Source organism: Narcine bancroftii, chromosome 3, assembly GCF_036971445.1.
Source record: "Narcine bancroftii isolate sNarBan1 chromosome 3, sNarBan1.hap1, whole genome shotgun sequence".
NCBI lineage: Eukaryota > Metazoa > Chordata > Chondrichthyes > Torpediniformes > Narcinidae > Narcine > Narcine bancroftii.
Window position 1 is genome coordinate 311,914,426 of NC_091471.1, and position 72,089 is coordinate 311,986,514.

A 72,089-nucleotide genomic window follows, 5' to 3' on the forward strand; every position below is an offset into this window, starting at 1 on the left:
GCAGCATCATCTGCATAGAGCAGTTCTCAAATCATAACTCTTCTGATTTATGTCCTGGCCCGGAGCCGTGACAGATTAAAAAGTTTTCTGGAGCTCCTTGTGTGCAGCGCTGTGCCTGAAGCTTCTGGAAAGGCATGGCGCAGAAGAGCAGAGATGAAAATGCCAAACAGAACTGGAGCGAGTACGCAACCCTGTTTTATGCTGCATTGGATTGGGAACTCTTCTGATCTCAAGCCATCGAATTGGGCAGTGGCCTCTATGATGTTGTGAAACTGGACAATGATGGACAGTAGTGTGTCAGGGCAGCCAAGATGTTTTAAAACATGGAATAGATGTGAGTCAAAGGCCTTGGTCAGGTCGATGAAGCACATATAGAGAGGTTTGCGTTGTTTAATGCATCTCTCTTGCAGTTGTTGGAAGTCGAAGGCCAAATCGATAGTTGATGGAGATGGCCGAAAGCCACATTGGCTTTCAGGCAGTATTCTGTTGGCGATGGTTGGCAGACGTGGGGGTGGGGGGGGGGGGGTTGAATGGGATTGCACAACAGAGTATGTTGTCTACAAGGCTGAGCAGTGAGATGCCATGGTAGTTACTGCAGTCTTGGTGGTCACCTTTGTTCTTGGAAAGGGTCACAATATTTGCGTCCCGCAGATCTTTAGGGATGTAACGGTGGAGCCAACATGTTTTGAATAGTATTGTGAGCTCGGAGGTAAGTGCTTCGCCACCAATCTTCAAGATCTCAGAAGAGATACCATTGATTCCAGGTGATTTGTTATTTTTCATGCAATGGACTGCTTTTATGACATCGGTGATGGTAAATTCAGCATCTAGCTCCGCTAGGACAGGTAGTTGCGGCAGTGTGTTGTTGATGATGTCAGGGTCCACAACGATTGGTGTTATGTAACACAAGCTCCAGATCCAAACCTCCGACATGATCAGGAAGCCTTCAGCATCCGAGACCCTTCAGAAGCCCTTTTTGCCCTCAGCACCCTCTCGTATCCCATTTCCTACGGGGATTCCCATGAGCCAGTCTCCAGCAGCCCGCAGCCTGAGCGGTTCCCATGAACATAACTCATGTGCAGCCTGTGTGGCTCCTTTAGCCGCTGAACCCATTTCTGATCCACTGTTATGGTCACTGGCCGGTGGAATCATATCCCAAGCTTCACCTTCTTAACAGGGATGTTCTCTCCATTTCTGGTGCCCTGCTCCCCAGAGTATGCTGAGGGGGTGTAGGGCTTCCCATCGGTTGCAGGGTGGGAATATGATGATTGGGTGTAGGGCTTCCCGTCATTTGCAGGGTGGGAGTATGCTCAGAGGGTGTAGGGCTTCCCATTGGTTGCAGGGTGGGAGTATGCTGAGGGGGTGTAGGGCTTCCTGTCAGTTGCAGGGTGGGAGTATGCTGAGGGGGTGTAGGGCTTCCCATCGGTTGCAGGGTGGGAGTATGCTGAAGGAGTGTAGGGCTTCCCGTCAGTTGCAGGGTGGGAGTATGCTGAGGGGGTGTTCCCATCGGTTGCAGGATGGGAGCATGATGAGGGGGTGTGTAATGGAAGATTTAAACCATGTTTCTTACTTTTGCAGCCTTTGCTCCTGCAAGGCTGAGAACCTGCTTGTTGCATATGAATTAGTAGACATTATCTAAATTTACACTATGGGGCCCAGGGATGCATATGAATCAGTAGACATTATCCAACTTCCCTCATGAGGCCCAGAGATGCAGTTGTCTTTTGTTGGTCGCAGACTGTCAGGAGACCTTGAAGATAATTAAATCATTTATTCAAAGAGATAAGATCTGAAGTAAACAACTTTTGGGGTAATATAAGCCATGGTCCCACTGCTGAAGTTTGAGACTCTCCAAGAGGTGGCAACATCTCTCAGCAAGAAGAAGAACTTCAAGAATCCAGCTAACGTCCCGGTCGAGGGAGGTGGAGAAGCTGCTACCAGCGCCCCGACAACCTTCTACAAATGTGCAGTCGTTGCCTTGCTTCAGCAGTTGGGACCAGTCCAGGTGTTGATGTATAATTGGGAAGGGCTTGCATATTGTAGTGTGAATTCAGATTTAAATTTAGTAATAAAGCCTTGTATAAACTGAACTGCTCTCGGTGTGTGTGTGTCTATTTTCTTTCGGTAGCTCAAACACTGTGACCAATCTAAAACGAACAAAATGAGAGGTATAAGTTTACCCAAGACAGGGTGTAGGGCTTTCCGTCGGTTGCAGGGCGGGAGTATGCTGAGGGGGTGTAGGGCTTCCCGTCGGTTGCAGGGTGGGAGTATGCTGAGGGGGTGTAGGGCTTCATGTCAGTTGCAGGGTGGGAGTATGCCGAGAGGGTGTAGGGCTTCCCGTCAGTTGCAGGGTGGATGTATGCTGAGGGGGTGTAGGGCTTCCCATCGGTTGCAGGGTGGGAGTATGCTGAGGGGATGTAGGGCTTCCTGTCGGTTGCAAGGTGGGAGTATGCTGAGGGGGTGTAGGGATTCCTGTCGGTTGCAGGGTGGGAGGGGGTGTATGGTTTTCTGTACGAGTACTGGTTGTTGGGAGTGTATTGTTTGGCGGGGCCCTTTGGGGTGATGTGATGGTTGGCTGTCCTAGTGTCTGTTGCCTTCATGCTGATCCATAGGGGACTGTGAGTCTCCCACATTGTCCACGATTGCAACCGGTGCGAAGTCCCTGGTGGCCACCGAGTCTTCCCGTCCGTCCCTGAATGTGACAAATGCATAGTGGGGATTCGACCTGGCTCAACTCCACTGGGTCCACCCGTGGGTCCATTTTGTGGGGCTGGGCAGTGCTTCCAGAGGAGTGCTGGTCCCAGTGTCATCAACCATCTAGGCAGCACTGTGCCTGTCGCGGCTTTCCTCATAAAGGAAAACATATGGTCATGTGGTGTTGTGTTAGTGGTGGTACACAATAACGAGCGTATAGAATGTAAAGCCTCTGGTAACACATCTTGCCATCTTGTCACGAGTAGGTCTTTTGCCTTTCAGATCAACAGGATGGTTTTCCAGAGAGAGGCATTTTCCCTTTCTACTTGCCCATTTCCCCTGGAACTGTAGCTTGCGGTGCAGTTGGTGGCAAAACCTCTGTCCTGTAGGTACTGGGTCGACTTCGGCATTCATAAAGCGGAACCCCTCTTTGTGTACATAGCTGGAGTACTCACACATGCTGAAAATGGATTGCAGGCACTTTACTACTGTGGCTGCCGATACGTGGGGACATGGGATTCCAAAAGATCAGTGGGAGTATTCGTCTATGGCATTAAGGAAATAGACATTCCTGTCGTAGGAAGGGTGCGGGCCTTTAAAGACAAGGCTGAGGTGCTCAAAAGATCTAGTAGCTTTCATAAGTGTAGCTTTATCCGGCCAGTACAATTGTAGTTTGCATTCCGCACAGATGGGACAGCCCTTGTTTACTGTCCTTACTTCCTCTCCCGAGAATGGGAGATTTTGGGTCCTTATGAAGTGAAACAGTCTAGTGACTCCTGGGTGGCCCAGCTCATTGTGCAAGCTCTGCAGTTGGGACATGTGGTTGAGGGCCTCACAGTTGTCCCTGGACAGTGTATCTGAGGGCTCATTGAGCCTCCCTGGATGGTAAAGAATGTCATAATTATATGTAGTCAATTCTATCCTCCAGCACAAGATTTTATTGTTTTTTTATCTTCTCCTGTTCTGGTTGGCGAACGTAAAAGCCATAGATCATTGGTCCTGACAAGGTTTCCATGCCAGATAATCTCTCCAGTGCCTTACTGCTTCCACAATGGCTTGAGCCTCCTTTTCCACTGCTGAGTCTCTCACCTCTGACCACTGTAGGGTCCATGAGAAAAAGGCTACCGGTCGCCCCTCCTGGTTCAGTGTAGGAGCTAGCGCTACATCTGATACATCGGTCTCCTCTTGGAATGGGATCGTCTCATCTATGGATGGCAGGATTGCTTTTGCAGTCAGGTCCTTAATATCTGTGAAGGCTTTGACAGCTGCTGGGCAGGTTGGGAACCGGAGGCTTTTATCAGTGGGCAAGCCCTGTCCTCATAGTTGGGGACCCACTGTGCATAATATGCAAAATGTCCCAAATATCTCTTTAAGGTTTTCTGTTAGTGTGGGACTGGGAGGTCTGGGAGCAGGTGCATGCGGACAGGGTCTGGGCTGATTTTCCCCGTTCTGTACCACATATCCCAGGATGGCCAGTTACCTAGTGCTAAAGACACACTTGTCCCTATTATACATTAGATTGTGTTCCTCTGCTGCCTGAAAACAAATGGAAGGTTAATGTCATGGTCAGATTGTGAGTGGACACCTACCAACTGATCCCTTCGCCATGCGGACACTCGGTCCTGGGCAAGCGTGTGCACCCTGTGGGAAATTGGGGTTGGCTAGGGGTGTCTCAGAGTTAGCAACCCATCCAGGAGATGCTGGTAGTAGATCATGATCAGGAGGGCGACTTGTCGTACGCCTTCTGCCCGTGCTTGTCGCGATCCTTAATTGTAAGTCAGAAACCCAGGTGGTTGCACGGCCAATCCCGGTTCCGTTGAATTAACTAACAGGCGGAGCTGTATATATATATATATGTGTGTATATATATATATATATATATATTAGTCTATTAAATTGTGACTAACATCAACCACATTAGACAGAGTCCAAGTTAAATGCTAGTTTTAATAGACAAGTATATAAAGCAAGTTCTTGCCTCTGTGCAAGCCCAGGTCAGAATGGAGGAGCCTAGGATTGGTCGGCTTTATATATGAGGTTGTCAGGTGGTGGTGCTGGTGACCTAGAGGAGTAATAGCATATCACCACAGTATATTCTCCACTTATATAAATGCAGAACATTTATAAAGAAGGGCAAGACAGGTCAGGTGCCTATTCTTTGAAGGTGAAAATAATGATGTCATTAGAACATAGAACACTACAGCACAGTAGAGGCCCTTATGCCCTTAATGTTGTGCAGACCCATATATTCGTTCCAAACTAAAATACTAAAGTCTTCCTGCCTTGTGACCCTCTATTATTCGCTAATCTAGGTGCCAGTCTAAGGGTCTCTTAAATGCCCATAGAGGGGAGGCAGCACCCATTTTGGGAATCACTATGCGATGTTAACTTTTGGTTTACGGTATCTTGACCTTTTCTCCAGCACGGTGAAGGATGTGAATGTGTCGTAACGGCTCTTTGTCACAGAATTTACTATCTTCCATTCATCTTCACGTCCAACCCAAAACTGTACTCTCCGAATGTGATCTTCCCAGCAAGAAGCCAGTGCAATCCACTGGTGTTCCATAAATGAAAGAGAGGTATTTCAGCCCCTGAATGCTGCTGTCCTGGTCAACCTGCCCGAAGGGCAGTGCCCACAGAACACCTGTGTAGGATTCCACTATTGTCCTGGGAGTTGGGGCTTAATGGGTTAGAGAAGAACACATTGTCGATGTTGACCACGGCATACCAGGGTTTGTCGCCCCTGCCCGTGATATCCTCCACCAATTTAACCACATCGAAAACGACCTCAGCAAGAGTGAGTAGGGGGGGGTGGGGGTGGGGGGGTGGGGAGTGAATTTGTCCAATTTACAGTATCATACACCACGTGCCATTTTTATTACAGACAGGCCAGATTGGGCTGTCTTATCACACCCCCTCATAGAGGAGGGTATCAATCACTTCCCCGATCTCCTTATAGCCCCCTGGCACCCGATCCAGGTGGGTGCAGACTACCTGGGAGGGAGGGGCAATGACAAGAGGAGTCCACCTGGCTGCCCCGACAACAATGGTTGGCGGGAGACCCTCAAATATAAACTGCCCCTTGAGTACATTCATTCCGAGAATGTGGGGGGGGTTGGGGTCTCATTGTGACATCATAGGGAGAGAGTAAATATTGGGAGATTGCCATGGTTTCACTTGTCTTTCTGTATTATTGTGTAACAATAAACCCATTGATGACATCACACAGCCAGCAAACCCAGTTGCTGAGACTGCAGTCGTGTCCATTGTGAGGGTTGAACGTGGTGCGAGCGCGTGGCACAGTCTTTGCCGAATACCAGGGCTTTTTGGCCAAGTGAGGCTCACGGTGGTGACGTATTTGAATTACTACATCACACGTCACTGGAAACACCTCGCGTGTGACTTGCAGGAGAATGGGCAATGCCTTGGGCTGTCTACGAGTGGCACGAGTGGCTGGGGAAGAGGAGCAGAGTAGGAGATCCCTCACTCCTCGGAAAAGAATGACGTGCAACTGCTGCAAGAAGATCAGAGGCAGGTGGTTTCATTCCCGAGTTGCTGCGGAGGAATCGTCAGACTTCAATGTCGACCGCAGGGAAGAAAACACGCAGCAGGTACTCTCGGTCACGTGTGAAACCTTCTATGAGGCAATGTCGAAATGAACATAAGTTGTACTGTGTGCACAAGGTTCATTACTCACGTAAACATCAGACACTCATCCTATAAGGAGAGTTTGGTGTTTCGCAGCTAATTATCTCCAATTCAGTGTTGGTAAATCAGTTATGCTTTGTCTTATCTTTTTCCAAAGCATCTACAGATTGGGTGCTTCATTTATTCTGAAACTTAAACAAGGTCATCAACAAGTGAATCCTACTTGGAATTTATACATTCCTACTTAATAAATGGGTCCAGATAGTCTTATTTTTGTAAATTAAAATGAAAAACATTCTCTTTCCTTTCACAGCACAAAGGATCCCCAAGCTTTAAAGTGTAAATGATAAAACTGGAATTACTGGATATTTCAATAAGAACAGAAAAGGCTGGAAACTCCCAGCAAGTCAGGAGGTGACCAACCTGCTGACTATTTCCAACATTTTCTGTTGTTACATTCGAAGTATAATTATTTTTAATATTTCTTCTGGGAACAATTGGCTGTCAAAGGCAGGAATTAAATTCTCTTTATTGTTTTGGAGTAGGGAGAGTTTAGTGCTTTTTTTAGGAAGGAATATATGGGTTGGCACAACATCAAGGGCTGAAGGGCCTGTACTATGCTGCAGTGTTCTATGTTCTGTGTTTCTGCCGTGGTGATTTAAGAGTAAATATTAACCAAGGACCCCCAGAAGAATGTGCCCTTTCCTTTGGTTTCTGCCCTGGAAGAAAGACTGATGAAAGACTGGAGTCCTGGTTTTCTGGCTGAAATCAAAACAAGAGTGTTCTTCGTAAAGATGCACCAAGAATCTGTGGTTTGCCTTTCATCAAATTCAAGTCAGAAACCTCAGCCTTGAGTGTATAGGTGTGAAATCTGAATGTCTCTGGGGATTGACCCTGTGCCATGTGTTCAGTTGCAATGCCTTCAGCAACCCTTGAACCAATGTTCATTGGGCCAATCCTGAAAGGTGTTTTGCCTTGCTTTTTCCAGATACTTTTGTTCTGTTCACTGCCATGGTTCACATGATGAAGATAATGCTTTGCAGTGGATTTGAAAATAGTTATTAAGTTTTAACTGTGACTTTTACCTGCAAGACCACATGCTTGTTCTTGGTAAAATGTTTTTATTGAGTTTAACATATAAGCATACATACAGAAATCTGAAAACCACGTGACAATTCATTCCATTATGAGTAAGGACACGCGAAGAAAACAAAGTTAATGAAACTACATTCACGATGACTTGTTAACCTCCAAAACAATTACACTCCAACTCCAATCATCCAAAATCAGATTCGCTGAAATCCTCATTTATCCAAAAGTTTACAAAAATTCAAATAAATGAAGATATCCAAAACAAATCAGGAATCTGCATTTATCTGAAATATTTTTCAGAGACAAACTAACCTCTCAGGTTGAAAAAAAAATTATTGCACGTGAAATTAGAACATCGATTGTTCTCGTTTCAGGTAACTCCCTCCCCTCTCTTTTTCTATTCCTTCTTTACCTTCCCCTATTGACTTTTCTCTCCAACTCTCCCATCAAACTGCACACCACTCACTCCCAGCAAGTGGTTGGAAGAATCCCTTGTCCTGCCGTCGTCCAGGAGAGCGGCCTCTCGGCAGCAGCCGGTTGGTCACAGCCCTTTCAGATAATCGGAGTTGTAATGTAATAAGAAATAATCTATATGGTGAACCCATTTATTGAAATAAATTGTACAAAACAAAAGAATAAAAAGAAAAAGAAAACAACTCGAAAAATTAAATCTAAAAAATACATCTAATCTAATGCCTCTCTCTAATCAAGGTTACCTTGCAGACAGAGTAAAATGGGGATTTTTGTTTAAGGTATTGGAAAAATTTAAATTTGGGCCACTCTTTATTGGTTGGGTGAAGGCCTTATATAAAAATCCATTGGCTAGAGTGGTGACAAATGGACAAGTATCTTCTTCCTTTATATTATCTAGATCAACTTGACAGGGTGTCCTTTGTCACCGGCTTTATTTGCTTTGGTTATTGAACCGTTAGCGCAAATGATTAGACAAGATGGTGATATTAAAGATATTAAGGCAAATGAGGAAGAGTATAAAATGAATTTATTTGCCGATGATGCTTTGATATATTTAACAAATCCTACGCAATCGTTAGGAAGGTTACATTATCAGGATATAAGGTTAATTGGGATAAGAGTGAAATGATGCCTTTGACAAGAATGGATTTTGCAAACTGCAGATATTGTTACATTTAAGCGGTTGGATAAAATTAAGTATTTTGGGATAAATGTAGATGATAATTATAATCATTTATATGAGTTGAATTATAGACTATTATAGCATAAAATTAAATTAGATTTAAATAGGTGGAAAGATTTACCGATAACTTTAATAGGGCGATGTGGCGGCGCAGTCTCCCATGGTGTATAACGCCACATGGCGGAGCAGCCATGGGAAGATGGCGCTGTCAAGGTTTTCTCCCTGCCTCAAGTCACCTGCCCAGCGCACGCCTGGGGCAGCGATTCTGATATCACAATGCACGAGGTGACTGAGCTTAGGCTGCCCTTAAGCGGGCGCGGGCTGAATTTGAATAAAAACGTCATTAATGGCTTTCAATGTGGTGGCTGAGTCTTTCTTGGTTGTGTCCATCACGACAGTGTTTTAAAATGAATGTTTTCCCCCGTATTCAGTATTTTTGTCAATCAATTACATGTGGGATTCCTATAAGGTTTTAAGGATTTCCATGTGCTGGGAAGATCTTTATTATGAAAAGGTAAATTGGCAAGAGTATCTATACAAAAATTGACTTGGAGTTTTATAATTACCACATTTTCAGGATTATTATGAAGCGGCACAATTCAAGTTTATTAATAGAATGGTTGGATCACAACAATGTTTACGTTGGGCTAAAATCCAAATGGCTCAGCTTCATGAACAAAGAATGATACAGTTTATTTATAAATGGAATGCTCAACTTTTCCAAAATTATCCTTTACCGGTGTTAAAACATTTCATGGAAATATGGTATCGGACCAACGTTGCTATTGGTGCTGAGGGCAAAATTTTGGCTAAAACCCTTTGTATTAAAATAAGCTTTGTATAAAAATAAATCACGTATTCCTGAATATTTGGGAAAGGAAAGGTATTATCTTGGCCAAAGATTGTTATGAAGCTGGAAATTTTGTTTCATATCAATGATGGAATGAAAAATATGGATCAGGTCCATGCTTAGTTACCAACTTTGTTACTAGATAATTTTGGACACAGTTTGAGATTACCTCGAAGGAAGAGATTTGAATGTTCAATTATTGAAGGAGGGGAAAGGGGATTGATTACACAAATGTATGCTTTATTACAAAATAAGATGCCTAAGTCGGATATTTATAAAGTGAGAAGTAAAAGGAAGAAGGATCTGTCGGTTTTAATTTCTCAGGATGATTGGATGACATTATGTGAGGACAGTGTGACTAGGCCAGTAAACGTAAGATAAAGATTCGTTCATTATAATTTTATTCATCAACTTTACTTAACACCTGAGAAGTTGAAGAGGTATAGATTTATCTCTTTGGATATGTGTTTTCAATGTGGGGAATAGATAGGGTCTTTTTTACATTCAGTATGGTTAGGTGATCAGGTGAAACCCTTTCTGAATGGAATTATGGAATTTTTATTGGGACATATGAAGTAAAATGGTTTGGAAATGAAATTGGATACATTTCAAATTGCATTTATTCAGTTGGAATAGGCAGTAGCGAGAAAATGTAAAGCTATAACCTGGAAAGATGAAATTGAATTAAGTATTCAGAGATGGCACATGGACTTGCAATCATGTATTCCATTGGAAAAGATAACTTATAATTTACGCCATCCGTCTACCATTTTTGTTAATGTGCGGGTCCCTCTGTGAAATGTATGGGTCTAAATATGTCATGGTTGATTGGTGACATCAAACCCGACTATGATGGTTTGTTTCTTTAGTTTGAGGTTGTAGAGGATGGGAGGGAGCTAAGAGAGGGGGTGGGAGGGGGGTATATATGGGGGAAATTTTTGTATGTTAATATGATGTATTTTATTGTGGATTTTGAATTTGATTTTAAATAAAGTATACAAAAAGAAGGTTACTTTGTAGACCACATGCTAATAGTTCCTTTCATTGTTGTTCAATAACATCTGATCCTTTCCTGCTTCTAAACTGTATTTCTGTGAAATCTCCACACAGTGGCTTCACTGTGTATTTCCGGCACTACCTGATCCAATGCACTAATTGATAAGGTGGTGTCTGCAACCTATCTTAAGGAAGGCTGAGACGACCACAGATCGCTAGTGATTGTTGTTTACTTTCAAGCAAAGTTGGCTCGGCCAAGGGTTCTTCTCAGATCTCTGAATGTGCAGTGTGACAAGAGTTTTAGAGGTAGCTTGGAATGAATTACTCGAGCAGCTTCCACACACACACATTTGAAAACCCAGAATTTTAGCAGGATTATTGCATCCTGCTTTTTGCAAAGGAGCAACAAAGTATCCACATACAGCTTGCCTAGGAGAGCATGTGGCGTTAGCAAGCAGAGTTAGAACAGCTTTGCTCTCAGAGAGGGAGGGAGTGAGAGAGAAGGAGTCAGAGAAATCTGTTCCAGAGGGACAAGCTGCCAAACTTTGGAAGGCTGCCTGGTCAAAGGAGAAGACTGGTGGTCTGAAAGATGACCTGAAAGAAAAAGGATCATCCGGAGAACCCTGAAGGGGGCAAGTTCTGTCAGAAAGACTAATTAAGAAGAAATCAGTTGCAGATGCTCTGGAAATGGAATCTCTCTCTCTGAAAACCAGCAAGAGCCCTTCTGAGTGGTAACCATTTGTCTGTTAAACACCAAAGCTTGGTGAACTTTGTTAATGCTAATGTATGAGCACTGTTGCAAGAATTGCCTGCAACCAGGACTGTGATCCAAAGAACTTTTCTAATCTTCAATACACATTACACTCACCTGCACTTAGTATTTGAGGGCGGATTAAGTGGGTTAGGTAGGTTAAGTAATAAGTTAAAGTTCAATTCTGTTTTCATGTTCAAATAAAATTCTAAACTACTTTTGTTTAAATAACCCTGTGTTGTCGTGCATATCTATTGCTACTGGTTTTTGGGGTCATCTGGACTCCGTAACATTTTATGGGGGCTCATCCTTTAGGATTTGAACATTGCAGTTTCATGATTTATTAGTTGATTGGGATGTTTTTGCAGGCTATTTTTACAAGCTAACAGAAAGCTTGTGTCTGGAAAAACTGCAGCAATGGATGTTGATACATTTTTGTTACAACCATCACCTGCAGAACTGCAGAAGGTGAGAAAATAGGAACTGATGGCTATTTCTGAGGCATTGAAAATTGTTGAAGTTAAACATTGGATGAGAAAAGTACAAACGTAGAGGATTATAATAGTGAAATATTACATGTGAAGGAAAATTTGTTGAGGAAGACTCACAAAAGGACATTCCAGAATAATAGGCATTTTCAGAGAGCTCATGTGGACCAGATTAATAAACCTGTTCATAAGGTTAGGATGGAGCAGGATAGTAGGGCTGAAATAAAGTCTGGAGAAAATGTTCAGAAAAAAGATGAAGGAAAGGTAGGAAAGGACAGAACTTCTGTATTTATATGCCATTTGTGTAAGAAAGCTGGTCGTGTGACTGTCTAGTCTTGAAACAGAAAAGGTAAAAACAGGTTTAACCAGAACCATGTATACAGAAACAGTGGAATTTAAGGAGAGCAGAGGTGCATAACCTGATCAGTAGGTCATGGATGTTTTCAAGCCTTTTGTGTCAGAGGGCTTTGTCTCAATAAAGGAGGGAGAACCACAGGTTCCAGTTAACATTCTTAGAGATACTGAGGCTGCTCAGTCATTGTTGTTAGAAACCGTTTTAACTGTGGATCAAAGGACAGACACAGAGGAGACAACTTTGATTAAAGGTGTTGGAGATGAGGTAGGGTCAATATTGCTTCACAAGGTTGTGCTAAATTCAGAATTAGTCAAAGGAACTGTTGTAATAGGAGTTACCCATGCAAGGTGTCTCGTTTTTGCTGGGGAATGATTTGTCAGAGAATAAAGTTGGGTCAGTTTTAAGATTGACAAATTGGCCTAGTAAGGATGTGGTTAGAGAGGATGGTGAGATATATCCTGCATGTGCGGTAACTAGGTCTGTGACTAAGAAAATGATGACAGCTGAAGATGATCCAGATGGGGGGAGTCACGTGATGGAGTAGTGGCCGGTCAGGGAATTCCAGCCCTCTCTGGAAAAGTTAAAAAACGCACAAAACACAAAGGTACAAGATTAAAATTTAAAACAAAGTAAAAGTAAATGTGAGAAGAAAATGGCAGCGAAGAGAGAAAAGTCGAAAACAACGGGAAGAAGAGAAGAAGAAAAAACATCGGAAGAAGAAGGTGAAGGCCTTACCTGTCCGAGGAGGCCCGCCGCGGAGAGAGAAGCCCGCTCCCTCAGGTCAGTGGAAGTCCCGGGCTCGGGACTACAAAAATGGCTCGCAGAGCCGAGTAAAAGTGCGCAACCGCGCAAGAAAAAAAACACACTGACGGGAGGGGGAAACAGCTGCGGAGTCCATCTCCACAGCTGAGAGAGACACCTGCAGCACAGCAGCTGGTGCAGAACAGAGACAATAATGACAACAAGAAAGAAGAAGGTAAAAAGAAAAGAAGGAAACAACAGATGGTCAATCCAGAGGAAGAAGAAGAAGAAGAACAGAAAGAAGTGGAAGAAGAAGAGAAAGGCAAGACAATGGATGTATCTTTTTTCAAAGAATATATGGAATCAGTGAAAGAATGGCAATTACAAGAATTTAATGAGATAAAAAGAAGAATTAAGAATGCAGAAGAAAAAATGAATAAAATAGAAATGGTCATATCAGAGATAGGAAAAAAAGTGGAGAATGTGGAAGAACGAGAAATAATCGTAGAAATGGAAGTAGAGGACAAAAGGGAAATTAGAAGAATCTAATAAAAAAGTTAAAGAGGCACGTGAGCTGTTAGCTCAGAAGACAGATATAATAGAAAACTACATTAGAAGAAATAATATAAAGATAGTGGGCCTTAAGGAAGATGAAGAAGGCAAGAATATGAGAGAATTTATAAAAGATTGGATCCCCAGGGTCCTAGGATGTGTGTGTGTGTATACATGAATGTATACGTATTTAGAGGAAAATATATAGAGTATAGATAAGAATTAATAAGGGAATGAAAGGGAATAGAGGGAATACGGAGGGAATTAAAAGAGTGACCTTTGTTACATATGAAAATTGAAATCTTTTCCGGGGGGGCTGGGTGGGGATGAGTTACGGTCACTGCAAAATCAGTTGACATTTGCGAGTGAATTCGCAAATCCAAATGGAGAGGGGAGATGTGTTTGCCCAACAAGAGATAAAGGGCAACTCAGGAGGGGGAGGGGAGAATGGGGTTAAAGAAGTTTTAAATAGGAGAATAAGGAAAATGTTTGATGTTTTAGAAATGTTGTCTTATAAAGTGTTCAAAACAAGAAAACAGAAATGGATAAGAAGGAAAGGTGATGATGGAGAAACGGAAAGGGAAGATAAACAAAGTTTGAAATGGCTACGTTGAACTATATGACTTTAAATATTAACGGAATACATAACCAAATCAAAAGGAAGAAACTGCTAAATTTACTGAAAAAATTAAAAATTGATATAACATTTGTGCAAGAAACACATTTAACTGAATTGGAGCACACGAAATTAAAGAGAGATTGGGTAGGACATGTAACAGCAGCGTCGTATAATTAAAAAGCAAGAGGAGTAGCTATATTAATCAGTAAAAATGTACCAATTAAAATAGAAGAGGAAATAATAGATCCAGCAGGGAGATATGTAATGATAAAATGTCAGATATATTTGGAGTTTTGGTATCTACTCAATGTATATTCACCTAACGAAGAAGATCAAAAGTTTATGCAAGATATTTTTTTGAAGATAGCAGATACGCAAGGGAACATATTAATAGGAGGGGATTTCAACCTTAATTTGGATTCAAATATGGATAAAACTGGGAAAAAAATTAACAGAAAGAACAAAGTAACCAAATTTATAATTAAATCGATGCAAGAAATACAACTTTTGGATATATGGAGGAAACAACACCCAAAGGAAAAGGAATATTCATATTATTCGGGTAGACATAAAACATACTCAAGAATAGACCTATTTCTGTTATCAGCTCGTATGCAAGATAGAGTAAGAAAAACAGAATATAAAGCTAGAATATTATCGGACCATTCACCCTTGATATTGACAACAGAGTTAGAGGACATCCCTCCAAGAATGTATAGATGGAAATTAAACTCCATGCTACTTAAAAGGCAGGATTTTAGAGAATTCATTGAAAGACAAATTAAAATGTACTTTGAAATAAATACGGAATCAGTGAAAGATAAGTTTATACTATGGGATGCAATGAAAGCGTTCATTAGAGGGCAAATAATAAGTTATGTAACCAAGATGAAGAAGGACTATAATCAGGAACCAGAGCAGTTGGAAAGGGAAATAGTAAATATAGAAAAAGAATTAGCAATGAAGGAAGATACTACTAAAAGAAGAGAATTGGCAGATCAAAAAATAAAATATGAAACACTACAAACATATAAGGTGGAGAAGAACATAATGAAGACAAAACAGAAATATTATGAACTAAGGGAAAAATCGCACAAAATTCTAGCATAGCAGCTTAAGACAGAACAAGCTAAGAAAATTGTATTGGCATCAAGGAAAAAAGACAAACAAATCACATATAATCCAAAAGAAATTAAGGAAAACTTTAGAGAATTTTATGAACAATTATACCAAACTAAAAACGAAGGGAAAGAAGGCAAAATAGATGAATTTTTAACTAAAATTGAACTACCAAAATCACAAATAGAGGAATAAAATAAATTAACAGAACCATTTGAAATAGTAGAAATACAAGAGATAATAAAAAAAAAACTACCAAATAATAAAACACCAGGAGAGGATGAATTCCCAATAGAATTCTATAAAACATTTAAAGATTTATTAATTCCTCCCCTCCTGGAAGTAATCAACCAGATTGACAAAACACAAAGCTTACCAGATTCATGTAAAACAGCAATAATTACAGTAATACCAAAGCAAGGGAAAGATCCACTCGCACCAGCATCATATAGACCAATATCATTACTTAACACAGATTATAAGATAATAGCTAAACTAGTAGCAAACAGATTAGCAGATTATGTACCTAAAATGGTAAATCTAGACCAAACTGGATTTATTAAAAAAAGACGCACAACAGACAATATTTGTAAATTTATTAACTTAATTCATGCAGTAGAAGGGAGTAAAGCGCCAACAGTAGCAGTTGCTTTAGACGCAGAGAAGGCCTTTGAAATGAAAGGGGAGGGATTAGACGAAGGGACCCGAGAAATGAAGGCAGTGTTAGGGAGACATGAGCAGGGAAATGATGAAGCGGAATTCCGTCGATGCCCGTGTGTGTGTATAGGAGGCTGGTCTTTAGTATTTTCCATCCTTTTCGTATTGATCCAAGACTGGGCAAGACCACGTGTTGCCCATGTGCATATTCCGATGAAATGGTGTGGAATGGCCCCTGTTTATAAACAGGCATCTTCCACTCAAGAGGTTTCACATCCTCCTCAATCCCAAGGGTTTGCAAATAGATGAGGGGATATGGAATTGCTGCCAGGAAAGTACAACACGTCTTCAAACTAACAGGATTTTGCAATTTGTAGGAAACAACAGAAGGTCACCTACAAAAACATAAGAAGACAGTAGGTGATCTTCTGAAATGGTTGGCAGTCGAGGGTCACTATGGAGTTCATATCACCGAAGACGAATTCTACGCATTAGGTGATGGTTTCCAGATGGAGGAAGAGGACGATGCGATGGGGTCATTTGCTGAGATGGGCGAAAGACTGAATGACCACCAGCAAGGCCTGAAGGTATGAACACTTCCAGGTGTTTTGGATAAGTGTATATTCGAACAATTGTAAAAATATTTTGGATTGGACTTTTCATCAGAACCTCTGATCAGTACAGATTTGATGAAAGGCGACTAAATAAATTTCACTTAAATAATGACTAACACAATTTCTAAATAATGTTGAATTGAATTTTGACGATCCTCTCCCAATCCTATTCAAAGATCTAGCAGATCCTCTTTCTAACTCAGTCCTACTTTCTGTTCTTTGCTCTGGCCCAGTCACGCAAGTGATGAGAGATGACGGGAATATGATTAACTCACTAGTGAAGGGGCAGTGATTGACGATGGTCACAGAGGCCCTTCACTAACAATCTCACCATGGCAGCATCTTAACAAAAACTCTTCACCTCAGTAATGCTGTATTCTCAGATAATGTGGATCTTGATGTTGTAAAGGGAAGAACCTCCTCCCCTATTTTGATAACTCCAGCACCCACTCATGTGATTAACTCTTTATAACCCATTGAATGGGCCATGCAAGCTATTCACAACCAAAAGGGTTGAGGAAGCATACACCACCGGAATGAATTCTGGCGTAGCAACGTCACTGTTCGTCCACTCAACCAGGCCAGATCCTTGTGCAGATCTAGGGATTGGTTTGGAAAAGAGAGTGAGTAAGGCTACACCCCCTCACTACCACAATTTTCCTGTTGTTGAGGCAACTGTTGGTGACAGCAGGAGCAGAAAGATTCATCCCATGTTTCTCCAGGGGCTCCCTCAATTCTGATGTGTGGTAGCACCATTGTGCTAAATGGGATAGATTCAGAATAAATTGACAGCTGGAATCACAGTGGCCAAAAGGTACGATGGGCCTTTCACATTTGCAGCAGGAAAGTGTTACTTACCATCGTTAGTTCTCCCATTACAACCAAGACAAGTCATCACCATGGTTTAATAGGGAATGCAGATGCACATGAGGTGCCAGACTGATAATCTTACAACACTGGACAGTGGGCAGGCAATGCAGAAAAAAAAATAACATTCCAAAGACAGAATTAACCGCTGATGAAATTTGAGCTCTGTCGTCCTTCCGGCTGGGTCATGAACAGTAAACAGGAAAAGAGGGACCAAGGGTCTCCTCATTCTCAGTGGTGGTAGGCCTCAGCTTCTGAATAACAATGTTGGGGTTAAGACACTTTCTAGCATGTTCCATCAGGTTCTTCCGACACCATCACAGAAATCACTTTCACCCTATTTGATTTACTTAGGAACACCAAGTGCAGCAGACAAATAGGACCAGACTTCATCACATTCGAAGTACTGGAGAAGTTCAGTCTAGATTTTTTTGCACCTCTTGTTGATCCACTGACATCCTTCTGACAAAGTGGCAAATTCTTCAGGTATCTGGTCCATCTACCAAAAGCAGGACAAAGCCATACTTTATTTAATCAGCTGCCCGATGGAAAGTGTGTCGCACACACTGTGACATAAAGTGGCATTGTTCACCAATAACCTGCATAATGGTACTTCAATTGGGTTTTGTCACATGACTCCAGGTCTCCTTCTCACTGTGGTCCTAACATGGACCAGCCACTTTGAGTACTGTGATAACTAAAACAGATCAGAGGCTACCTGTCAAGCAGTAGGTGGCGAACCTTTGCTCCGCACTTGACTGGATGAGCACAATTCCCAAAGGGCCCAAGGACCTCAACAGCAGAGCAAAGCAGTTGGCTTGATTAGCCCTCCATTCATTCTCTCCACTGAGGTAGTCCTGTATTCTATCAACGGAGTGAACGACATCTACTCGACTCCAAGAATATGTCCAAAGAGGAGCCTTCTGACATGGAGAGGGACATGCATTAGGTCCGTAGGAACATTACTACCTGCTGATTCCCCTCCACACTCCTCTCCCTTCTAACTGGGAAAGATATTGCCGTTCGTTCAGTTTGGGCCCTGGCAGGGACACCTGCATCTTGAAGCACTAATGTGAAAATGATAATTACCCAGAATGTTTTCACTAAAATGGGGATAGATTTTCACGTTTGTCATTCCTTAATATGCAGTGCTCAAGTCAGATTTTCATCGTTAAAAAAGAGCAAAGATCTTTAAACATTTACCAATTGATGTTATCTTCTTTTCGTAAAGCATTGCTTAACATGTATGCAAATTATTGCCCTGTGTGTGCTTGACAGCCTGGTTTGTTTTGGAATAAGGCGACTTGAATAAAGTCTTGTAAAGTCCAAAGGATGTTGAACAAAATGGTAAAGATCAATACAATAAAGTCACCGTTATGTCTCTGTGTGGGAGGCTTCTTAAATAACTTAGAGATGCAAGATTCAAATAGCAGAAGAGATTTTACTTATTGATGCCTTCCACCATGCCAGGAAATGTTCATACTCACATAGACATGCACCCCACATTGGTGCACGACATTTACGACAGTGAGAAGGGTGTGTTATCTCGTCAGGATCATGTGAACTCTTTTGTAACTTCCTAGGAATACACCCTTCTCACTGTGGTAACCGTCGTGCACTACTGGGGGGCACCTATACATGAGTATGAGTGTGAACAGTTTCCTGAGATGGTGGAAGGCATCAGTAAGTAAACTCCCTTCTGTTATTTGAATCTTGCATCTTTAAGTTATTTAAGAATCCTCCCAGGTAACACGGAGACAGAACATGTTGGCAGTGGTCGGTCTGAGAGAACAAGAATAAAACTATAAAATTGATTGGAAGTGACTGAAATCTGAAGGGGAAGAAGAGAAAAAGTACACCTGGAAATGAATGGCTGGTGCAACAGCAGTTCACCCAGTGATGGACGGGAGGCTGAAGACATTGTTGAATCGTTGAAAACGTTTCAGCAGATGTACAATTTAGCAGTGAAAAGCTATTTTAAAAATGCAACAGCGAGGAGAAGGTTAGTTCTATACATGTCTGGACAGGGGAGCCAGGCCGTGACTTATTTAATAGCTGAGAACTTACGGGGTGGAGAAAAATGATCCAGAGCAGATATTTGCAAAGGTTGTTTCTCACCTTGAACTCAGCTCTAATCCTAGACTTGAATGCAATGAATTTCAAGGTTTTGTGTAAGAGACTGATGAGACTGTTACTAACGTCCTTACTACACCAAAAACTAATGCTGCAAAATGCAGATGGAAGGATATAGAGGAAAGATTAGCTGATCCACTAATATGCCCATCCTGAATGCAAAAGTCTCTTATAGGGAAGGATAGCTTGAAACTGGCCAAAGATATAGAAACAGGCAGAGTCTTCGAATCCACGAGGACACAAATGAAATCCCTATCAATGCAGACCCACCCACAGCAAAGTGAAGGAAGGGTTGATGCTATAAAAAGTACAATCAGAAAAGTGCCACCCCCAGGACCTGTAGGAAGGGCAGCAGACAACACCCCTCCGTGACCAAAATGATTGCCCCGCATACGGTTCTGAATGTGGAGCCTACGGCATAGCAAACCACTGGGCGAAGATGTGCAAGTCTGGGGTAAAGGAAACAGTGATACCAGTGAAGAAAAAAGACAAGAAGATCCACCATCTCTTAAAAATGTTGACACACTCATATACATAGACATCCACCCCACAGTTACTTCAGTGAGAAGGGTGCATTCTTACACAGTTACAAACTAGTTCACATTCTCCTGACTAGATCACAGTCACCTCTCGTTAGATTTCACGTGTTCTCTTTTACATCATGAAAGAATATTAAATCCCTGAATTGAAAGTTAAGGATGAGATCATTCAAATGACAAAAGTTTAATGTGCTTAAGTTTAAATAAAAGTAAGTCTGTTTGACAGGGAAGGGACTGTGTACAAATACTGAAGGAGAGGATTTATTTTCTTGTCAGTCAAATTAAATATGGAATATATTCTACTCCATCTCAGCAGGATTCATCCTTTGACACAAGCAAAGAATTGTAGATCAAGGTAGTTGATTAAACCTCCGAAAGCATAAAACCATTTAGATTTCTGGACTTGAAGTATGTTTCCTGTGTGTATTTAAGGGTGTTTTGGTACCCTGATTTTTAATAAATTGGGAAACCTGAATATTTTATTTCAATTGCAAATGCAATAAATAGAAACCTTACCTCCCCCAAGACAACTTGGAGCAATAAAAATGAACCTAGGATTGTTTCTTTTCTAGGAACATCGCCAAAAGTTGTCCCAGAAAGAGCAAGAGTTGGTTTTGGCCATAGAGGCAGCTCAGACTTTCCTGGAACAAAATGTCCAGGACCCTTTGCGAGACGAGGAAGTTGCACTGCAGGAGAACTTGAATGTCTTGATGGAGGAGTACGAATCCGCTTTATCAAGTGCAGATTCTCAATTAAACGTGATTGAGGATCTGCATCTAGAACTGCAGAAGTTCCGAAAAGGTGAGGGAAAGTATTCATTTATTTTCCAGATTACTATAAAATACTATTTACTGAGAGTTAAAAAGAATTCTAAGTAAGACAACTGAAAGCTACATGTGGTTTGGAATAACCCCAACTTGTAATTATTACAGGATCCTGTCAATGTGTCAAAGTCTATATAATCTGGTATTATTTGATCATTTTGATTATTTCACCATTATATTCCTTTAAACAGATCATGATGAATTCGAAACATTAATGATTCATTCAGAAAAGGAACTACGAAAAATAAAAGCTGAGGAATTTGACTCCTCGTCATTGACATTCAAACTTAACAAGCAGAAATTCCTCTTCAATAATCTTCAATTTCTCAAAGGGGATCTAAGATACCTCAGACGATCTTGGAAAAGTCTCTTCGATGCTGCCTTTCTCTTTGAAATCAGGAATGCAATTGAAAGCTACAAGATCCCAATTGATCCTGATGCCATAAGCCAACGTGTGGAGGAGACGGTTGAAAGCGCCGATGCTCGCTTCAACGCACTTCGATCAGAAGTATGACATATCTCCTTTTTTTTGACTAATAGCATTTAAACTCCAATTTTACTTTAGATCAGTAACATGAGAGCATTTTGATAGACTGAGCAACTTGTGTAAGTTTTAGTCTTATAAGAGTGGCTCTGGAAAAGGTTTGCGGCTGTGATTAATAATACCCATGAAGAACAGGAACAATGATCAAATCTTTCCAGTATTGTGGAGCTCTCTTGGTGGCCAAACTCACTCGAGTTGGACAGAGACCACTGCAGAAAATAAGTCATGAACTCATTTCCTTTTAATAAAATCAAATGTCGAACAGATCATAATTGGTGAAGATTTTCCAGACTGGCCTCCCACGTGCATTTGTCACTGAACACGGTGTAATGTGTCCAATCCACAAAGGTCACCTCGCTGGCTCAGTATGTCCTAAACCCAAGGGTTAGGCTTGAATGGCATAACAGAAATGCAGTGTTCGGCTGGAACAAGCCCAGCCCCAAAAGAATTTCTGTCTAATCTTCACTGACACACTAAATTTGTGAAGGTTTTCAATGCTTCTGATATATTCCTGACCATCAGTTTATTTTGAAAGCAAACTCAAAATATTAATTAAAAGATTTATTGACATAACAAGAAAATGGAACAGTACGGCAGGGTAACAGGCATTTCACCTTTGGTGAGGAGTGAACATTGCCTTTTTGTCTGTGACCCTCAAAAAACTTGATGCAGGGAACAAAAAAATGATAGTTGGCATAAGTAATGGACCAGTAATGTATCGCTTGACCCATTTTGGATCGATTGGACACTCGATATTTGATCGCATCACAAAATCGTACATTTTAAAAATCCACATACTCATTCATTTCTTTCACTCTATAGTGCATTGGACTTGGAATCCGTCTTAGCACCAAGGTATTTGAACAATGGCAAGAGAAGGCAGATGAGCTGCGTTTGTGGCTAGAGAGAGTAGAAAGAGAAAGACGAATGGTTCAGCTGGAGGCCATCCCTAATCCAGAAATCTTGCAGCAAGAACTTGAAAATATCATGGTAAATTAAAGTTGTTATTTCATAAATCACTGTGTAATGTTGCTTATTCTAATTTACGAGTAGAATGATGAATGCTTTGAAATAATGATAATGTGCACATCCAATAACAGTGGTTAAGGCCACATGGGAGGTTGTAAGTTTGGCACCTGAAATAGGAAGTTGAGCTCCATTCATTCCAACTTGATCAGGTTTTAATGGGAGCCTGATGAAGATCCAACAGCCAATTTGCTTCCAGATGGTGGGGGCGAGATTGGAAACTGTAACAAAGAAGCCAAACAGTTCTGCTCTCATTGTGTGTCTATTTTCAGTATGGGTTTCCTCAGACCTTATCCATGTTTAATGGGGGCCTGGTGACTAAGGAAATGGTGGCAGAATTTTGGACGACCTCCAAGATTATAACAGCAGAGCAAAAAATCTCAGCAAATCATTAATGGGATCATCAGGTGCAGAGACGATAACTCCATAGATGGGGGTTTCAGGAACAGGTGAAGGGAGGTGGGAGGAAAGTGGTGACTTGGAGCACATTTGGAGGTAAGATTTGTTTGCAAAGTGGCAGAGATAGATTTATTCCAAAGAAGTATTCGAACCATAGAACCTTACAATATTACAGAACAGAAACAGGCCCCTTTGGCCCTTCTTGTCTGTTCCGAACCCTTTTTCTGCCGAGGCCCTCTGACGCACCTAGTCCATAGCCCTCCATACCTCTCCCATCCATATACCAGTCCAAATTCTTTTCAAATTAAAAATTGAGCCCACAGTCACCACTTCAACGGACAGCTTGTTCCACTCTCCCACCTCTTCACTCTGTGTGAAGACGTTCTCCCTCATGTTCCCCCTAAATTTATCCCCTTCACCCTTACCCCATGTCCTCTGGTTTGTATTTCACTTGCTCTCAGTGGAACAAGCCTACCTATATTTACTCTGTCCTCCACATCATTTTAAATCTCGCTCTCAATTCTTCCCTCATTCTACACTCCAGGGAATAAAATCATAACCTGTTTAAACTTTTCCTACAACTCTGCTCCTGACGTCCAGGCCACATCCAAGTCAATCTCTGCACAATTGCCATCCTTCCTGCAGTTAGGTGATCCAAACGGCACACAATAATCCAAATTGGGTCTCACCAATGAAAATTATACTTTATCCTTTGATTCATCAAGGTCAATGTGCCAAAAGTTCTCTTTGCAACCCTATCCACATGTGACACAATTTTCAGAGAATGAGATGTCTGTATTCCCAGATCCCTCTGTTCTATCGTACTCCTCACTGCCCGACTGGTTACCATGTATGTCCTTTCTTGGCTTGTCCTTCCAAAATGCAACACCTCACACACATCTGCATTAAATTCCATGTTTCAGCCCATGTTTCCAGCTGGTCCTGATCCCTCTGCAAGCTTTGAAAACCTTCTTTAGTGTCCACAACACCTGCAAGCTTACTCATCCAATTTACCCCATTATCATCCACATAGCCTTCCTGGTTTCTTTCTTGAGGTTTTTTCTTGCATTTTCTATACTCTTCAAGCACCTCATTTGCTCTGTGATGTCTATACCTGCTGCACACCTCTCTTCTTCCAAACCAGATTCCTAAGCCTGCTAATCTTGACAGGAACATGCAAAGTCTGTACTCTCCAAATTTCACCTTTGTAGGTCTTCCACTCACCCCGCACATACTTTTCCAGGTCAACACCTTCTCATTCCTTTCTAATTTCCTCAAATTGGCCTTTCTCCAATTTAAAATCTCAACCCGAGTCCCAGACCTATCCTTCTCTATCATTAACGAAACTAATGGCATCATGTTGACTGGAGTTGATGTTTGAGGAATTGGAATTTGCATCAGAAAGACAAATCAGAAAGTTTTGCTTTATTGAGGTGGAGGGCATTTCTGGTCTTGCAGTCAGAGAAAAATCGGACCATTTATTGCAATAATGGCCTGGGATTGATGGTCATGGAGAAAAGCTGTGGGCCATTAAGTGCTCGAGAGAATAGGAGTTGCAAACGGGTCGGATTGCTGAGGGAGAACACATATTTACCGTTGAAGGATGATGGATTGGGGAGAGGGGTCATCTGGAGTAAAAGTAGACAGGCAGAAAAACGATAATGCAGAATAACCCTCTGCAGCCAAATCTATGTCCATTAGTGGTGAAAAGCCAAATGAGTTCTTCAGCATTATTTTATCAATGCTGATGTAAATCTAAGCATCAGAACATTTTTAAATATTTTCTTGTGACCTTGATGGTTTGCAAGGGGACTTCAGGGCCGGTCAAGAGATGTAGACAAGATAAAGATGATGAGCTCAACAGCATCAGAAAATGCTCAAACATCAGGCGTATTAAATACCTCGAAGCATTAATGAGTAATGAGTAATGATCAATAGAAAGTTTGATCTGGTTGTTTGAGAAAATTCCAATATCCTGTGATTATTGGGTCCTTGAAAATGTTCGCCTCCTCACCCCAAAGCAGGCCAGAGAGTTGTTGGTATTTATGATAATTTATAGAATCGCCTTCACAGGCTGTTTATCTCCTTGACCCAAAGACAATATCGAAATTAACCAAGGCATCGGCAAATCTAAGATATACAGAAATAAATATTAATTTTATTGTGAATGAGTCATTGTGTCATTTTGAAATCACAGGTTCTTCAGGGAGAAATTTCTGAACATGAAGATGGTGTCGAAAAGTTACAGGAGGCAGCAAAGTGCCTGCTGAATTTGAGCAATGACGTTGTTCCAAATATAGTCCAGCTTCGAAAGACCACAGGTACCATTTCAACATTTGATGTTTAGATCAAAAGGTGGTTCTCTAATTCCAACAAATACAAGTGATGCTTCCAGCTGGTAAATTAGACATTTTCAAATTGTGCAAATTACCAGTGGGGACCCACCAACCTCTTTGAACCATTCTAAAATATTTATTGCAATTGATTGGATTTCAAATGTTGAATCATCTTTACCTAGCACGTCATAAATAGGCTATCATTTCATAAACAGCTCTGAAAATGACCATTTACTAAAGAACTGTGCACACTTCAATGTTTGAATAAAATGCAGTATTTAAGAAAGTTCAATCGAACTTTCTCCACTGAATTGTGGTCAGTGATTCAGACTCGTAGGCCAGAATCGCAATAGTATTGCAAAATGTGTGTTTATTGAATGAAATTTCTGCTCGAGTGGTGCATCTTAGAAGTGTTGGGTCTTATAAAATTGTTGCATTAAAGGTACTGAATTGAGAACCATATTTGGAGCGTTGGAAATGAAAATGGCGGCAAATGGGAATTCTTGCAGTGAATTCGTTGAAAGTGATGCTCTGCGATTATTTAATAAAGCAGCCAGGCTCCAGTCATGCATACTTGTCCGTGGCTCATCAATTAAAGAGAAGATTGAATGATTGGAAACCAGACAACTTCCAATCATAGAAACAAGACTGGAAATAGGAAACATATGTTAAAATATGCCAGCAAGGCGGTGAAGTCACGAGCTCCATCGAAATGTTAATGTTGCTTTTCTTTTTTCCAGATGCTCTATCAGCTCATTTATTTTTATACATTTTTGTTTCCTTTCCTAAACCTCAGAAATTCTATATTTTCCGTTTGTCTTGTTGATCAGTTATTAATAGAAATAGAGGGTATGTAGAAATGGTAGAAGGTTAAGCAGCGGCCATTTACCAAGTGTGAACATCTGGCAAACATGCAGCCAAGGAAGTGTTTAGGGCTGTGATGTCTCAAAGACCCCCCAATGAGAGGGGATTTCTCATGCTGTGCTGGGAGGGCACTGAAGATCCATGCATCTGAGCACCTGAAGGGCGGGATACAGTTCTGGTGAGAACGGTTGCAGCTGCTCTCAGAGTCTTCTCTATTCAGCAGGGTATTCTTTGTTGTTCCTGCTCCTCCCCGGCCCCAGCTCCCCCCCACTTCACCTGCTCCTCTCGATGAGTAAAAGGCCTTGAAGTCAACATGTTTTCAACAGAGTTGCACAACTGTCCCTCTCTTTCTCTCTCCATTTTCTTTTGCAAATGTCCCTTCCTTTTCACTGTTCTTCATTTCACTTGTCTGCTATTTCACGTTGATTCCCTCCAAACTTTTTTCATTCCTTGCTCACCTTTTCTCTCGTCATCTTCTGTTCTGCATTGCTTTAAATATTACTAAACCCACAGTTCTCTCTCCAAACCAAAAAAATGTGTTTGTTGGGAAGAAAACACCGGAAACATGGTAAATCTTTGAAGACATTTTTAAATGTATGTGTAACAGAACCTTGTGTTCATTTTAGCTACCATCGAACAGAGATTCCAGCGTTTGCGTCAGGAAACATCAGAGCAGAAGAGGACGTTGGAACGGACAAATGTCCAAGTGGAAGATCTTGAAGGTTTACTTTTACCTGGCACTTCTCACCACTGCGATTTTGGAAATGTTTTATTTCTGGATTGATGAAGCAGGGTCGTTGACCTAGTTGAGAAACATTGCTATTTTGCACACATAACTGGTCCCTAATAGCAATGCAGGAATGACCAGATGATGTTGATTGCAAGATAAATCTTGGCTGAGACAATTACAGTCCAGATACAGGACATCTCGGCCCCTCGAGTCCACACCGATTTAAGTGGGCTCCTCTAGCCCCACTTACCCACTCCCTGTCCATAACCCTCCAATCCCCTCACATCCATGCAGCTATCCAACTTGTTCTGAAATGACACAGGAAGTTACATCCCAGACCCTGGCACCAATCTGTTTCCTTAATCGTATCCACAGAATCCCCAATTTGTCATTCTGACCATCGAATCCCCTATAACTATTACCCTCCTCTTCCTTTCCCTACCCTTTTGGGCAACAGAGGTTGACCTTGTGCCAGAGATACAGCCACTGATTCCTTCCCCAGCCTGAATGCTCCTCAAGGAGGTGTACCATTTGTTGAGTGCTTCAGTCACAGGTGCCCCCTCCTGTATCTGTCTCTTCCCTTTCCCCTCTCCTAACTGGAACCCACTGATCCTCCTCCTGTGGCCCTGTTGAGACCACCTGGCTATAGCTCCTATCTATGATGGCCTCACTCTCACTGACCAGGTCGAGGTCATTGAGCTGCAGCTCCAATTCCCTAACACGGTCCCTGAGATGCTGCAGCTCAGTACACCTAGTGCAATCGTGGATGTCCAGGAGGTCGAAGACTCCAGGACCTTTCACATCTGACACTGAAAAGAGCAAACTGCTCTCACACTCAACCCTTCTCTCTTCCCCCTCACCTTAGAAAGAGCAAATAACAAAAAAAATATAGTCTTACCTTAATCTAGATACACTCGACCTCAGCCTGTACTCGCTGAACCCTCTCGAGCCAAAGCCTCGAAACCCCACTCTTTCACCAGGCCACTACTCACTGGGCCACTCCTCGCTGGCCTCTCCTTTGCGTTTCCCTCCTTTTATCAGCCTTGACCAATTAAACCTGTCACTCTCAACTCGCTCCACCTCCGAACACTGCCCAAACTCTGGTCTCCGCCTCCTCCGACTCACTGCTCGAACCGACTAGGCCCGAGGCCGGGTAAAGAACAGAATTTATTGTACGATAGAATCTTGTATGTTCTTTAAAAACCATATAGGATGTGGTTTAAGGTCTCATCCAAAGCAATTACATCCACTCATGCAATTTGATTTCACTACTTCCCCAATGTGCCATTTAGAAATGCACAGAATGACGTGGATGTTGCTTCTCTTCACCATCTGAAACAAGTAAATGGGTTCTTACTATTAAAGCTTCTGCCTCGCATGTTCGAAATTTGAAAAAGATCAAAGCTGGTGCATAGTTTCATGCATCCACAAGTGTATAAAAAATGGGTTGTGGCAAATCATCGGCATTATCCATGCCTGCTGCATCCAGGCATATTTGAAGATTGGAGCACGACTGCAACGCCATGTCAACTGTGGCGGATTAACTACCACTCCAGGCTGAGCTTTAGTAAAGCCCCCCTAACCTTGCCTCCCTGCCCCACTCTTTGCTGAATCGAATAAAGTGACATTAAGTTACTTTAAATAACATATTAGGGGTCTCCAAAGTCGTCGATATCGACCCTTGGTGAAGGTGTTGGGGGGTGGGTTGGAGAGGCAGCAGCGTGACCCAGATGTGTGGGAGGGGGGTGAGACAGCAGCACCACTCACGTGGGCAAGGAGGGAGATAGACGGCAGCGCGACTTGGGTGGATTGGAGAATGGTAAATAGAGTCCCCTTGTTTAAAAAAGGTAATAGGGAGAATCTTGGGAATTAGGGTTAGTCTTACATTATTGGTGAGTAAACTAATGGAAGGGATTCTTAAGGATGGGATCTATGAAGATCTGGAGAAATACACTCTACTCAAGGATAGTCAGCATGTCTTTGTGAAGGCAAGCTTGGGCCTCACAAATCTAACTCAGTCTTTGGAGGAGGTTACAAAAGAAATTAATGAGGGTACGGTGATAGATGAGGTCTACGAGGATTTTAGCAAGGCGTCTGAGAAGGTCGGTCACAGGAGACTCCTTCGGAAAGTCCTGAGTCATGGGATGAGCGAAAAATTACCTGCATGAAATAAAAGCTGTCATGTCGGAAGAAAGCAGAGTGTCGTAGTGGAATGAAAGTATTCTGCCTGGAGGTTGGTGCCGCAGGGATCTGTTCTGCGACCCCTGCTCTTTGTGATTTTCATGTCACCTGGATGAAGAGGCGGATGGATAGGTCAGTAAGTTTGCAGATGTCACGGAGGTTGGTTTGGAGGAGTTGTGGATGGAGATGAAGGCTGTTAAAGGTTACAAAATGATGAAGGTGGGATGCAGAGTTAGGCAGAAAAGTGGTGGATGGATTTCAATCCAGATAACTGAGAGTTGATGCATTTTGGAAGGACAAACCAGAAGGCTGAGTCCAGAGTTAATGGTCAGTTACTTAAGAGTGTGGATGAACAGAGGAACCTTGGGTTGCAAATCTACACATTTCTCAAGGTTGCCGCACAGTTTGATAGGAGAGTGAAGAAGGATTATGGTGTGCTGAGATTCCTTCATAGGTGGTTTGAATTCAGGAGTAGAGTTGTCATGTTGCAAATCTATAAATCTTTGGTATGACTCACTTAGAATATTATGTTCAGTTCTGGTCACCTCATTATAGGAAGGAGAGGGGACAGAGGAGATTTACCAGGATGCTGCCTGGATTGGGAAACAATTCTCATGAGGCAAGGTTCGCAGAGCTGGAGTGTAGAAGGATGAGAGGAGACGTGATAGAGGTCTACAAGATCTTCGACATCCTTCCGTGAATTCAGGGACCAGAACACTACGTAATATTCCAAATGCGGCGAACCAAAATTTTATACAGCTGTAACTTGACTCACCAACTTTTACACTCAGTTCCCCAAATCATGAAGTCCAGCAGGCTGGATGTTTTTTTACCATCCTCTCCACCATGTTGTCTCTTTCAGGGTGCAGAGAGCGTTCAGCTCAAAATCCTTCTCTCCATCAATGCTAGAAAGGATATATTGTAGACTTTCCCTTGCATTTGACCTCCCCCCCTCCCAAATCCAGCACCTCACTCAGGGGAGGGAGAGGGGAAGAGGAGGGAGAGGGGAAGGAGAGGGAGAGGAAAAGAGAGGGAGGGAGTGTTGTCAAGGAAGGGGGAGGGATATAGTGAGAGGGTGAAGGGAAGAGGAAAAAGAGAGAGAGTGGGGAAGGAGAGGGAGGGAGAGTTGTCAAGGAAGGCGGTGGGATAGAGGGAGAGAGGGTGAGTGGAAGAGGAGGAGAGGGAAAGGGGAAGGAGAGAGGAAGAAATGTCGAGGAAGGGGGGTAGGATACAGGGAGAGTTTAAGGAGAAGGAGAGGAAGTGGAGAAGGAGAGGGAGAGAAAAGGATAGGGAGGAAGAGTTGTAAAGGAAGGGGGAGGAATATAGGGAGAGGGTGAGGGGCATAAGAGAGGGGAAGGAGAGAGAGAAGAATGGAGTGGGAGGTAGACTTGTCGAAGAAGGGGGTGGGTTAGAGGGGAAGAGGAGAGGGAGAGGCAGGGAGAGTTGTCAAAGAAGGGAAGGGATAGGGGAAGTGGAAGAGGAGAAGTCGATGGATAGGGGAAAGAGAGGAAGAGGAAAGAAGAGGGAGGGAGAGTTGTCGAGGAAGGGTAAGGAATATAGGGAGAGGGTGAGGGGAAGGAGAAGGAGAAGGGAAAGAGGATGAGGGATAGTTGTCAAGGAAGGCAGAGGGTTATAGGGAGATTGTGAGGGGAAAGGAAGGAGAGGGAGGGAGAGTTATCGAGGAAGGGGGAGGGATATAGGGAGAGAGTGGGGGAGGAGAAGATGATGGAAAGTGGAAGGAATGGGAGAGGGAGGGAGAGTTGTCGAGGAAGGGGAGGGATAGTGGGAGGGTGAGAAGAAAGAGAGGGAGAGAGGAAGGAGATGGAGAGGGAGGGAGACTTGTCGAGGAATGGGGAAGGATATAGGGAAGAGTGAGGGTAAGAGGAGAAGGAGAGCGATAAGAGATGGAGAGGGAGAGGAAAGGAGAGAAGGAGAGTTGGTGAGGAAGGGGGAGCGATATAGGCTGAGGGTGAGGGGAAGAGGAGGAGAGGGAAAGGAGAGGGAGAGGAAAGGAGAGTGAGGGAGAGTTTTCGAGGAAGGGGGAGTAATGGGGTGAGGGTGAGGAGGGGAAGGAGAGGGAGGTGAAGGAGGGGGAAAGGGAGAGGGAGGGAGAGTTGTTGAGGAAGGGATAGGGATTTTGGGAGAGGGTGAGGGGAAGAGGAGGAGAGGGAGAGGAAAGGAGAGGAGAGTTTTTGAGGAATGGGAGGGATATAGGGAGAGAGTGAGGGCAGGAGAAGGAGAGGGAGAGGGGAAGGAGAGGGAGAGGGGAAAGAGGAGGAAAGGGAGGGAAATTTTTTGAGGGGAGGGATTTTGGGAGAGGGTGAGGGGGAGAGGGAGAGGAAAGTAGAGGGAGGGAGAGTTGTCGAGGAAAGGGGAGTGATAGAGGGAGAGGGTGAGGGGAAAAGGAGAGGGAGAGGAAAGGAGAGTTTTTGAGGATGGGGAGGGATATTCGTAGAGAGTGAGAGTTAGAGGGGAAGGAGAGGGAGGGAGAGGGAGGAAGAGTTGTCGACGAAGGGGGAGGGATAGAGGGATAGGGGATTAATGGGTTTCTATTGTCTCTGAATCTTTACGAAAAAGTGAAGATGATTTTGAGCTGAAGACCATTGGTCGTCTTCGCGTGATCTTCCTCAACTCTGTTCATCTCTTCCCTTGAATGACTTTTGTTTCCATTGCTTGTAGATTCGTGAAGCGCAGAAGGGAGGACAACAACTTGTGCTGGAAGTCGAGCTGGTAGCAGGACCAACTGTCAATAAGGCAGCCACACTTGGAAACACAATCAACATGTTCAGGTATTTCTACATCCAGTCCTGGAGGATCTCAACAAAGTTCAAGCGAGATTTCTGCCAACACCTAAAAATTCGACAACTCCAAAAAAGTGTAGTGAACAGATCCAACCTTTGTACACGTCATTCATCACCCACACCAAAGCCTTTAACTCTGCATCAAGGAAACAACTATAGGACACCCCTTCTAGTATTAGATGAACAGAAATGGAAGTACGGATCCTGAGGCTCTTCAACAAAGGCATATTGGCCACAGTCGTGGTCAACATGAGCACTTGGGAGCCTTTTTGCATGAAGTGAAGAGTAAACAAGGATCTGTGTCAGGTCACTCGCCTGAGTGCTACTGGTACCATGTAACCCAGTACTACCTGTCGCATGGTCGAGTGGTCGGCGACTAAACCGGCTCCCCCACCAGGCTTGCCTGGTGAGGAGGGTGGCTAGACACCCTGCAGGATGAAAAACAAGACCTGTCAAAGGGTGGATGAACCATGGACAGAAAGGTCTGGCAAACCATCATCTGAGAGGGAACAGCAACCTTTGAAGCCAGCAGATGTGCAGAAATAGAAGAAGATGAGAGGAGAGGCCGTACCAACCCAAGCCTGATCTGCCATCTGGAACAACCTGTCCTGAATGCAGAAGAACTTTCAAAGGCAAGATTGAACACAGAAGCCACTTGATAGCAACGAGGAGGAGAACTTTCTGACAGACAGCGCAGAATTCAAACTGAGGTCCAGTCCTGACCACTGGCCATGTAAAGGCATTGCCCTAACCACTACATCAACCGTGACACCCTGTCGGCTCAGAGAAGCCGGCTGGAATCTCGAGTGTCTGGAGGAATCGATGTGTCAGGCAGCAGTGGGGAGGGGTCGGGGATCAGCGGCGGCAGTGGGGAGGACTCGGGGATCAGCGGCAGTTCCTACCACACCCCCACACACACAAACCCTGACGCACACGCCCCACACACACACATACACACTCGATTCTTTGAAAGATTTTATTTAATATTCTCAAATTACATAAAGAAAATCAAATACACATAAAATAACTGTAAACTACATCCCCTCCCCCTTACTAATACAATAAAAACCAAAAAAAGAAAAAAATAACCAAAATAAAGAAAAAAAAACAACCTCTCCTCCCCCAAAACCTTAGAGAAATGTATCAAATATTCCCTGATTGGTCTGCCAACATTACAACATTGATTTAATTTCTATAGCCATGTGTTTCAAATATAAACACCACATATAAATAAAAAAGAGTAATTACTTACATTATATGTTAATTTTTCTAAATATAGACAAGAGTGCAATCCGTTATGCCATCTTTGCAAGTTTATATTCTTCCATGTGACAGCTATATATTTTCTCGCTACTGCTAACCCAAATCTTAACAAAGCCAAATATGGTTTAGGCATTTTGAATCAACAAATGGAACATTAACATAACCCAACAAACATATTTTTGGATCCATTAAATATCCCTTTGAAACAAATCCCTCAAAAATTTTATAATTTCCTCCCAAAAATGCTTAATTTTCTTTCACGACCAAACTGAATGTACAAAAGTAACTTTCTGCTCTCTACATCTAAAACAGAAATCTGTTAAACTGAATCCATATCTCTTCAATTTCTCAGGGGTTGAATATAATTGATGCAAAAAATTCTAATTGACCATAGTATACCTCACATTAATTAACTTCCTAACACCGTCAACACACAGTTTTGACGATTCCCCCCATGTCAAAATAATATTTAATTCTTTCCCATTTGTCTTCTTCCATTTTCTCCTGCAACAACCTATACATATCAGAAATAAAGCATTTTTCACCTTTATCTGCAATTAATAATTCAAATTTCTTTTGACCTGGTAAATTTATTTCCTTCCCATAATTCTTCTTTAAATAATCTCAAAGTTGGTAATAAACAAAGAATTTGATGCAATACCATATCTTTCCTGCAACCTTTTAAATGAACAAAACCTCCCTGCTTCAAAACAATCTATTACATTCACTAATCCTTTAATTTCCCAATCTTTTAAGTAAGGATTCTATCATGAAAAGGGAATTAATTTATTCTGATATAATGGTGATCTTATCGAAACTATTCCGATAGAATCAAGAATTAAATTGCGATTTTACCAAATATTCATTATATGTCGAAAAACGGATAATTTAAATTCTTGTAACAATAAATGATTCCATTTATAAATGAAATGATTAATATTATTTTCCAAAATCTGAGCCATCTTTATCTTTGCCCACCTAGGAGATTGTTGATTATCAAATAACCAATTAATAAACTTCATCGGTGCCACCTCATAATAATTATAAGAACAATGTAATTGCAAACCACCCAATTTATAATGCCAAGTCCATTTTTGGAAAGAAACCCTCGATAATTTACCTTTCCATAAGAATAACCCAACTATGCAAGGAATAAATTGAAAAAAGTATTGTACTCGAGCATAAATGTTCATCTTTATGCAATTCACTCTTCCTATTAAGGTCAGTGGTAAATCTTTCCACTTATCTAAATCAATTTTAACCTTATTTAATAAAGGTACATAATGCAAAATAAATAATTCATGATCATTTTTATTTACAACTATTCCTAAATATTTAATTTTATTTGACCATCTAAATTTAGTAATTTGTCTACAATCCATAAAATCTTCTTCTGCTATTGGTAAAACCTCACTCTTTTTCCAATTAATCTCATATCCCGATAATTTACCATACTTATTCAACAAGTCCTGTGATAATTTTAGTGAAGTTTTTGGATTAGTTAAATATACAAAAACATCATGTGTAAATAAGCTAATTTTATTTTCATTTTCTCTCACTTTAAGTCCTCTAACACCAAAATCATGTCAAACAGCCTGAGCTAAAGGTTCTGTCACCAAAGCAAGTAAAGCAGGTGAAAGAGGAAAACCCTGTCTTGTAGAACAAGATAAATTAAAAGATTTTGAAATCTCACCATTCGTTATTACCCTTGTCGTAAGTTCTGCATATAAAGCCCTAACCCAACCCCTAAAAAATGGAACAAAATTAAATTTTTCCAATACTTTAAACAAAAACTTCCACTCAACTCGATCAAATGCCTTCTCAGCATCCAAAGATATATCCGTTGGTTGATTATCTTGTTGTTTTTAGCATTAATTAATGAAATCAATTTAACTATATTATCTGATGACAATTTAACTATATTGTCTTTGACAAACCCTACCTGATTGTTACGTAAAAAAATTTGGCAAATAATTCACTAACCTATTATCTGAAACTTTTGACACCAATCTATAATCAACATTTAATAATGATATCGGTCTGTAAGGTGACACTTTTAAAGAGTTCCTTTCTTTTTTTAGGTATAACTGTAATCAATGCTTTTGAGAAAGATTCTGGAAATACATCCATTTTAGTTGCTTGTTTCAAAACATCTTTATATAATGGAAATAATAAATCATTAAATTTTTTATAAAACACCACCTTAAATCCATCCTATCCAGGAGATTTCCCATCAGGCATCGATTGCAAAGCTTCTCTCAATTCTAATTCAGTAAATAAAATATCTAAATTCTTTACCTCAAATTCATTCAACACTGGCAAATTTAAACTAGATAAAAATAAATCAATTTGATCCATTTTTTGATAACCCTCTGACATATATAAATTTTCATAAAATTTTAAAAATTCATCAGTATTCATTTATGTAATTTCTCCATTCTTCCTAATAGCATTAATTGTCCTTGATACTTGCTCAGTTTTATGTTGCCATGCCAAACCATATGCACTCTTTCTCCAAATTGATAATAACATTGTTTAGACTGCAAAATCATTTTCTCATATTTATACGTTTGTAAATTATAACGTAATTTCACTTTAGATAAATTTATCCTTTCATCCTCTGTATAATTTTTTTTAATTTTTTTCTCCAAGCCTTCGATTTCCTTTTCCAAATTTAAACTTACGAATAAATAGTTTTTTTCTCTCTTAGTTGTATCGCTAATAATTTGTCCCCTCAAATATGCTTTTAAAGCATCCCACAAAATAAATTTACTTTGAACTGAATTTTCTTTCATTTGTAAATAAAAAATAATTTGATCTCTCATCTACTAAATGAAATCTGGTCTCTTCAATAACTTTTCATTAAACCTCCATCGATAAGCTGTCTCAGTTAATTCAGTCCCTAAACATTTAATGAAGGATATGAGAATAACCTACTTTTATATTCTGCAAAATTAAATCTACTTGTAAATGCACAGAAATCAAAAATACATTTATTCTAGAGAAAGAATTATGCCGAGCTGAATAAAGTGAATAATCTTTCTCAGTTGGATTTAATTTCCTCCAAATTTCCACTAAATTTAAATCCTCCATCATCCTAAACAGTCTTTTTGCCATTTTAGTTCTTTCAACAATTTTTGGAGATTTGTCCAACAAGGGATCCAAACAACAGTTAAAATCTACTCCGACTAACACATTCCCATATGCCTGATTCGAATTTAAAAATGTCCCTGAAATAAATGTCTGATCATCTTCATTTGGTGCATAAACATACATTAAAGTCCAACTTTCAGAAAAAAATCTTCCAATTAACAATCAGTACTCTTCCAACATTATCAAAAAAAAAATCCACAGCAAAAAGTTTTTTTTTATTAACTAATATCACCACGCCTCTAGTTTTAGAGTTTAATGAAGAAAAAATTACATGTCCTGACCAATCTCTCTTCAACTTCAAATGTTCTTTTTCTGTCAAATGAGTCCTTTGCAAAAATACAATATCTACTTTTAGCTTCTTTAAATTTTTATTTTTTCTGCCTTTTTCTCCTTTGATTGTAATTCAAAAGATACATTTTTACGTATCAAAATAGCTACATCTTTAGCCTTAGAATTAAATGAAGAAGAATATACATGCCCAACCCAGTTCCTTTTTAATTTCACGCTTTCCTTCACATTCAAATGTGTTTCTTGTAAAAAAGCAATATCAATTTTCATTTTCTTAATATATGCCAAGACCCGCTTACGTTTAATCTAACTATTTAATCCTCGAACATTAAAAGTAGCAAACCTCAACTTTGACATATCTACTATTATTACTAAATACCAATAATATCTTTATATAAAAACTCAAATTAATGTATATAGGCCCTCCAATAAAAAAATCACAAATTAAAAACTACAAAAAAATTAAAAATAAAAAAAATTTAAAAATAAAGAAAAAGGAAAAAAAAAGAAACCCCCCCCCCCCAAAAAAAACTACCAAAAGGTAGTAATCCCCTAAACAAAAATTGGGTGTGGGTCACCCACCAGTGGCTGATGACTAGTAAAGAAAGTCCAAATCTCTCCTTGCCCAGCCAAACAGTCAGTAACATCAAAATATTATAAGAACAAAAGAAAAAATAGAATAAAAAAATTCTTTTAACCCAAAAGACTCCAATCTTGAAAATCCCATTTCAGAAGTTGGACTCTTTCCATTCCTGTTTTTTTCCCATTTTTGCCATTTCTTCCTTTTCCAGAGCTACCAAAATTTTCTTTAGGAGATAATGCTGGACTATGTCTTTGTCCTCTTATATCTGGCCATGAGTCAGCAAAAATCATTGCTTCACAATCAGTTTCAAAAAACCAAAATTGATAGACTCCGTAAAACACCTTCAACACTGCAGGGTAACGAAAAGTAGACTTATAACCTTTATGCCACAAAACTTCTTTAACTGGATTGAATCGACGTCGACCTGATGCATTTCCAACAATGGAGACATTTTCCTGTGTGCTCCCTCCATTGAAATCAAAAGGCTTTCTACTTCTTGGGAACACGCACCTTCTTCCGGGGAATGGGTAATTCCAGCGCCATCCTTCATTTGGTAGCAATAGATTTTTTTTCAGCCGCACAGGAAATCTTTGGGGTCTAGGCAATGAAGAAATTGAGCCAGGGGCTGTTTCAGGTCGTCTAGTCCCCAGATCCTCAGCACTTCGAAAATGTATATTCTTATGAACTTGAGGTTTAATCTTTTTACCATTAGTGGCCATAATAATTGCTTGATACTTTAAACTAAAATTTAAAAAGTTTAAACTTGAAAACAAAGGGTTAAAAAACAGGTATTTAAAAATCTGGCCAGAGAGGTCGAGATTACATGTCTAGACTCTACGCTATCTTGCCACGATCCCTACTTTTAGCTTCTTAATATAATCTATCACACATTGCCTTTTTATTGGGTGATTTAAACCCTTAACATTAACAATTGTAAAACTTAAATTACTTATTACAACTTACATAATGGCACCCAATCTTTCACAATTAACTTAAACAAAAACCCTCAACCAACAATAAAAAACACTAGACCCCCCCCTGAAAAAACTGCAACACACTCGAGACACATACCCCAGACACATACCCCAACAATCACACACCTCCCACACACACACCCTACACACAACCCCCAACACACATCCCCAGACACACATTCCACACATACAAGCCCCGATCACACCCCCCACAATCACACACCTCCCACATGCACACTCCACACACACATACACATCCCAGGAACACACCCTCACGCTCACAAACTCCCACACATACACTCTGCGCACACACACACACATATCCCCCATACACATACTCCCCCACACACAACCTCTGACAGATATACACAAACACCCTTCGACACTCATACACACCTTCCACACCCTCACTCCACAAACACCCAATGCACCCACAGTCCCCTTCCCACACACCACACCTACACATATACCCCGACGCACAACCCAGAAACACCGCCCACATACACCCCTCACACACACCTTCACACATGACCACCTCCCACACACAACTCACAAAATCAACTCCCAGCCACACATCCCACACATAAACGCACACTCACACTCACCCGATACAACCCCTGGACAGATAAACCTCCCACACACATACCCGTACACACATCCTCTCACACTCAGTCCCCCCCACACACACCCACCCACACCCCATATACCTCTCACGCACACCCCCAAACACACACACACCTTCACACTTGACCACCTCCCACACACAACCAACACAAAATCAACACCCAGCTACACACACACATACACGCACACTCACACAATACAACCCCTACACAGATAAACCTCCCACACACATACCTGTACACACATCCTCTCACACACACAGTCCCACCACACACACCCACCCACACCCCATATACCTCTCACACACACACCAAAACACACACACCTTCACACTTGACCACCTCCCACACACAACCAACACAAAATCAACACCCAGCTACACACACACATACACGCACACTCACACAATACAACCCTACACATCTGCCCCAAAAAACATGGCCCCAATGGACATCCCCCACTCACTCCCCACATACACACCCCACACAATCATAACCCTACAGACTTCCCCACAAAAACAATAACATACCCGTCCCACACACACCCAACACAAACCACACACACACCCATTCATAGACCTCCACCCATCCCCCAAACACATACCCACATACACACCCAGCACATGGACGCCCCTCCATATTCACCACCGCATTCACACCCCTGCACACACAACCCACGCACAAACCCATTCCCAATCATGCCCCCTACACACTCCCTCCCTCGCATGCACTGCCACACTTATTTCTCCGCACACACACCCTTCACACCCCTGACACAAACATTGCCAGACAAATCCCACCATGCACACGCACTAATGCGACCCTGCACAAACACCTTCCCACACAAGTCCCTCACACATGCACTCCCACTCACATGGCTCTACACACACATCCCAAACCACATACCCCTACACACACACACCCCATAAATATGCCCACTCACACTCCCTCATACAACCCCCTCACACACAAACCCGCAAATCCACCCACCCACACCACCCCACACATATTTCCCCCACACTCATGCACTCACACACACACACACACACCAACCCTCCATATGCAAACCCCACACAAGCCACACATCCCATACCCACACACACACTCTCTATATTCAAATCCCACACACACACACAAACCCCACTCATAAACACCACACAAGCACAAAACCCCTAACACACTCAAACTCACACACAAAAACACCACACAAACACAAACAACCCCCACACTCAAATCCACCCCACACACTAACCCACCACACACACTAACCCACCACACATACACACCATACTCACATCCCCAAACATCAGAGACTTACCCAAATTCCCCACACACACAAACCCCAAAATAGCGCCCATGGTGGAAGTGAGGGCATTGGTGCAGTCGCTGACCCATGGGGAGGTGTGGGTGAGGGCATTGGTGCCATCGCTGATGGAGGAAGGGGGTGGTGCCGTCGCTGATGGAGGGAGGGGGGTTGGTGCCGTCGCTGATGGAGGGAGGGGGGGTGGTGCCTTCGCTGATGGAGGGAGGGGGGTTGGTGCTGTCGCTGATGGAGGGAGGGGGGTGGTGCCTTCGCTGATGGAGGGAGGTGGGTTGGTGCCGTCGCTGATGGAGGGAGGTGGATTGGTGCCATCGCTGATGGAGGGAGGGGGGTTGGTGCCATCGCTGATGGAGGGAGGGAGGTTGGTGCCATCGCTGATGGAGGGAGGGGGGTGGTGCGATCGCTGATGGAGGGAGGGAGGTTGGTGCCATCGCTGATGGAAGGAGGGGGGGTGGTGCCATCGCTGATGGAGGGAGGGAGGTTGGTGCCATCGCTGATGGAGGGAGGGAGGTTGGTGCCATCGCTGATGGAAGGAGGGGGGTGGTGCCATCGCTGATGGAGGGAGGGAGGTTGGTGCCATCGCTGATGGAGGGAGGGAGGTTGGTGCCATCGCTGATGTGTCAAGGGGTGCAAGATGACGTCGTCATTGACAAGTATGGGGATAGAAGTAGCGCTGACAAGCGAGGTGGGGGCGCATGCAATGCTTGCCATGTCCTATATACGTTGGTGCCCCACACAGACACTGACGCACACACTCACCCTGCCACACACACCCACTCACACATACACACCCCCATACACACCCCAAACCCATACCCCTGACACACTCCCCATACACCCATCCCCCACAAACTCACACCCCTCACAACCACACACACACCCCTCACACACACCACACATAACCCACACCCACACCCCTCATACACACACCCTCACACATGCCCCACAACACACACCCCTCCACACCATCTCTCCACCCATCCCACACACTCTCACCCGCCACCCACACATCCACACACTCAGACACCCCCACACTGCCCCCTACACATATTCTCACAAACACACATCTACACACACTTCCCACACACACCCATCCCTCACACACACACCACATTAACACACCATACACACACCCACCCCCACACACCCCACTCCCCACACACCCACTCCCCACAACACACATCCCTCACAAACACACACCACACATAACCCACACACACTGCCACACACATACCCCACAACACACACCCCTCCACAACACCCACCCACCCATCTCACACACACTCTCACCCCCCACCCACACCCCACCCACACACTCAGACACCCCCACACAGCCCCTACACTTATCTTCACAAACACTCATCTACACACATTTCCCACACACACCCCTCTTGCACCCATCACTCACACACACACACCCCACACTAACACACTATACACACACCCACCCCCCACATACCCCACTCCCTACACATCCACCCTCCACAAACACACATCCCTCACAAACACACACCACACATAACCCACACCCACACCCCTCATACACACTCCCACACACATACCCCACAACACACACCCCTCCACACCCCCATCCACCCATCCCACACACTCTCACCCCCCATCCACAGACTAAGACACCCCCACACAGCCCCCTACACTCATCGTCACATACAACCCACACACTCCCACTTACACACACCCCACACACACCTCTCACACACACCCACAAACACACTTCCCACACACTCAGACACCTTCCACACTGACTCCACACAACACGCAGACCACACACAATTCCCACACACACCCCACACACCCACATACTTACCACGCACACTCCCACTTACACACACATCCCACATCCCCACACTTACCAAACACTCACCCCACACAAACCTCTCACATCCACTTCCCACACACTCAATCCACACACTCAGACAACTCCCACAGTGACCCCACACACACACACATCCACACTCCAATAGAATCTCTTTTTTCCCTCTCCCCTTAATCCCGTCTCCGAACCAGATTCTTGTATTTAAAGTAGACTTTGTTCCTAGACGAATATAATATGGGTCTGGAAGTCGGGTTTTAGAATGAAAGGTTCTGAAAATCGTTCAGGATAGGTCCCCCCAATTATTTCGGGGCAAATTGGAAGATGTTCTTTTATATCAGCGACATGTTCTATCAGTGAGATAATTTTGTCGAGTTCCTTCCATTTGACGTCGATGTTGTGCTTTGTACAAATGTCTGCATATATTTGTTCACTTATGGAAAATGGAAAGAAGGAAATGCACACACGCACACATACCCACTCCCACACCCTCCCACACGCACACATACATACACACAACCTCCCTCACACCCCTTCTTACACACGACCACACACATACCTACCCAAAAGGACCCAAGCACATACACTCCACACATATCCACCACACAATCCTACCCACACACCCCACACACAACCCCTCACCCATTCCCTCCATAACCCCACATGCAGACCCCAAACACACACCCCAATCCCACAAAACTCCAGACACACATCCCAATGATTTTGGGGCAAATTGGAAGATGTGCTTTTCTATCAGGGACGTGTTCCATAAGTGAGTTAATTTTGTCGAGTTCCTTCTATTTGACGTCGATGTTGTGCTTTGTGCAAATGTTCTGTATATATTTGATCGTTGATATATTTGTATATATTTGTTCACTGTTCTGTATATATTCTGTATATATTGTATATATTCTGTATATACTTTTTCACTGTAAACAAAAGCCCCACATATCTGCACACACACCCTCACACACACACCCTCCCCCACACCCCTTCTTACACACGCCCACACACATTCCCACCCACAAGCAACCATGCACATATAACCCACACACATCCACCGCACAATCTCACCCACACACACCACACACATCCACTCACACGTTCCATCCAACACCCCAATACCCGAACATGCAGTCCACAAACACACACCCAATTCCACACAACTCCACACACACATCCCAAATCCCACACACAACCCCAACTATTTCGGGGCAAATTGGTAGATGTGCTTTTATATCAGGGACGTGTTCGATAAGTGAGTTAATTTTGTCGAGTTCCTTCCATTTGACGTCGATGTTGTGCTTTGTGCAAATGTTCTGTATATATTTGATCGTTGATATATTTGTATATATTTGTTCACTGTTCTGTATATATTCTGTATATATTGTATATATTCTGTATATACTTTTTCACTGTAAACAAAAGCCCCACATATCTGCACACACACCCTCACACACACACCCTCCCCCACACCCCTTCTTACACACGCCCACACACATTCCCACCCACAAGCAACCATGCACATATAACCCACACACATCCACCGTACAATCTCACCCACACACACCACACACATCCACTCACACGTTCCATCCAACACCCCAATACCCGAACATGCAGTCCACAAACACACACCCAATTCCACACAACTCCACACACACATCCCAAATCCCACACACAACCCCAACTATTTCGGGGCAAATTGGTAGATGTGCTTTTATATCAGGGACGTGTTCGATAAGTGAGATAATTTTGTCGAGTTCTTTTCATTTGACGTCGATGTTGTGCTTTGTACATATGTTCTGTATATATTTGATCGTTGATATATTTGTATATATTTGTTCACTCTTCTGTATATATTGTAAATATTCTGTATATACTTTTTCACTGTAAATAAAACCCCCACATACATGCACGCACACACACACTACCACATACACCCAAATGCCAACAGACACTCCCACTCCCTCACACACACACACACACACACACACACACACACACACACACACACACTGTCCCTCACACCCCTTCTTACACACGCTCACACATATACCCACCCACAAGCACCCATGCACTTATACCCCACACACATCCACTACACAATCTTAAAAAATCAAACAAAAGATGAGAAACATTAAATCGGACTGACCCGACAGGACGGAGGAACTAAGGTCGTTTGGAATCAGCAGATGCGATAGAATCGGCAATCTCCGTCAGGCCGAGGGACCTTGAAACACCACACAAGTACAAACTAAACTGGATGAGAGGGTCCTTGCAGAGAAATGGATTGGAGTCAATCCACAGGACCCTCAGAGCAACAGAGAGGATCACTGGAGTCTCCCTCTTCCCCATCAGTGTGATCTAGCAGGATCCTTGTCTGAAGAGGCCATGCCAAATCCTGGAGAAGCCCTTTGACCCTGCCCACAGCATCTCTCAGCTGCTCCCATCAAGGAAGAGAAAGGAGGATCAGAACCAGCATCAGCAGGATGAAGAACAGCTTCTGTGCAGGGGTCGGGAGAAGGTTGAAGCACCAAAGGAACTGCTCCCACTCACCATCCGAGTGCAAACAGAGAGCGCATGTAAAATGTTCAATGATGGGAATGTATGGACATGATACTAAGGGCTGAAAGAGACTTGGAACAGGGTTTTTTGTGGTCGATCATTTATTACGAATAAAGTCTTACACGAAAGGGCAAGAAGCAGCTAAGGTTCTTCTTTCCACACAGATCTACTGTTAGTCCTCTAATTCTATGGGAACTGTCGCAGGGTTGTAGCTCCCAGTTGTTGGGATAGGCTGACACAAAGTGGTAGGTCCAGGTACTAATGAGGATGCCATCAGATGGTTCCCCACCCCCCACTCTCTCCCAACCACCACTGCCAACATCAGTTCTTTGTATTACAAATAAAGATGAGTGAAACACAGAAGTCTGCAGACGCTGTGATTATAATTACAAACACACCGACATGCTGAAGGAACTCAGCTATTCTTTCCAGCATTCAGGCCTGAGCCCTTCTTCAAGGAATAAACAGAATAACCCAGAAGCAGGAAATCTCAGAAAGGCTCAGAATTCTGGTTAGGGGACAAATCCAGCCCAACAAAAGGTGTTAATTGGATGTGATAGGGATGAGGTTTTTCATAGCAGGCCGAGCGACCATGTGGTCAGGCGGGCCGAATCGCTGTCCCAGTCAGTTGGTACAAGATGGCATAGGCCCCCCTTCCCTTCTCATGAGAAGCATGCATTTGGTGACACATGTTGCCTGGGAGATGTCGCCACATCCTGGTTGCAGCAACTCCGCAACGCACTGACATCACTCCCCTAGACCAGCGCACCCCAGGGAGGAATTAGGTCGTCCCCTAAAAGCAGCACGAGAGGTTCATATAAAGGCAGTTACTGGTTCACTTCATGCTGTGTGGAGGTGCTTCATTTCAGTAGCACCACCTTTTGCAGTCACGACAAGACCATGAACAGGCTGTCAGCAAGAGAATGGGATGGGGAATTGAAGCAGGTGGCCACTGGGAGATCCCCGCTCTTGTGGCGGACATGGAGAAGTTTGTGTTTATAGGATAGCTATAAATTCCGATGAAAATACAACCAGTATAGGTTTTACTCACTCACAGGCTTCCAGAGTGGGTGAGAAAATACAAGTCTTTAGGCCAGCAAATCTTCCAGACAGGGTTCAATGATCAATTCTTCCCAACAGGGTCCCAACCTCCAAAAGGCAGCCCATTCATATATTGGTTTCCCGCCCAAACACAGCTGATTGAGTCTATTATCTATCAGATGTGAATTGTCAAAAGCTACAGTAAGCGTTCAGTAACCTTAACAACACCTTCCAGTGGCAGCTTGAAATTGTTTCTGCTCAGAGGTTTCGCCCACCATTGTTCACAGACGAAGGTGAATGATGCTTGTCAGTGACACATGGGTCTCTCTGGAGGTTGAACTGATCCCAGGGCACTGAGTTCTGGAGAAATGACCACACCAAATTTGATGTTGCTGAATGGAGGAAACACTTTCGTATGTCGCATGGCACCTTTCACTTCGTGCTGGAACTCTAAGAACCTCACCTGAAGCCGCATAGACGAGGCGCAGCAACCATGGAGCCGGGATTTCGATTAGCTGTGGCTCTGCGCTGGTATGCCACCCCTTGTGAGTATCGATCCATCAGTCCCATCTTTGGAATAGGCATCAGCACCGTGTGCATGGTGGTGCAGGTGGTGACGGCCGCCTTGACGAAGTTCCTCGGTAAACGTCTCATGTCCCTGCCCATTGGAACACGTCTCCAGGAGACCAATGACAGCTTGGTGCAAAGGGGATACCCAATGTGTGCCGGTGCCATTGATGGATCACATATTCCCATTATTGCCCCCAGCTTGCATGCTGCAGCCTACTACAATCGCAAAGGCTGGCATTCAATGGTTCTGCAAGCAGTGGTCGACCACAGATTCTGGTGAGCTAAGCCTTTATTGGTCTTTATCACATCACATCTCAATGTCTATCACTTCACTGTGCTTTCCATTCACGTTACAGCTTCTCAGATGTGTTTGTTGGCCGGGCAGTACCCATGATGCCCGAGTGCTTGCCAACTCTCCTCTGTATAGAAAGGAAGAGGACCAGGGCGGATACCACTTCCCACCTGACGTGAGTGTTCACCCTACAAAGCTCCATGTGTCAATCTTATGTATGCTTATTGTGTCAACGGTCATGTGTATGAATTAACAACATTCTCCATTGTTGTGCCTGCAGGTGTCCAAGGATGTTAATGGAGTGGAGGTTCCAGCGCATCTTGTGGGTGATCTGGCATATCCACTACGAAATTGGCTGATGAAGGGGTTCACACAGCACCAAGGACTGGATCTGGATCAGCAAAGATTTAACAAGGCCCTTAATTCTGCAAGGATAGTGGTGGAACATGCATATTGCCGTCTAAATGGCTGCCGGTGGTGCCTGTCCAACCATCTGGATATCTCTACCACCTTAGTCCCAGGTGTTGTGTTTGCTCGCTGTGTCCTGCACAATATATGTGAGATTAACAAGGAAGACTTTCTGTCAGAGTGGACGTTGGTTGAAGCAGATGGTCCTGCACCCATTAGCACAGATTGTCGCAATCAGCAGGCCCATGGGCACCAGGCCATCCATTCTGCCATTTTGTCCATCCTGTAAGGGTATGACCCTGCCACCTAGCTCCTAATTTCCACAACTTGTTCCCCCCTCCACCCTCCCCACCCAATGCGACAACATGAGCCTACTGCCTGGCATGTTATGTGTTCTCGTGAAGTAATGGTTGCATATAAATGAGACTTGTGTGCTTGTCAAAAATGTAATAAAAAACATTTTTTGAGAAATCTTATTGCTTCATAAATATCTGAGTTCGATATAGCAATGTAAACATTTCACATTATGTTTAAACTAGATGTAAACCATGGAACGGACAAATCACATTGCAAATACACTCCACACTTGCGGCTTTACAAGTGGGGCATTTGGCCACCTGAAAGTGCCTTTTCTAAGAGTTCCTGTATCTGGCTCATTCCTTGAAGAAGGGCTCAGGACTGAAATGTTGGGAATATATCTTGATCTCCTATGGACACTGAAAATCCGGGCTGAGCTCCTCCAGCTTAACGGTGGGTTTTTAACCACAACATATAGATGCACATCTCAAGACAAGGCCACAAAAATGTGCCACCTGGGAAAATTGCATAACAGGGGCATCTTGTGGTTCCACTTGGCTGCTTCTTACATTATTTGGCCAGGACTTTCTTTGCAAATTTCCCAACACCTATTCTGTGTTTTCTCCAGCCTGTCAATTCAAATACACTTGTTTTCTTACTTCTCCAGTTCTTGGTTTCTCTGCTTCCTGACCTGCTTTTTCCAGCAGTTTTGTATAACTTATATTCCAGCAGTTGCTGTGGTTGAACTTTTACTGATTTAATGAATTGTTTTCATCAGAATCTAAATGTGCTTGAGTCCACGGTCAGCCATGTAAGCATTGAAATGGGTGGCCACTGGGAGATCCACCCTGTTGCAGCAGACAGAGTTGAAGTGCATTAAATGCACCCAATGATTTGGTCACTGCAGCCACCAGTTAAAAAATTCAAGAGGTTCTGCAGTCTGTGTGTCAAGAAATCCCTCTGCACCTCTGTTTTTAGTGGGAATCCTTCAACCCTGAAGTTGTGCTCTCTCGTCCTTGACTCCTCTAACATGGGAGATAATTTTACCACATCTACTGTATCCAGGTTTCTCAACATTCAAAGTGCTTCTTAGGACCCCTACCACTCATCATTCTTCTGAACACCAAGGAGTATAGTCCAAGATCCATCAAACCTTCCTCATATATTAATCCTTTCATTCCAGGAATCATTCTTGTGAATCTTCTGCAATGCCAGCACATCCTTTCTTCAATAAGGAGCCCAAAACTCTCTCCGCTACTGCAGGTGCTGCCTCGCCAGTGCCTTCTTAAGCCTCAACATCACATCCCTGCTCTTATATCCTATTATTTGCGATATGAATACCAACATTCCAATCAGCTGATTGACCACCAACATGGAAGTTAACCTATTGGGCATCCTGCACGGCGATGCCAAGGTCCATCTCCCCCAGAATTTTGAATGTTCACCCTATGCAATAATAATCTGCCCTTTTATTCCTTCTCCCAAAGTTCATGACCAGACATTTTCCTACTTTGGAATTCACTGGCCTCTTCTTTTTCCATTCTCCTAATCTATCTGTCTCTCTGCAGCCTTGCTGTTTTCTCCCAGCTACCTGCTGCTCTGTAACGGGTGAAGAAAAAGAGATGGCCCCCAGAATTGTTTCCCAGCATTTCTGCACACCTGCAGAAAGCCACATAACACAGCAATTGCCTTCTGGTCGTTCCCCCTGATAGTACAGATTCTAACACCAATGTGTATCTGTCCAGAGTGTACTGTAGGATGACTGTGATTGGCTGAGAGTGTAGCCACACCTACTGGCAGGTCTTAAAGGATTTCTCCTAGCCAGACCAGGTCATTCTGGACTGGTCGACCCACTTATGATATGCTCCAGTCTTTTAGTTAATAAAAGTCTTGGTTTGGATCAACAAGTGTTTGGTTCTTTCGACACACTCTGCAATGTTCCCCCTTCCTGCACCTTTGCTCTCTGAGATGTGTCACCAGCAGTGTCCTTTCCTTCTGTTCCTCAAAATAGATACTTTATTTTCATATTTCAATATGTGCGCAACTCGGAGTTCACAATATTAGCCAAGAGCTGTTAAAATTCCCGGGAAAACATTGCAAATTATAAAATCTTCTCAAACAATGAAAAACCATGTACAAAAGTGAAAACAGTGACTCCTGGTGGGCCAGGTAAAAACTATCGGGAGATACATAAAAAGGTGCCTTTTTAGAATCTTTTTCTGCTCATGTAGAGAGGGTTTTGAAGGTTAATTGGAAACTATTTTCAGAGGCTTGGACTTGGATGAATTTGTACGGACTGAATGAAGATGATGTTCACTTTGTTCCTGATGCATTTTTATATTTGAATCAATCAATGAGAATATTATGGTTGGAGGAGATTTTAATTGTTGTTTGGATCTGTTGTTGATTAAATCTCGAAAAATTGTGAAAAAAAAACAAAATGGCGAAAAGAATAACTGAGTTGATGGGGGATTTAAATTTAGTGGAAATATGGGAACAGAGGAATCCGACCGAAAAGGATTTTTCCTTTTATTCTCACGTCATGATTCGGTTTCAAGAATAGTTTTTTTTGGTATCAGCCCATTTGCAGGGTCGAATCAGACAGGCTGAGTATAAGAGTAGGATTCTGTCAGATCACTCATTATTGTTAATTTCACGTAGTATCGCAGAGATGGTGGAAACCTGTTATTGTTGGTGATTTAATGAAATGTTGTTAAAAAAAACCTGAAATTATTACGCTTGTAAGAGATCAGATTAGGTTTTTTTAGAAACGAATAAGGGATCAGTTCAAAGTAATTTTATGTTATGGGATACTTTAAAAAAGATATTTACGAGGTCAAACTATTACTTACACAGCAAAAGTGAAGAAACAATATATAGCAGAAATTCAGGACTTAGAGAAAGAAATTGCAACATTAGAGAAGACATTTCAGAAAAATTCAACTGAGGATAATAAAATACAGTTGTCCAAATTGAAGCTTTGTTATAATACAATTGTGAAAAAATAATTCAATGATGGAAACAGCTCTACTATGAGTTGAGGGACAGAGCACATACGGTTTTAACTTAGCAATTGGAAACTGAACAAGTGCCTAGAATGCAGTTAGGAGAAATTCAGAGATAACATAAACCACAGGATATTAATGATGAATTTTGTACATTTCATCGGGACTTTATCTGAAGGGAATTCGGATATGGAGCAGATTGATTGTTTTTTGTCGAATTTAAATTTACCTTTATTAGAGGAAGAGGATATTAAGACTTTGGATGGTTCATTTACTGATTTGGAACTTAAGGAGGCGTTACAATCTATGCCAAGTGGAAAATCACCTGGAGAAGATGGATTTACATTGGAATTTTAGAGAAATTTTTATGATTTGTTATTTCTGGAATATTCTGATGTACTGAAGCTCGCCACTGATACAGGTTTATTTCCAGAATCGTTTTCAAGGGCATTAATAACACTCATCCCAAAGAAAGACAGAGATCCATTAAAAGTTGTGTCATACAGACTAATATTAATAAATAATAATATTGAATGTAGATTACAAAATTGTAGCAAAGGTTTTAGCAAACAGATTGGCTAACCTTTTACCGCAATTAGTACATGTGGATCAAGCAGGATTTATCAAGGACAGGTATTCAGCTGATAATATTACTAAATTAATTACAATAATTAATGCTTCAAGACAACTCAACCAGACAATGATATTAGCGCTAGACGTGGAAACGGCTTTCCACAGTGTGGAGTGGAATTTTTATTTAAGGTGTTAGAAAAATATAAATTTGGACCACTCTTTACCAGTTGGGTTAAGGCATTATATACTAATACTCCTGCTCGGGTGGTGACAAATGGACAGATTTTGCAGGCATTCAATTTGTTTAGATCCACTAGACAGGGTCGTCCGCTGTCACTAGCCTTATTTGCATTAGTTATAGAACCAAGCAATTAGGCAAGAAATGAATATTAAGGGAATTACAATTGGTGGGCAAGAGTATAAAATTAATCTCTTTGCAGATGATGTGTTGATATATTTGTCTCAACCTAAGAATTCTTTCGAACCATTACAAAATTTGTTGAAAAGATACGGGGTAATGTCAGGCTATAAAGTAAAGTGAGATATTACTAATATCAGATGGAGATTATTCAGATTGTAAACAACTTATGAAGTTTAAATGGTCAAATAAAATTATTTGGGCATAATAATGGATAAAGAGTATCAAAATTTATACAGCTTAAATTATGTACCATTATTAAATAAGATTAACTTTGATTTAAATAGATGGAAGGAGTCACTGTTAACACGGGTAAATTGTATTAAAATGAGTATATATCCACGCATTCAGTATTTGTTTCAATCTATTCTGAGTGTTATACCGGGAAAGTTCTTTCAGGAATTAAATAAAGCAGATTGTTTCTTTCTATGGAAAGGTAAGTTGTCTAGAGTCTCTATGCAAAAGTTGACATGGAGGTATGTTTTGGGAGGTCATCAATTCCACATTTTCAAAATTATTATCAAGTAGCACAATTAAAGTTTATGAATAGATTGTTTGATATTGACCAACCTCCGATGTGGGTGAATGTGGAGATGGATCAAATACAAGAAAGAACAATACATTATTTTATATATAAATGGAATCCTCTGCTTTTGCAGTAGTATCAACTGACAGTATTGAAACATTTGATAGGAGAATGGTATAAATGGAATCAGTTTATAGGATCGAAAGGTAAGATTTCAGCTAAGACACCATTATATCAGAATCAGACAATTTCATTTTCTATGAATAATTCTTATTTGAAAGATTGGGAATCAAAAGAAGTGATATTATTGGAGGACTGTTTTGAAGTAGATTCACTTCTTTGGTTTAATAGACAGAGAGAAATTTGGAATATCACAAAATACTTTATTTGCTTACTATCAAGTACAAGATTTATTATTAGAATGCTTTGGTAGAAATTTTAGTATAACCTGGTCAAATGAAATTTGAGAGATTAATTGTTGATAAGGGGAAAGAAGGGATTTGTTTCCGAAATGATATGTTATTACAAGAAAAGATGAAAAAGGTAGATATATTTAAAATAAAGGATAAATGGGAGAAGGATTTATGTGTTCCTATTTCTGTGGATGAGTGGTCTTACATGTGTTTGGTTAGTGTTATGAAATTAATTAATGTACGATATAGTTTAGTTAGTTATAACTTTCTGCATCAGTTATATTGAACTCCTGAAAAACTGACAAAATATGGATTTAGTGGGTCAGATTTGTGTTTTTGATTTGGTGATCAGACAGGTACTTTTTTTATACTCAGCGTGGGAATGTTTAAAGTTGAAGCCCTTTTGGTAAAAAGTGATTAAATTTTTGCGAGTTCTTTTCAAATAGATTTATATGTGGATCCATGGGTATGATTACTGGGATACATGAATACAATTATGGCAAATTTACGCTTGGAGAAACCTCAAATTGCATATATTCGTTTAGAATTAGCAGTGGCTAGAAAATGTATAGCTGCAACTTGGAAAAATGATGTCGAATTGAGTATTTATAGATGACACAATGAAATTCAATCATGTATTTACTTAGAGAAAATAACGTATAATTTGCAAAATACTTATTCTTTTTTTATAAAGATGTGAAGTTGGTATTTGGAATGTATGGGTTGAGATGTTAAGTAAAAGCCTTATACGTGTTGCAAGATGTAAATGGATGTCACACCGTAACAGTCTGTTATGAGACGATGCTATTGAGTTTTTTAATATAAGCTTCGTAGGGGTGAGGGTTATAGGGGCTGGGATAGATTAGAAGGGGGAGGAGGGAGGTGGGAGGTAGTAGAGGGTAGTTTTAGATTAAACTTTGTATTTTTTCTTGGTTCTGTAAAATTCTTAAATAAACTTCCAAAAAAACTGCATCGAGATAAATGTCGAGCCAGGCTCATCCATTGAACAGAAGACAACATAACACATCAATTGCCTTCTGGTTTTTCATCCACTCTACTCCAAACCTTACAATTTTGACTCCATGGGTTTCCTCTGGGTACTGATGTCCTCTCACATCCCTCAGGTAGGTGTAAATGGCAGCTTGATGATTGATGTGGATTGTTTTATATTTTAAATACAACATCTATATTGTACATGTAATGGCAATATCATTCAAAGAATTAGACTCCACTACAAAACTGGGAGGAAGGATGTGAACCTGAAAGATTTAGTTATGGTCACTGATTCTTAAACAATTTGGTGAGAGGACACACACATGGATATCGGGATGAACCCAGGCATGAGAGGTTTCAGAAAGGAGTAGAGACTGTTCTTGATCAATCAAGAAATTTTAGAGATCACCCAGTAAATGTTATGAGAAGGCACATGAGCGCGCGATGCCATAAAATGAGTTACGTTTATATTGCATATTCGGTTAATTTTTAACTTAGACATACAGCACGGTAGCAGAACATCTCATGCCCTGAAGCCATGCTGCCCAATTTACACCCCATTGACCTATACCCCCTGCACATTTTGAATGGATGGAGGAAACCAGAGCCCCTGAGGAAAACCCACGCAGATACAGGGAAGACTTTCAAACTCTTTATAGACAGTGCAGGACCCGAACCCAGGTCCGGTCCCAACCATTGGTGCTGTAAAGGTGTTGTGCTAATTTCCACACCAACCATGTCATCCTTTAGATGCCATCTTATTCAGAATAAAGAGTGTTTACTCTTTCTCTCCTTTAACCATCTTGAACACAATGGCAAACTGTTTCATTAACCTCAAAAACAATTGATCAGAAATAATCTATAGAACACCGTCAAACCCATTAACTGAAATAAATTAAATAGAAGGAAAAAAGAAAAAAAATTAACTGCTAAAATGAAAAAAACCTAAAAATTAGGTCTAATCCAACCTCTCCCTCTTATCAAAGTTACCTTATGTAATGAAGAAAAGAAGAATACTGTAGAACCACTGGTAGCCCCCAGAGAACAGGCGATGAATGGCCAAACCACACATTTAGTTCCTCCAATTGTAGAAAAATTCTAGGAATGTGCCCCATTATTTCATCAATTGGAACTTTCTATCTTTAATATAAGATATGATTGTCTCTAAACTTAAAAGGACATTACATCATGTAATCACAGTGTATGAGTCGGGGAAGAATCATCTTTCCATTTCAATAACATTGCTCATCTGGCTATTAACGTAGCAAAAGCTCAAAATTTTTTCTGAGCTGCCGACGATGGTTTATCTGGATCACGAGAAAAACCAAACAGAGCAATTTAACGGACAAGTTCAAAATTGATCTTAAGAACCATTGATAAAGTTTGAAAAATGCCTTTCCTGAAATTCTCTAAGTTTGGGCATTCCCAAAACAGAGGAATTAAAGAGACTTGGAAAATTTTAAATTTCTCACATAGTGAATCAACATCTGCATACAAGCGAGATAGTTTCAGTTTGGACATATGTATTCCTGTACCACCTTAAATTGTAAAAATCAATGCCTAGCATAAAGTGAAGAGTCATTAATACAATTGAGAATAGAATACCCAGCTACTTCTGGAAATTTTATATTTAAATCTCATTCACAACTGCTCTTAATCTTGGATTTTAAACCCAATACATTATTATAAATACATGCTATTAATCCACCATGAACATAAAGCCGTAAATTTAAAAAAATAGATGAAGAATATTAGTCTTAGAAATTCACGGAAAATCCAAAATCTTAGATTGAAGAAAATGTCTAATTTTTCAATGTCAAAAAAGAGTGATTACTAAGTTCAAAATTTAGTTGATAATTGTTTGAACGTGGCAAAATTAACTGAAATAAAGGGGTAATTGAAACTTTGAATACCTATTCTATAACATCCTTGAAATCTACATCCAACAAGGATGGTGGTAAAAGATGGTTATCTATCATAGGGTTGCCCAATTAAAAACCATTTAGCCCAAAACAGTTCCTAAATTGGCCAAAATTCTCAATCAGTTTTTCAATCATGGATTATGTGTCAAATTTGGAAAATGGTAATATTGTAGAACTTTTTTGGAAAACTGTAATTCCGTCATGGCCCATGAAGGGCGATTCACTGATTTTTCCAAAATTATCTAAAGCAAGCCTGATCCAAATGCTATACTCTTTCCATTTATTACATTCCCAGCAGAAGTTGGGGAATTACAACTAGTAACAAGGAACTGGCTCTGTTATCCCCACTTCACACAGGCCGTAAAGTTCATAGTTGGAGCAAAGGTCTATCTTGGATCAAATGAACCGATAAAAACAGGATCCAAAGCAAGATTTAATTTGTTATTTTGGCCCAGTATTTAATGGCAGAAACTTGCTGAGCAGAGAGGGCTTTTATAATAGATAGATAATATTGAAATATTACAGACCTGAAGGGCTTTTATTTATTCATTAAATAAACAGAAAAGGGTTTAAAATAATCAGACAATAGTCCAATTTTATAAATTAGATCAGGGTATTATATTATAAGCCCAAAGTTAGGGTTGTACCTAATGGACAAATGTCCTCAGCATTCCCATGAACCAGGTGTAGTGGGCAGGGATGCCCATTATCTCCAGCTCCCTTCGTTTTGATTCGAGAACCGTTGGTGGAAGATATTCACTGAGATCCAGACATTAAAGGATCGTGGGTAAATAAACCAGGAAGAAGATGAGATTAATCTATTTGCAGATGATGTCCTGATATGTTTGACAGACCCAGCAATTTCATTGGTAACACTACACTCTAAACTGGAAGATCATGGGAAGATCTTGTGATATAAAAGGACCAAAATAATCAACTTCCACGTTTGTAAAAGGGAATTAATCAGGTGAAACTCTGGCCTGTGGTAAATCTGACATTTGTTGTTGTCCAGGTTTTCATTCTCTCTGTAAGTCACAAAGATATGAACCCTCATGATTTCATTATTAATATATTTAAGCACTGATGTACTATCAGGCCAAAACTCAGAATCTGCTAACTCCATCTGTAATTCTCTTCTTAACATAGTGTCCATTTTGCTCACCGTAGTAGCAGCAGTCAATTCCATTCAAGGTCTGGTGACTGACTTTAATGGAGTAACTCTGGCTTTTCCCATTACAAATCCACCATGTACTCACACTTGGTTTTCACAGGACTCAGTAACTGACAGGATCAAAATCACCTTCACTACATCAGCAAAATGGTGTAACAGCAAACGTGGCCAATCCAAAGTCTGTTGACTTCAAACGTCCAAGTATTTGAAGACACTCAATCCAATTTCTCCAATCTTGTGCGATGGATTCTGGGATAGTTTCATCCCATCCAAATTTTCTTCTGCAAAATTCTTGAAGAATTTTCTTTCATTGAATATTTTATTTAAATCAACATATATATGAAAGTTATAACAATTAAAATCAAATCACAATGTTACAGAGCTTACAAATATATGTTGATAATATATAAAAAAGAAAAGAAAGGAAAAGAAACTAAGATACTACTGTAGCGGCAGCTACAACCAGACAGGTTGAGTTCAGTGAGCAAAAATTCCTTTATTCAGGTTTGCATGGCTGGTCTTATGCTCCCAGCCCAGACTTGGCTGAGAAGCGTACCGGGGGGTCACGTGGGCCGCAGTTCACGGGCTTCTGAGCCTGGTGCCGAGGTAGGGGAGAAACCCGCGACGGTGCCATTTTGGACGGCTGCCCCACCGCATGCATGACATGAGGGGCTGGATCACATGCCTAATGGCATGCCGCTACACAGCCCCCCCAGAACCGGTGCCAATGGCCTTTTTTGTCGGGAAGCCTCGCTTCTTGGGTTGAGCCGCGACCACTGGCTCATTGGGGTTGAGGTGTGCTGGCTTTAATCTGTCCACAGTAAACAGTTCCCTCTTACATTAATGTCTGGTGTGAAGGTGGATCCTGAATGCTGGATGACTCTGTACAGCCCTTCATACAGTCTTTGAAGGGGTGCTGTGAAGGGTCTCATCTGATAAAAACATACTCTGCGGAATACAGCTCACTGGGCTGGTAAGAGGCGCGTGTGCCATGTCTGGGCGGTGGTGGGGGTGTGAATGACTCCAACTGGGCCCGGAGATGGGAAGTAAACCATGCAGTGCCTGTTGCAAGTTGTGAGGTGCATTGATAAACTCACCAGGCAGGGCTAGTGGTGCACCATAGACCAGCTCAGCCGATAACGCCTGCAGACCTTTTTGGGTGTCGAGTAGATGCCCAGGAGTACCCAAGGCAGGTCATGCACCCAGTTGGGGCCGGTGAGGCGGGCCATAAGTGCCGACTTCAGGTGGCAATGCAATCGCTCGACCAGTCCCAGTCTGTTGGTGAGCTGTGCCCAGAGTGAAGAGGTGAACTGCGTGCCACGTTTGCTGGTGAGGTGGGTCAGCATGCCGAACCAGGCAATACAATCGGTCAAAAGTGCTCGGGAGCAGGAGTCTGTGGAGGCTTCTCGATAACCTCAGGCCAATGAGTGGTGCAGTCTACCACCGTGAAAAGTTAACGGTTACTTCGGGAAACGGGTAAAGGGCTGACAATGTCCACATGTATGTGGCTGAACCATTCTCGGACGTGTTCAAAATCCTGCACGGGAACTCTGGTGTTCCAGTGTACCTTGGAAAGCTGGCAATGGATGCAGGTTCTGGCCCAGTCTGCAATCTGCTTTCGAAGCCCGTGCCAAATGAAGCATTCTTCCACCATATGAACCTTGGACCTGATGGAACGGTGGGAAAGGTCGTGGATATGGTGGAAGACATGCCTGCACCACTGCTGGGGAACCACTGGTCATGGGGTGCTCATGAAGACATCGCACAGGATGGTATAATCACCGAGAAGAATCGGGAGGACCTGGAACTGCTGGCCCGTGATGGCCGTCCTGAAGGCTTGCATCTCATCATCGGACTACTGATCCGGGGCAAGCTGGTCATAGTCTAGGCAGCGTGTCAGCGACCACATTGTCTTTCTCCGCCTTGTGCCAAATGTTGATGGTGAACTCCAACACAAAGGACAGGTGATGCTGTTGGCAGGCCGACCAGGGATCTCTAGCCATAGCGAGAGCCTGAGTGAGGGGTTTGGGGTGGGTATAAATGGTGAAAGGCCTCCTCTCCAAGAAATAGTGCAAATGAGGCACAGCAAGGTACATGCCCAGCAACTCATGGTTGAAAGCACTATACGTGTTCTGGCGGACGATGAAGTTGGCTAAAGAATTCCAGTGGTTTTCACTGTCCATTAACCTGATGCTGCAGGGTGGCACCAACGGAGGTGGCAGAGGCATCGACGGAGAGCAACATAGGAAGGTCGGTGTGTGGGGACACGAGTAGGATAGCCTTCACGAGGGCAACTTTCGTGGCCTCTGGAGTCCAGGCGTATCTTGTTCTTGGCCGCGATAAGAGCGAAGAGTGGCTGCATGATGTGTGCAGCGGCTGGAATGAATCGGTTATAGAAGTTGACCATACCTGCAAACTCTTGTAGCTCCTTGAGGTTGTTTGGGCGTGGAAACTCTCTGATTACAGTGACCATAGCAGCTGGTGTAGCTCTTTCGGTCGTGATGGTATGGCCCGGGAACTGCATGGACTCTTTTCCGAACTAGCATTTGGCTGGGTTGATCATTAGGCCGAATTTGGCAGTTGGGAGAAGAGGGTGTGCAGGTGAGACTTGTGTTGTGCCCAGTCTCTGCTGGCGTCAAGAATGTCATCCAGATAAATGAACACAAAATTAAAATTCCTGCGCACCATATCCATGAGGTGCTGGAAGCTCTGGGCGGTTTTCTTGATCCCAAATGGGATGCATAGAATTTGAACAAGCTGAAGGGGGTGATGATGGTCGTTTTGGGGATGTCCTTGGGTGCAATGGGATTTGATGATACACGCGCACCAGGTCGACCTTGATGAATACCCTCGCGTCATGCAGATTGGCTGTAAAGTCCTGAATGTGAGGGATGGGGTAACGGTCAGGTACTGTCATGTCATTAAGCCATTGATAATCTCTGCAGAGATGCCAGCCACAGGAGGCTTTCGTGACCAGGTGGAACAGTGAAGCCCAAGGACTGTCGGAGCGTCGAATGATCCCCAGTTCCTGCAGATGCGAGAACTACTCTTTCGCTATCTGGAGCTTATCCGGCGGGTTTAACAGTAATGTACAATAAACTGTATCAGATTCTGTGACACCAGGTTCACAATGGGGAGAATATTTAACAGTGATATACGGTAGACTTTGGTAGATAGTGTGACACCGTGTTCACAGTACTGAGAAGGTTTAACAGAGATGTACGGTAGAATAAGGCAGATTCTGTGACTCCGGGTTTACAGTAGTGAGAAGGTTTAAAAATGATCTATTGGAAAATATGGAAAGAATGGGAAAAAAGTTGAATTGACGCAAAGTCTTCTCGATATTGAAGATCCGGAACAATCATTGGGACTGGAATCACTGGGTTGAATGTTTTTGTTTCAATACTTTGTGAAAGTCTGACTGGGGGAGTGGCTGACACTGAGTCCTTTAGTCACCTGCCACTTGTGGACTTTACCACACCCAGATTTTTAAGGAGCTACTACTTTTGAGTAGCTCGTTTGGGGATTGATTTTTCTCTTTTTTTTGGAATCTTTTAAATAGGTGGTGAATAGAATACTGTGAGATTTAGAAGGGGAGCATTATTTTATAATAGGATTCACATTCGTGGGAAGGTTTAACAGTGATATACTATGAAATGTGTCAGATACTGTAACACCAGGTTCACATGGGAATAAGGTTTAACGGTGATGTATGGTATGTTGAGGTAGATAATGTGACACCAGGAGTACAGTGGGGAGAATGTTTAATGGTGATGTATGGTATGTTGAGGTAGATAATGTGACACCAGGTGTACAGTGGGGAGAAGGTTTAACGGTGATGTATGGTATGTTGAGGTAGATAATGTGACACCAGGAGTACAGTGGGGAGAAGGTTTAACGGTGATGTATGGTATGTTGAGGTAGATAATGTGACACCAGGAGTACAGTGGGGAGAAGGTTTAACGGTGATGTATGGTATGTTGAGGTAGATAATGTGACACCAGGTGTACAGTGGGGAGAAGGTTTACCAGTGATGTATGGTATGTTGAGGTAGATAATGTGACACCAGGTGTACAGTAGGTAGAAGGTTTAACAGTGATGTAAGGTAGGGCTGAGGCAGATACAGTGACACCAGGTTCACAGTTGGGAGAAAATTTAATGGTCATGTACGGAAGACTGAGGCAGATACAGTGACACCATGTTCACAGTTGGAGAAGGTGCAAAGATGATGTACGGGAGAGTGAGACACTTATTGTGACACTGGGTTCACAGCAGTGAGAACGTTGAACAGTAATGTCCGATAAACTGTGTCAGAAACTGTGACACCAGGTTCACAGTGGGGAGAAAATTTATTGGTCATGTACATTAGACTTTGGCAGATACTGTGACACCGAGTTTACAGTAGTGAGAAGGTTTAACAGTGATATACTATAAACTGTGTCAGATACTGTGACACTAGGTGCACAGTGGGTATAAGGTTTAACATTGATGTACGGTAGACTGAGTCAGATTCTGTTACTCCGCATTTTCAGTAATGAGATGGTTTAAAAATGATATACAATAAACTGCGGCAGACACTGTGAAACCAGGTTTACTGTGGGAATATGGTTTAATGGTGATTAAAAAAATGAACTTTGGCAGATAAAGTGACACTAGATTCACAGTGGGTAGAGGTTTAATGCTGATGTATGGAAGACTGAGGAAGATATTGTGACACCGGGTTCACAATGGGGAGAAGGTTTATCAGTGATGTACGATAAGCTGTGGGAGATACTGTGACACATGGTTCACAGTAAGAAGAAGTTTTAATGGTGATGTAAAATAAACTGTGGGAGATAAAGTGACATCAGGTTCACATTGGGGAGAGGTTTAATGGTGATGTACGGAAGACTGAGGCAGATACTGTGACACCAGATTCACAATGGGGAGAAGGTTTAACAGTGATGTACGATAAATTCTGGTATATACTTTGACATCGGTTCATATTGGGGAGTACTTTTAACGGTAATGTATGGTAGAGTGAGGAAGATACTGTGACACCATGCTCATTGTATTGTTCATTTATCTTAATTACAATATCTAATTTATATGCTCATTTCTTTTTGTGGCAACTTCTAAACATTCCATAAACTTCAATTCCAATCAGAATTTGTTCATTTAAATAGGTCACCATTAAAAGCCCAAATCATTTGGTCTCTAAAGTACGCCTCACAAAATTAAATTCTTTACTTGGGTTTGGTTGCAACAGCTCTTCAGTTTGCTTCATTATTTTTTCAGTCCCTCGTTTTGTGTTTTCTTTTTTGCCTGTTCAGCTTCACCAAATGGGCATCCAACTCTCTCTTCTCAGCTTGACCCAACGTCTCCTCTGTAAACTTAAGCAAACCAAGGAGACCAAAGTTAAAATGTTCATATTTGCATTTTCAAAAACAAAAATGGCGCTGTGACTTGCAGTTTCACATCATAACCCCACTTGCTAAACTTGCAAGCAACTGCACCTCATCCTACAGCTGGAAAATTGCAATAGAACTGCTTGCTTCAAGCAAAGTTATTATTTGACTCTTTAATAATTTTTTGTAAATTTCAACAGACATAATATCATTTAACTGTTGTTTATGTGTCGTTGGAAAATTATCTTTCCATTCAATCAGATTTAGAGTTTTGAGTGCCGTATTTGAGAAAAGGTGTGCTCCTGTTGGGGACGGTTCAGAGATGATTTACTGGAATGATATAAGGAATGAAAGGGTTAGTGTATGAGGAACATTTGTCGACTCTTTGACTGTACTGGTTGGAGTACAGAAGGATAAGGGGGACCTCAGAGGCATTTCAAATGCTGGATGGCCTGGGCAGAGTACATATGGCAACGATGTTTCCCATGGTAGGGGATTCTAGAACAAGAGAGCATAATTTCAGGATAAAAGGGTGTTGATTTAAAACAAATTTTGTCAGTGGGTTGTGAATCTGTGGAACTGAGGTCATTGGGTTTATTTAAGGCAGAAATTGACAGGTATTTGATTAATCAAGTAATCAAGGGTTAAGGGGAGAAAGCTGGGCAGTGGGGCTGAGTGGAAGAATGGTGGAACAGACTAAATGGGCCTACTTCTGCTCCTATATCTTGTGATCTATAACCTGCGGAAGACCAAGACAACCTCTTCTGCATCATGGTTTTATGTTATGTGAACCCATTTCCAATTGAATCCCATGTTACAAGTGGCCCACACTCCTCCGGAATGTTTGCTCTCATGTTATGCCATTTTAGCCAATTCAATAAGATCGCTAAAGACCGCTGCGTTTCTCTCAATGCAAATTCTACATTGACAGGACTACAGCTACCTCATTTTAAAAATTAGTATCGAGCAGCTCAAATGATATTTCTTGGTTCTTTTTTGAAAGGGTTAAAATAGAATCAAATAAAATAGGAGAGTGAAAAGCAGAAGAATTTATATACAAGTGGGAATCGAAATTAATGGTTGGTGATAAAGATACACCATTGTTGAAACATTTAATTAATATATGGAATAAAATAAATGATGAAATTGGTGTAAGTGGATGTACATCACTCAGAATAGCTTTGATTCAAAATCATCGTATCTGTTTCAAAGGATCATCAATTTCTGGATAGATGGTTTCGTAAGGGGATTAGAAATGTGGAAGATTGTTATGAAAGGGGTCAATTAATGTCATTTGAGCAACTGAGAAATAAATATTGTATAACTCATAGCAATCTTTTTTTCTATTTCCAACAAAGAGCATATTTGAAGGATAAGTTAGGACCAACCATGTTGTACTGAAATAGAAATTCCTTCTTGAGGAATTGTTAAAAAAATTACTTCTATGATGTCCTGTTTATTACAATTAGGAACTTTTAAATGAGGAGTTCATGAGTCAAGACAAAGGTGGGAAATGGATCTGAATATTGTATATGATAGGCTAATATGGGCAGATCCATATAAGGATCTCAATGTAAGATATAAATTAGTTCAGTATAATTCTTTATACATCAGTCATATATCAGATGTCAGCAAGGATTTTATCTGAAAGCAGCACCTGGAGTCAGGTGACTCAGGCAGTTGGATTTGAAAAGCTCTACAGGAAGCTGATTTGGCAATAGAGATCATGTGATCCAGGGGAGTTTATTCATTCACTTCAACTCAGAAGTCTGGAACTATTGACCAGAGTTCCACACTGCAGCAGTGAGGAAGGAATTCACAACTAGTTTTTCTTCTACAGCTACTTCTTACACAAGAGAAAATGAATAGAATAAAATCAGAATTATCAGACCAATGTTTTAGGTGTGGTAAAGGTGTAGCAACTTTCTTGCATTCAACTTAGCTTTGTCCTAATGCAAGATCTTTTTGAGGAGAATTACAGATTACAGAACAAATTACAGGAGTTGTTTTTCCGCAAAAATCCAACTTTCTATTCATTAGGAAATATTGAAGGAACAAGGCCCAAATTAAAACTATTCATATATCAATTGAAATTTGTTAAATTAATATTAGTAGTGATGAGGAGACGTATTGCACTTACTTGGAGATCAGATATATTTTTAGGGATGCCAAGATGACATTCAAAAATTCAAAGTTCTGTTCCTTTAGAAAAAAATTACATATAGCTTCAGAAATGTATACTCTATGCTTTTGCAAATTTGTCACCTGAATATTCAAATATAAGGCTTCAATTTGTAATAAGGTCTTTTCCATCCCTCTAGTCATGTGAGATTCTCCTCTAAGTTGTAAAATTTTTATTTAGATGTGTTAGATTTCCTCGCCACCGCAAACTCTGGGAAAGCGGAGGACTGGCACAGGGCACCAGAAAACAAGACCACACCCCACCAACATCTGAGAAGCAGAGGATTCAATCCACAGGTCGGTGACCATGGAAGCAGACCAGCGAGACGTTCTGCAGCTGAAGGACCCACATAGGTGGCAAGCTGTTGGTGACTTGAGGAGAGTAACACACGCAGGCTGTGGGGTTCTGGGGAAAGCAGTCAAGGAACTCACACCAGGCCGTTGATTGCAAGAGATTGGTTGAACTGGCTAAAAGAGTGTCAGGTTTCAGCCCTGGGATACGAGTGGGTGCGAAAGAGTTCCTAATTGTGTCAGAAGTTCAAAACTGGAGCTCGCATTGCCAATAACTTGGATTGTTCTGTGAGCATTGAAAGAGAATCCACAGACCCTCAGTGACTTGGCCCAGGGTTCAGGGTGGTGGGGGTGGGTGGGGGGAGAGCACGACTCTCTTTTGCTTCTTTCTCTGAGTGCAAGAGGCATTTCAAGCAATTTCTTACAATGGCGAATCTGTCTGCCTCACAGCAGGAAAAAAGCAATTTTGTGTGAAATGACACTTTTTCATTACATGACAGTAAATTGTCTCCTGAAATAGAGAGAGAGGTTCAAGTTTCAAACTATTACAAACTCCACTCACCAGACCTACCTGGATTATATCTCTTCCCACTTTATTTTTGCAAGGACGCCACTGATTTTATCACAACTCCTCTGCTCGATCTGTCCTGTGACAGACTATATATTTTACATTGTATTTTGATATGTTTTTGAAAGAGATGGATTGTAGGAGTCGTGTCGGTCACAAACAAACACAAACACTTCACAACACAGCTATTAATTAAAATGCAAGAGCATTGCTGAGAGTGAGTCATGCAGACGCCAAGACCCTTGGCAAAGGCAAAACAAGGAGACTGTTTTGCAAAATAATTTCAAAAGCAGATGTTTTTTGAAATTATTGTTTTTAAAGCAACAGATGAATGGACTCAGAAGTTTGGGTGCGGTGCAGTAATCTGGCTGGTTCCAGTTTGCTGTTCTAAGAAGGCCATGTGGTCTTGCAATCAAAGGGGAGAGACCAAATAGGCTTGAGAGAGAGAGAGAGAGAGAGAGAGAGAGACAGAGAGACAGAGAGATGGCAAGCTGGCATCTTGTTGAAACCCCATTTTGAAAACGGGTTGTGAGTTCTCAGTTCAGCCTGTTGAAAAACCTTGTTGTCCATTCAAGAGGAAATGGCTGGCTAGAAATTATGTTTCACCTGATATAAGGGAAATAAAAGGAACTCAATGGTGATCTGCAGAAGTAGTTATCATTTGGAAAACCCTGATGGGGCAAGTTTCTTTGGCAAGATACCAAAGTGGCTGATCAGTGGGAATCAGTTTTTGTGTGTCCAATGAGCAAGAACCCTCTCTGAAACCAACAAGAGACTTCCTGAGGGGCAACCATTTACTTTTAAGCACCAGAGCTTGGTGATAGACACCAGTGAACTTGTAGGAGTGTCAAAGATCTTTATACACTTTAAATACACCTGCGCTTAGAATTAGAAGCTGTTAGGCTGTTACATTAATAGTGATGTTTGATCCTGTTTTTGTTTAAAGAAAATTAAAAATGATGTTTGTTTAAGTATCCTTTGTCTTGGTGATTTTCTATTGCTGCTTAGTTTTGGGGTCCTCTGGGCCTGTAAAAGTCCCAAGGAGGTTTTCTACTCCAGAACAGCCAAAATGTCTTCAACAAATGCAGATTCCCCCATACTGTAATTGATAAAGTCTGCACCCATATCTCCAATTCTCTTTCTGCCCTTACTCCACCTCCCCTCCAGCAGAACAAGGACAGAATCTCTCAGGTTTCTCAGTTACCACCCATCATCTGCCACATCTGACACATTATCCTTGGACACTTCCAACTTCAGCACCATCCTCTAAACTGCTACATCTAACCCACTCCACTAATATCCTCTTTTCACATGGGCACGTCTTTCTGTGACTCCCTCAATGGCACTTCCCTCTCCACTCACCACTACCTGACACACTCCCCATTGGAACCGCAGAAATTGCCAAACTTCCATTCATCTCCACTCACTTACATCCAAGGCCAAAATCAGACCTTCCAGTTGAGGCAGAGTTTCACATGCACCCCATCCAACCTGACCTCCTACATTTGGTAGACTCAGTTGACCTTGATATCACCAAGACCAAATACATTTTGCTAAATACCTGTGCTCTGTGGATCTAAACATGAGCTTCCTGTGGTCTACCATATCAATTCTCTAACCCTGTCTGTTGTCCCCATCCTTCGCCAGGGGGAGGGCACACAAACTTCAAGAAAACACATTATATTCCTCCTGGGCAGCCTTTAACTCTATAGCATGAACACAAATGTTTCTCATTTTAAGCAGTCACTCACCTGTGTCTGATTTCACTGTTTCCAGCTCTTGATCTACTGCCCATTTGAATAAAATTACTCCTTTAAGGTAGAAGAGTTGACAGTGGTGTTTTCCCCATGTCGCTTGCCATTGAACAACTGGCAAAATTAAGTGGCAGTTGTTGCAGAATGAATGGTGTTATTGTTCAAAATCTGCCTGAGATCGAAAGTATTCTTGTACTGAATAGACATCTGGGCCAAATGCTATTTAAGGAGAATCTGTACCTGACTGGACATCCTGAAGTACAATGACTACTTCTATCCACTAAAGCACACATGTCAAACTCTGGCCCGCGGGCCAAGATATAATTATATTTGGCCTGCAAGATCATATCAAAAATGTATTAGAGGTGGCCAGCTGGCCGCCGCGCCAGTATAGCGAATGCACAGTAACCGCTGTGTCCCAGGGTGAGAGAGAGAGAGAAAAATCCTGGTTCTTGAAAAGTAATGGTGGGTGGTTTTATAAACACGCTGTCATGTCCCCCCGCCCATCCCCCCACCGCAGCGCGGCCTGGCAGGTGTCAGGGGAAGCCAAGGCCGCTTCCCAGCTTCCGGAAACCCAGTGGCACAGCGTTTCTTGGAGCTGCAGATGGAGTCGGGACGCCGGAGGGAAGAGTGGGGCTCCCCGCCGAGCGATGGGGGTGCCGGCCGCCGTGCGCCTTCCCACCAGACCAGCGGCGGGTGCCAGGAGTACACATGGAGAGCGAGGCTGATCGGGCAGGTAGGGTGGAACCCCCCGCCAATCTCAGGAGTGGCGTGGGCTGGATCGGGATTAGCCGCGCTCACCTGCTCCTCTACCGCTGACCGGGATCCCAGCACGGTGCTGAGTACAGAGACTGCCCTGGAAAGGTCCTGGGACACCGGCACGGAAAGGAAAGGGGGTCCGGGAGAAACTCAGCAGGTCAAGGGTGTCCGGGTGTAACTCAGTAGGTCAAGGGGGGTCTGGGAGAAACTCAGCAGGTCAAGGGAGGTCCGGGAGAAGCTCAGCAGGTCAAGGGAGGTCCGGGAGAAACTCAGTAGGTCAAAGGGGGATCCGGGAGAAACTCAGCAGGTCAAGGGAGGTCCGGGAGAAACTCAGCAGGTCAAAGGGGGTCCGGCAGAAACTCAGGGGGGGGCCTGACCTCGCCAGGACCGTTGCCCATTCCCCCTCCCTGCCGCAGGCTGACCTGCGACTCATGGTGCATGGAACATATCTCATGGTACATGGAACACAACAGAGAGGACCTACTGCGGACCTCCACCCCCTAAAATGATGGAAATAGAAGAAGATGACAAAATTTTCTTGTTTATTTTCATTTGTGATGACATTGTTCAATGGGTTTATTGTATATGTTGAATGTTTAATGGGTTTGGAGGGGGGTGGGAAGGAAGGAGGGAAGGGAGGGGGGAAAAAGGGAAAATTACACTGTGTATATTCAAGAGGGAAATGTTTGTGTGTATTTTGGTTGGTTCATAGTGTGAAAAATAAAAAAAAATAAAAATGAAGTTAAACTGAAGGAATATCTCACATAATAAATTTACCTCACTCGCACAGCAATATCTCACTACAGAACCGACTCACATAAAAAGGTCACACTGTGGAAGTCACGAACAGAACCATCTCACACTAAGCTACACATTTACTTCACAAGGTTACACTGTGGGACTCACTGACTGGAATGTGGAACTCACTCACATAACAAGTCCACATTGTGAAAATCATTCATCTCACCAGGTCACACTGTGAAAACAACTCACATTACATTTTTGATGTCAAACTCATGGACATAACAAGGTCAAACTGTGGAACTCACTCACATAACAAGTCAACACTGTGAAAATCATTCATATCACCAGGTCACACTGTGAAAATCACACATAAAATTTTCAACATCAAACTCGCTTAACAGAACAAGGTCCAACTGAGGAAATCACTCACATAACAAGTTTACACTGTGGGAATACCTTACATAACAAGGTCACACTGTCGAACTCAATAACATACCAATTTTACACTCTGAGACTCACTAATTTGATAGGTTGACACTGTGGAATTCACTTACATAACAATGTCACACTTTGAAATGCACTGACATCACCAGGTCACACTTTGAAATTCACTCACATAACAATTTTACACTGTGGGACTCACGAACAAAACATTTTCAATGTCGAAATCCAATCAGTTCAGAATGTGGGACTCACTCACATAACAAGGTTAGACGGCGGGTAAAAAATCACATCACCTGTTAATTCTGTGGAACTCATTCAAATAACAAAGTTACATTGTGGAAACTCCTTCAATGTTAAAATATGGGAATTTATCACATAATAAGTTTACAATGTGGAACTCACTAGCACAGCAATGTCACACTGTGGAACTAATAAGGTCACACTGTAGAAGTCACCAACATAACAAGGTCACACTGTAGAAGTCACCAACATAACAATCTCACACTGTGGTACACATTTACTTAACAAACACTGTGGGACTCATTAACATAACATGGCTGGAATGTGGAACTCACTTACATAACAAGTCGACACTGCAAAAATCATTCATATCACAAGGTCACACTGTGAAAACCACTCACATTACATTTTCAACGTCGAATCCGTTGACATAACAAGGCCAAACTGTGGGACTCACTCACATACCAAGGCCACACTGTCAAACTCAATAACATAGCAATTTTACATTCTGAGACTCACTAACTTGACAGGTTGACACTGTGGAATTCACTTCCATAACAACGTCACACTTTGAAATACTCACATCAACAGGTCACACAGTGAAAATTATTCACATAACAAGATTACACTGTGGGACTCATTGACATAACAAGTTTACATTTTTTGACTAACACATAACATGGTTATATTGTGGAATTCATTCACATAACAAGTTTATCCTGTAGGAATCCCTCACATAACAAGGTCATACTGTGAAACTCACTTCACATCCCAATGTTACACTCTGAGACTCATTAACTAAACAAGGATGACACTGAGAAATTCACTTCTACACTCTGGAACTCACGAACATTACATTTTCAATATTGAACTCACTGACACAACAATGTCAAACTGTGGGACACACTCGCATCACCAGGTCACACTGCGAAAATAACTCACATAACAAGTTTACACTGTGGGACTCACTAACATAATGTTAACAATGTGGGATTCACTAAGAAAACAAGATTACACTGTGGAACTCACTCTCATAACATTTTCAATGTCGAACTCACTGATATAACAAGTTCAGAATGTGGGACTCACTCACATGACAAGGTTAGAGAGTGGTTATAAATCACATCACAAGTTCATTCTATGGAACTGTAATGGAAGAATTCGACCAGATTATGCAAGAATGTATACATGTGAATCAGAAGACATGATCTAAATTCCACCATGAGGCCCAGAGATGCAGTTGTATTTTGCTAGTTGCAGACTGTCAGGAGACCTTGAAGATAATGAAATCAGTTATTCAAAGAGATAAGCTATGAGTAAACAACTTTTGGGTAATATAAGCCATGTTCCCACTGCTGAGGTTTGGGACTCTCTGAGGGGTGACAATAGCTCTCAGCAAGAAGAAGAACTTCTAGACTCCAACCAACATCTCAGTCGGGGGAGGTGGAGAACCTGCTACCGGCGCCCCGACAACCTACTACAAATGTGCGGTCGTTGCCTCGCTTCAGCAGTTGGGACCAGTCCAGGCATTGAGGGGTTGGGGAGGGGAACGGGCAGGGGAATGAGGAGGGCTACGGGGTAGAGGAAATGGGAGGTGAACGGAGGAAGGCATCCTTACCCCCTCCCCTCACCACCCGTTCCTCTGCATTTCCCCTGCCTCTCCTCTCCTCCTTGCAGAAGAAGCCAGGCCTCATTGCAGCCAGAACCTCCCTGTGGTTCCAGAGCCTCCATTTCAGGAAGTGACTTCGACGCTCTTGCTGGACAGACGTCTTGTCTCTTGATTCATTCTGTACCATTGTTATTAAATTAAAAAATGGGTTGGCTTTTTAAAGCTTGAACGCAAAAGGCTGGTCCAGATAGACAACATACAAACAAGCCCTTCGGCCCCTCTCTCCTGCTGGCCAGGCTGTTGTAATCAGTCCATATTCCTCTCCCCTTTTTCATTCTTTGATCCCATCCAGCTCATGTTGCCTTGTCAATCTCACGGCCTGTGAGAAGAAGCTATTACCCTGCCTGGCTGCTCTGCTTTTATTCCTCCACATCTCCTTCCTGATGGCAGGGGGTCAAAGATGCTCTGTGCTGGATATCTATGAGTCTCTTTACAGATCCCATTCCTGCAAACAATCAGGGGACCCTTGTCTTGAGGTTCCACCCATGTTGCCTCTCCCTCAGCACTCTCTTGTCAGAACACAACTGCATCCTTCTTCCCCTCCTCCACCAGGTCTCAGTACCCCGCTGACAATTCCAGTCAGCTGCCATGTCTATACCCTTCCCCACCTAAACCGATGGATCGACCAGCACCTTCTCTCCTCAAGAGTCCAAGGAATCCACTCTCTCGCAATTTTCTGCTATCGAATGACCTGCATCCTCCTTCCCCCTTTGTTTCCTCCCGTTATCAGGCACCTGGATGGACCCCAACCTGTTGAAACTAACCGTGTTCTCTCTGATCTCTCTGTGCCTCTGCCCTCCATCCAGGGGTCTTGGTTGTCATGTGGGGCTGGTGGAGAAAAATACACCAACTCAAGGAGATGGTGAGCACTTTGGAGACCCCCAGCTCCAGGAGACCAGGAGCAGTACAGAGACCCCCAGATCCAGGAGACAGCGAGAACCACAGAGATGCCCAACACTTATCAATCGGCGAAAACCTGATAACCAGGTGCAAGGTGCAAGGTGCAAGGAACTCTCAGTACTGCTGCACGTGGGACAGGTGTGGCCCATCCCCACACCTTCACCCTGGCAATTCCGAAAACAGTCTTCCTATTCATGTGGGGGTCCAAAATGGGTAGAGTCTGGAGAAGGACCATGTTCGTCATCAATCAATGGGTGCAAGGGTGTAACCAGCATGGCCATGATTGTATGTGGCTGTGCGTGGAACCAAAGAGCAAGGGCACCAAAAGCTGCTATGTGCTGAGGTTCTACCTGGCTCAGGTTTTGCGAAAGATTTGTCTGGCCCTGGTGACACACAATGTCCCAGTCACCAGGACTTTGCCACATCACCTTCCTGGGAATGGTTTCATCGACAAACAATTTTGACCACAAGGCCATCAGGCAGTGGTCAGCAGAGAATTGCTGACACAGTGACTCTAGGACTCAATGGGATACATAGGGGTGGTTCCCTGTGCAGAGCATCCAGAGACAGAAATCCAGAGCTGTGGAAGACCAGAAACTCGGTGAAAGATGCCCTTTGGTCTGCCTGAAATCCAGATGGGAGTAGCAAACACTATGACATCTGCCCAAAGCAAAGGGAGGAAGGTTTAGGGGAGATATCAGGGGTATCTACCCAGAGTTGTGGGTGCCAGGAATGCCTTGCCAGGAGTGGTGATGAAGGCCAAAACATTAGGGTCTTTTAAGGGGTTCTTAGTCACATTGAGGGGCTGAGACCAAGGAGGATATTCTCCAACAGCAGAGGGTGGCAGTAACCACAAGATGTCAAAGTGGTGGCAATGAAGCTAAACATAGACCATCTAAGGAGACTGTGCACCCGTCTGCAGGAATTTGGACTAACTATAAACCTTGCTTAGTGCCAGTTCAGGCTGGAAACGTTCGGCGTCAAATCAGCAGGCACATAACTAAACCCCTCCTTAAAAAGGTAGAGGCTGTTCAGTGCTTCCACAAACCTCCCTCCACAGTGAAGGGGGCTGTAGGAATTCACCGGTTCGATTAATTTTTATCACCGATTCATACCGGTAGTGGCCCGCATCTTGTGGAGAAAGGTAAAGACATTACCTGGGACAATGAGGATTTGGAGGGGTTCCAGAAGGCCAAGGACGCACTGGCCAACACCACCCTTCAGGTACACGCCAGGCCAGAAACACCCAAATTCTCACAGTAGATGCTTCCAGCACAACAGTACGAGGCACACTGGAACAATTCATCGAAGGGCAATGGCAGCCCCTGGCCTTCTTTACC

The 72,089-nt window shown here is 42.4% G+C and overlaps 2 protein-coding genes across 3 annotated transcripts; both read left to right on the forward strand.

The window, feature by feature from the left end:
- Window positions 1-5,968: 5,968 nt before the first annotated feature.
- On the forward strand, window positions 5,969-36,715 carry LOC138759065 (microtubule-actin cross-linking factor 1-like). 2 transcript variants are annotated; one of them, XM_069928927.1, is made up of 8 exons: window positions 5,969-6,305; window positions 16,096-16,305; window positions 20,444-20,672; window positions 20,887-21,203; window positions 22,062-22,229; window positions 24,862-24,985; window positions 26,491-26,586; window positions 31,455-36,715. In XM_069928927.1, exons 1-8 carry the CDS (start codon window positions 6,108-6,110, stop codon window positions 31,460-31,462), a joined length of 1,350 nt encoding a protein of 449 aa, XP_069785028.1. In that variant the 5' UTR covers window positions 5,969-6,107; the 3' UTR covers window positions 31,463-36,715. The 2 variants fall into 2 exon arrangements, with proteins under 2 accessions (XP_069785028.1, XP_069785029.1); XM_069928928.1 differs by lacking the exon at window positions 26,491-26,586.
- Window positions 36,716-40,384: 3,669 nt separating this feature from the next.
- Window positions 40,385-46,965, forward strand: LOC138759066 (uncharacterized). Its single transcript, XM_069928929.1, has 2 exons — window positions 40,385-46,261; window positions 46,367-46,965. The coding sequence occupies exons 1-2, from the start codon at window positions 45,914-45,916 to the stop codon at window positions 46,781-46,783; spliced, it is 765 nt and encodes a 254-aa protein (XP_069785030.1). The 5' UTR covers window positions 40,385-45,913; the 3' UTR covers window positions 46,784-46,965.
- Window positions 46,966-72,089: the final 25,124 nt, after the last annotated feature.

Coding starts and splice junctions, on each gene's coding strand:
- LOC138759066 (XM_069928929.1), top strand. CDS start 45,914: ATGACAGCTTGGTGCAAAGGGGATACCCAATGTGTGCCGGTGCCATTG. Junction 46,262..46,366: donor GATACCACTTCCCACCTGAC/GTGAGTGTTCAC, acceptor TTGTGCCTGCAG/GTGTCCAAGGATGTTAATGG.
- LOC138759065 (XM_069928927.1), top strand. CDS start 6,108: ATGGGCAATGCCTTGGGCTGTCTACGAGTGGCACGAGTGGCTGGGGAA. Junction 16,306..20,443: donor ACCACCAGCAAGGCCTGAAG/GTATGAACACTT, acceptor TTTCTTTTCTAG/GAACATCGCCAAAAGTTGTC. Junction 24,986..26,490: donor CCAGCTTCGAAAGACCACAG/GTACCATTTCAA, acceptor TGTTCATTTTAG/CTACCATCGAACAGAGATTC.